This window comes from Jatropha curcas, chromosome 2 (assembly GCF_041381405.1).
Source record: "Jatropha curcas cultivar XTBG-Jc1 chromosome 2, XTBG_Jcur_1.0, whole genome shotgun sequence".
In the NCBI taxonomy this organism is placed as follows: Eukaryota; Viridiplantae; Streptophyta; class Magnoliopsida; order Malpighiales; family Euphorbiaceae; genus Jatropha; species Jatropha curcas.
In genome coordinates, this window is record NC_143152.1 from 18,719,932 (window position 1) to 18,792,020 (window position 72,089).

The window sequence follows — 72,089 nt, forward strand, 5'->3', positions numbered from 1 at the left end:
GTGGATAAATTTTATGGCTAACACGGTCAAGATTATCACCAAATAATGTGGAAATGCAAGAATGTGTTGACAATTGAACTAGAACGGCATTGAGAACTCAAGACCAACAAAATTCAAGCGATGATGATGATTTCGGCTCATCAATGGGGACTAGTAGCATCGATGACTAAAATTAATTGTAATAATTGGGAGGTTATTTTCCATTGTAATAAAAAAAAAGAACTATGTGGGCTTTAATTTCTTCTAATTCCCAAGAGGATACGTAGACAATTAAATTAAAAATTTTCAATTTTAGTTTAATTTAAGCCCAAAATAAAAAAACTATAATTTTCTATATTAATGAGTTAGTAAAATTTGTAAATTTAATGTAATAATATTTATAAGTTAATAGAAGTTTTTCTTTTAAAATTTTATAATAATTTATTTAGTTAATAAAATCTAAATATTTTAAAATTATTATTTATTTATGAATTTGAAATCAAAATTTTATTATTTTTTTAAAAATTTATGTAATACCGGAACCGAATCGGAACCGTAATTCGAACCGTCGGTTCATTAGAATCGTGCCGGAACCGAAACCGGACCGAAATCGGAGGTTCAAGGGTCGGTTCCGTTTCAAAATTTTAAACATCTCGAACCAGCGGTTCAATGAACCGGAAACGGCGGTTCATTGAATCGGCCATGCCTATATAAAACTATACTTATTAAACACTTTAATTTTCAAATTTATTTTATAAAACACTTCAACTTGCAAAATTAGATCAATTAAACACTTATTAAAAAGTTGAAATTTATAAAAATTGTTGTTTTAAAAGTTATGCTAACTACATATCAAGCCGATATTTTACAAATAAAATGTAAACATCATTAAAATTATTGATATTAGTGTCGAAAGGTATGTAATATTATCAAAATTTACAAATTAAGTGCACGATAAAACACCTACAAAATTCAAGACTAAAATTGTATTCAACCGTTATATAATCTTACTATATATACTAATTAATTTATGTAATCTTATTTAATTTTATTTTCAAAATACGCTATTCTCTCCTGGATCCAAATACAATAAAACCAAATAGAATTTAACCCATATTTATTTTGGATTTCCAAATCTTTACATCCTTGAATTGAATCCTAATACAAGATACATTACAAACAAGGTGTTAATGCAGTTCTCTTACAAATAATATAAAATCATTGACTTGTCACGTTCCTATGCATTTGTATGGATGTGTAATTTTTTATTATTATTTGAAAAATATTAATAAAAATATTTATTAGAAAAAAGAAATCGAAAATGTTAGTAGAATCATTATTTTTGTTTATTACTTTAAAATAATATTAATGGTATTATTAATTCCATTACTTATTAAAAAAGCAACTGAAACGTTTTATTACGAATATTAAAGATATTATTATTTCATTAATTATTAAAAGTTAAAAAATTATTATTAATATCATTAATGATAGTAATTCTAGTTTCGTCAATATTTAAATTAAAAAAAATAAATTATAAAAATAACAAAATAATAAATCAAAATAGATAAAAATATATAAATTTATGTCGATATAAGTAAAAATAATTTCCTTTAAAATAAAAATTTCAAAATATTAATGGTATATATTAATGATATTTTATTTTATTTATTGCTTCAAAATAATATTAATTATATCTTTAATTTCATTAATTGTTGAAAAAAGAAACTCAAAGTGAAACTGAAACGTATTACATATTAATAAAAAAGTATAACTTTTTTAAAATATTAATGTTATTATTAAATTTTACTAAATATCAAAAATTAATAAATATATAAACTGAAATTTGTCTAATAAGTGGTTAACTGTTGAATATTATGGATGGAGAAAATTTTTGCATAATGATATTATTTTTAATTCTATCAATATACAAAAATCATATTGGAAGAAATAATTTCGTTTAAAATAGAAAAAATCCCAACTCAATGAAATAATGTTGTAACTTTGTATATAATTTACTTAAAAAAGACTATTTATATTTGAGCCTTTTCAAATATGGTTAAATTCATTGAATTACAAATAGAAAACATAATTATTTTGTCTAAATAGTCTTTACTGTTTATATAAATATTTAGAACATCCCCGAGATTTGCCTTTGTGTAATAATTCAGTCGTTATGTCAAAAAAATAGTTAGTTTTCCGTCAAAATTTAGTTAAAAGCAAAATTACTTTCTATAAAAATGATTTTTTCCCTTTCCCTTTTATTTGTTATTTGCCCCTCTTTCTCCCATGTTTACCCATTTCACACGAGTCGAATCCTTCTTGTACATCGATGCACAACCCACTCTCTCCATTCCTTTGGTTCAATCCTTCTCCATTTATTAGGTTCAATCCTTAAACCCACTCTCGTTATCTCTACCTCCCTCCCTCTTCTTCTCATCCGCCAACAAAAAATATATATATCTCTCTTTTTTATGCTTATTATGTTATTTAATTGGTGGATGGAAATAGAAACAAGAGGGGCTTAAATTATGAAAGCCAAACATAAATCTGAATTTTGAAAAAGGATAATTGAAAAAAGATAATTGATGGTGGTGAAATGATTGATGTTGCAATGGAAATTGGAGAAAAAAGAAAGTTAAGGGTAGAGACCATACTTATGTATGGGCTGGGATAATGATAAATGAAGTGCTTGAACTTTTTAATTATTACAATTTGATTGCTTGACCGGAAAATAATTTCAATTGAGTGTCAAAACATATTAAAAGATACAATCAAGTGTCTATTGCTGACTTTGCTTACTAGATTGTAGACTTCATATGATATGGGTCTCATATTATCTATAGCAGTCGAATTGGATTAAAAAGGCTTGCCACTACATCTAAGGTGAAATTATTGATGAATTTTCAAAATTCTCTCTCATTAATTGCAAATCTAAAACGAACCAGCTAAGTCCTAATTGGGATTGGTCCCTTCATTCCAAATTGCAAAACTCTATTTTTTTTTTTAATTTTTTGTTTAAGGATACATCATGAAGTGCTTGAAAGCACAATTGATTTTGATCGGATAAGTGAATGCTTGTTTATGACCAAAGTATAATGGAGCCTTTATATGATATGGACAACAGGCATGTCTTCCTTTGACTATGTTAAAACCTTATTTGACGTGGCATGCGTGTCTTGATTATATTTTTATTATGCTTAGTTTGCTTAATGATAAGAACGAGTATTTCTAATATTACTTGTGCTTTTATGTGTTTTCATCTTTCTTTTTTAAATACAATGGGTATGAGTGTTAAGTTGAAGTGAATTATGGTAATAGGTAGTCATTGTGTATATATTGGAGGGATAAATAGGAATTGAGTATAATTTTCTTTATTGAAGTCTTTCATACATGCATGCAAGTTGTAATGGGAGATAAAATGATAGAAAAAAAAAGCACTTTAGACAACAAGGAAGACCTCTAGCATATGAGCTCACTTTTTTTATATAAGGGACTAGCAAAATGTTAGTGGACTTTTTAAGAAAAAGATAAAATGGTAGATGTATATATTGAACATACAATCATTAGGTATAAAAATGTAACTGCACGTAAGGATGTTACTGATAATGTATGTGACCTAACTACTAGTCATGGATATATTAAAAAGGGAAAAGCGTAAGGTGTTTCAAGTAGTAGTTTATTAGATGAAAATTGCCAATTTGATACTATTGAGCATATTAACTTTAGTGAGTTGTGTTGGGCATTCATTTTTCATATGGGCCTACTGGGTTTGCAATAAATTATAAATTTCCTAAGGCAAGTAGTCGAAGTAGAACAATTAATAGGGTGGGAGAAGAAAAAGAGCTCTTTTGTTAATGTTGGTGTTGAGTCAGTAAATGCATTTTTTTCGGGGGTTGAATGAAGCTGCAACAACATCTCATGTTAGGGAGAGAGATAAGGATGAAGATAAGGAATTTGATGAGGAAGAAGATGAGGATATAGTGGAGTGCGAGTGGATGTCATATGATAACAAAAAACTTCAAGATGCAAGAGATACATTGAGGCATTTTTTGACAAACATAAAGAGACTAAAAGAGATTAAATCTAGATTTGTTTAATAGCTTGCTTGAAAATAGGACTAGAAAATGTGATTTGTTTAAATTCTTACTTTCTTATTTCAATAATTTTGGCTATTCCCTTGCAATTAGCTATCAGTTTAGCAATATCTTTGTGACATGATTATCTTTTTTTATGTATTTATATGTTCAAGAAAATAATGAAAAGGCAAGCTAAATTCAAACTCAAACACTGTGGTTTAATTCTCACCCTAGGCAGAATTTATTTTCTTTGTCCTTTGTTTCATTTAGTTGGGACCTATCATTTGATATCAGAGCCGTGATGGCAACCAACAAGGAAAGAATCGAAAACCTAGAGTCAACTATGGGAACCCTCTAAGACAACTTCAGCAAATTGGAGCAAGGTATGAATGACAACCTACACTAATTGGAGAAAACTATTAACAAGGCAAATAAAAGCATTACTATCAAATTTCCTTATAACACAAGAGAGGGATCTAACTAAAGGTGGACAACCATTATTTTCATCCAAATTATCTGAGCTTGAGTTTCTTAAATTCTAAGGAGATGATTGAAACGAGATCAGATTGAAGGAAAAGGAAATCTTGTTTCTATTAATCTGTGAGTTCTGAATATATACAAGAATAAGAAGATAACAGAAAAGCAATAACAAAGGAAGAAGTTGTAACTACCTATAGAGCTGTGCTAACAAACTAAAAATAAGTTACAGCTAATCTATTGCCAGGTAAGCAATTAGCTACTTAGTGGGCCAGTCTCTTTTTTTTGCTTTCTTTTCATTTTGTTTGCGTCTGCTATGAATTTGTCACTTTCATTTATGGTTAATAACCCCTCGCAAGCTGGAGAATGGATATTCACCATTCCCAGCTTGAGCACAAAAGAGTGGAAGGATGGGGAAGGAAGGGGTTTGGTGAAAATGTCAGCTAGTTGGGCTGAGGAGGAGATGGGAAGGAGGTGAATGAGACCCGAATTGACTTTTTCCCTGACAATATGGCAATCAAGCTCAATATGCTTGGTTCTCTCATGGAATGTAGGGTTGGTAGCAATGTGTATAGCTGATTGATTATCACAGTAAATGCTAACAGGCTAAGGGTGTGGGAAAGAAAGCTCAGTCAACATGTATTTTAACCATTGGACCTCAGAAGTGACTGCTGCAAGGGCTCTGTACTCAGCCTCGGAGGATGATCTAGAGACAGTTTGCTGTTTCTTAGATTTCCAACTGATTAAGGAATTGCCAAGATAAACACTAAAGCCAGGGATGGATCTTCTAGTATCAACACAACCGGCCCAATCCGAATCACTGAAGGCTTTAAGAGTGCAAGAAGAAGAAGAAGCAGCGAAGAAAAGGCCTTTGCCTGGGGCTGATTTGATGTACCTCAGTATTCTATGGAGTGCTTGTAAATGAACTGTGGTAGGCTTGGATAAAAATTGACTTAAGTGGTTGACTGAGAATGTGATATCGAGCCTTGTGGTGGTGAGGTACAACAGTTTCCCAACCAATCTTCGATAAACAGCTGAATTTGGTAATGGGGATCCAGAATGAGAGCTGAACTTCTGGTGGGAATCCATGGGAGTGGAAGCAGGCTTAGCTGCAAGATAGCCTGTGTCCGAGAGAAGCTCTAAAGCGTATTTCCACTGACATAAAGAAATACCTTGCTGTGACCTTGCAATTTCAAGACCTAAGAAAAACTTTAAAGGACCTAGATCTTTAATCTTGAACAAGGAATCAAGGTTCTGTTTGACCAAATCAATCTCAAAAACATCATCACCTGTCAAGAGGATATCATCAACATATACAAGTAAAATGGTAAAGGAAGCTAACTTGTTTTTGATGAACATAGAGTGATCATATGAGGACTGTGAGTAGCCAGAATTAAGAAGGACTTCAGATATCTTTGAAAACCATTGCCTGCTTGCCTGTTTGAGGCCATAAAGGGACTTTTGTAAAAGGCAAACTTGCTTAGGATTAGAGAGAGTCAAGCCTGGGGGCGGGGTCATGTACATTTCCTCTTTAAGATCCCCATGCAAAAAGGCATTATTCACATCTAATTGGTGAATATGCCATGAGTGAATAGAGGCTAGAGCCAATAGTAATCTAAGAGTAGTCATTTTTGCAACAGGTGAAAAAGTTTCCAAGTAATCAAGACCCTCCACTTGAGTGTACCCTTTGGCCACAAGCCTAGCCTTGTACCTCTCTATTGAACCATCAGACCTATGCTTTATCTTGTATACCCACTTGCAGCCAATAGGAATTTTCCCTGCAGGTAAATCAACTAGCTTCCAGGTTTTAGTGCAGGCAAGGGCTTGAAGTTCACCAGCCATAGCCTCTTTCCATTGAGAATGATTGTTTGCTTGAGCAAATGTTTTAGGTTCAACAAAAGTGGAAATGTTAAGAACATAATGAGAATAAGAGGGGGAAAGGTGAGTATAGGAAATGACAGAGGAGAGAGGATACCTCGTACCTGAGCATGCTAATTCTGCTGAAACTAAGTTGCAATAATAATCTTGCAGGTATGTGGGGGGTTTTTCTAACTCTAGTGGAGTGACGTGTAGCTAATGGAAGGGGTTATGTAACAGGAGAGGTGGTAGCTGGGTTTTGGGATTGCAAAGTGGGTGACTGTGAATATGTTTATGGGGTAGCTGAATGTGTAGGAAATGGGGAATTGGAAGGCGTGAAGTGCTGCTGTGTAGCTGAAAAAGGATATAAGGTGTCAGCAAAGGAATTCAAAGAGGGAATTACAGGTGGGTAAGAGGGGTGAGAAAAAGGGAAGTGACTTTCATAGAACTGAACATGTCTTGAAAGAAAAATTTCTCTAGTTGTCAAATCTAGGAGAATGTAACCCTTTGTACCAGGTTTGAAACCTAAAAATACGCATTTCCTAGCCCTGGGGTCAAGCTTAGTTCTGTGATTGGTAAGAGTGGAGGCAAAGCATAGAGAGCCAAAAACTCTGAGTTCATTAAAATCTGGTGAAGTATTATAGAGTTTTTGAAAAGGGCTTTTATTTTGAATAAGGGGGCTGGGAATTCTATTAATAAGAAAAATGGAGTGAAGGACAGCATAGGACCAAAAGGCTTTGGGCAGGTTAGACTGAAACATAAGGGCTCTTGTGACATTTAAGAGATGTTGGTGTTTGCGCTCTACAATCCCATTTTGCTGGGGAGTCTCAACACATGTAGTTTGGTGGGAAATACCTTTAAAAGCATAAAAGTCATTCATTAGGAACTCAGGACCATTATCACTTCTAATGGATTTGACTTTAGTATTAAATTGAGTCTCAACTAAATTAATGAAAGCTTGAAGTAATGATCTAGTTTCTGACTTAGCTTTCATAGGATAAATCCAGGTGTGCCTACTGTAATCATCTATGATAGTGAGAAAATATCGATGACCATGTATAGATGGAATGGACAAAGGTCCCCAAATATCAACATGTAACAATTGAAAAATAACAATTGAAGCAGTGGTGCTAAGGGGAAAAGAGAGTTTTCTTTGTTTTGAAAAATGACAAACATCACATGGTTCATATGTATTATTGTTACAATTAACAAAAGGAAAATCTTTAGAAATAGCCTTGATTATGGAATGAGACGGATGGCCTAGTCTAAAATGCAGATGATTGGGAGAGAAAGTTGAAATGGATTGTACTGTTGAATTAAAGACTGAAGCACTCTTGGTTGTGTTTGAAACTGGTTGCTGCAAGATGTATAAAGCGTCTCTAATTCCAGCTGAACCAATCATCCTCGAGGTAGTCTGATCCTGTATAAGGCAATAATTGTCTTGTAAGTGTAGCATACAATGTAAAGTTTTGATAAGTTTGGTAATGGAGATAAGATTGAAATGAAATTCTGGCACATACAACACATCAACAAGAAACAAATCATTACTAAAATGCATTGAGCCTGAATAGCAAGCTATTACATAGGTATTGTTGGGTAATTTCACTTTAATTGGTCTGATTTTCTTATATGAGGTAAAAAATGCAAGAGAAGTGGATATATGGTCTGTGGCACCTGTATCTAAAATCCAAGATCCATGGTCTGTCACAGAAGCAAGGAGAAAATGATTACCTGCAACCTTTTGATTACCTTCTGAGGCAATTTGTTCTAGTTGTTTGGTTGGAATATCATTTGCAGTGGTGATGTGATTTACCGAGCTATTAGACATAGATTGATCTTGAATCAAAGATAAGAGTTTCTGGTGTTGCTCAGGGGTGAAAAGCATAGCTTCATGAGAGTTTTGCGTAGGAAAAGAGGGCTGCAAACCAAAATTATTTGATTTTTCAATGTTTTCTGCAGAAACAACATTGGCACTTGTAGTGGAAAAATTAGGATTCTTAAACTTAAATCCTGGTGGAAAGCCATGCTTTCTATAACAAGTTTCAATGGTGTGCCTCTCCTTTCCACAATAAGACCAAACTTTAACACTAGTATTGCTATGAAAACCTCTTCCTCTGAAGGAATTGTATTGTCCTCTGCCTGTTCCTCTGTGAAACTCAGATTTTGTGTTCCCATGGTTGTTATCATTTCTCATTACTCGATTAATAAGGACTTTGGGCTCCACAGACCCTGCTATCTGCCTTTCTTGTTGTATTACTAAGGAGAAAACCTTGTTAATTGAAGGTAAGGGTTCAATTAACATGATCTGAGTTTTGACGTTAGAAAAATTCTCATTGAGTCCCTTCAAAAACCTGACTACATAATCTGCTTGCATATAGCTCTTAAAAGTTGAAATGGCACCACAATTGCAGGTTATTTCACATGAACAAATAGGTATTGGCCTAAAATTCAACAGTTCATCCCATAAGATCTTTAACTGTGTAAAATATTCAGTAACTGAAAGATCACCTTGCTTGAAGCCATAGATTTCTTCTTGCAAGTCTGAAATTCATATAATGTCGCCTTGAGAAAAACGATCTCGCAAATCATTCCAAACATCAGCAGTGATGTCTATCCACAAAACACTCTGAGCAATTGAAGGTGAAAGTGATTTAGTAATCCAAGATAACACCATAGTGTTGCATCTCTCCCAAGTTGAGTGCATCAGGTCTGTTTTTGCTGGAATTATGATTGAACCATCTATAAAAGAGAGTTTGTTTTTGGAAGCCAGCGCCATTTTCATTGCCCTGGCCCAGGAATGGTAATTTGATCCATCAAGAAGAGGTGATACAAGAATCAATGCAGGATTCTCGTTTGGGTGAAGGAAGAAAGGATTGGAAGGATTTTGAAGGTGATCCGCCATTGCAGATTAAAGGAAAATTTATGTAACTATTCAAGCATAAGTTAATAATAAGAAGCAAATGAAGAAGCTTCTAGAAAAATGAACGCAGGAAAAGAAATTGCTCTGATACCATGAAACGAGATCAGATTGAAGGAAAAGGAAATCTTGTTTCTATTAATCTGTGAGTTCTGAATATATACAAGAATAAGAAGATAACAGAAAAGCAATAACAAAGGAAGAAGTTGTAACTACCTATAGAGCTGTGCTAACAAACTAAAAATAAGTTACAGCTAATCTATTGCCAGGTAAGCAATTAGCTACTTAGTGGGCCAGTCTCTTTTTTTTGCTTTCTTTTTATTTTGTTTGCGTCTGTTGTGAATTTGTCACTTTCATTTATGGTTAATAATGATCCCACTGAATAGTTTACTAGAGTGGAGTAGTTCTTCAAATACCAAGTAACCTTAGAGATACATAAGGTATCTCTAGCTTCTTATCACCTTGAAGGAGAAGTAAACATATGGCGGCAATGGTTATGTAGGACGCTCATGGATGATGGTACAACACTGATATGGGAACTCTTTGTAGAAGAATTATGGGCTCATTTTGGTCCTACCGACTATAAGGACTTTGATGAAATCTTATCAAAGATTAGACAAACTGAATCCTTGCATGATTACCAAAAGGAGTTTGAAAGACTTGGGAACTAGGTGCAAGGATGGTCTCAAAAAGCCTTAGTTAGCACTTTCATGGGTGGACTCAAGCCTAAAATTGCCGATGGAATCAGAATTTCAAACTGAAGACCTTGAAAGAAGCTATCAGTTTGGCTCAGATAAGCAGTTAACTCGTCAAAGAAAATTGGCATGCCTCTTACTCAATAAGACTCCACATCCCTAATAACAAATAAGACGACTTCACCTGTGAAACGACTCACTTGGGATGAGACACAAAAAAGGCATGCTCATGGGTTATGCTTTAACTGTGATGCAAAATTCACACAGGTCATAAATGTCGAGGGCCGTAACTATTATTATTAGAAGGTAACCCAGATAACTCAGATGAAGAGGATTCTCAACTTGAAATATCTTTACATGCTTTGATCGGATTGACAACATATAAAACCATGTGAGTGCTTACTAAAATTGGGCACTATGAAATGGTTGTTTTTACCAATATTGGCTCCACCCATAATTTCATTAGTGTATTGAATCTATTTGTTATTCCTACTGAACCATTTGATGTGAAAGTGGCTAATGGGATGCCATTCAAATGCCAAGGCAAATTCGAGAATGCCTAAGTGATGACCTAAGGTATCACTTTCTCTCTTACCCTTTATTCTTTACCTTTAATGGCTTTGGATTTGGTGTTAGACATTCACTGGTTGGAGCAATTGGGAGCAGTGATATGTGATTGGAAGTAATTGATGATTGATTTTCAATACGACAATCAAACCAGAAAATTGCAAGGCGTAGATTCTTAGCAAATTCAAACAGCTTCTTTGAAGTCCATCACAAAGGAGGTATGAAATCGCAGTTAAATCATGGTTCTTTGCCATCAAACTACTAACAAAGCTACCCTATAAGGTGTTCATCCTGAAATGCAGTAACTCCTAAATGCATTTAAGGACATATTTTAAGAGCTGAATCAGTTACATCCTTTAAGAGAAGTAGAACATCACATTAACCTGAAGGAAGGAACGTAACCAGTGAATGTTAAGCCTTACATGTGTGCCTATTTTCAAAAAGATGAAATTGAGAAACAAGTTCATGACATATGAAAATTGGAGCTCATTAGACCTAACACTAGTCCATTTATAGCTAGTTAAAAAGAAAGATGGGACATGGCGATTTTGGACCGATTATAGGGCCCTTAATACTATAACTGTAAAGGACTATTTCCAATCCTTATAGTTGATGAAATGCTAGTTGAGCTCCATAAGGCATGTTACTTTACTAAACTTGATTTATGAGCCGGATATCACTAAGTTTGAGTCCACCCACCAGACATCCATAAAATTGCTTTTCACACGCACAATGGACATTATAAATATTTTGTCATGCCCTTTGGCCTTTGCAATGCCCCATCCACTTTTCAAGCTATCATAAACACCATATTTTGTCTCTATCTTTGCAAGTTCATGCTAGTATTTTTTGATGATATTTTCATACATAGTCCCAATTGGCACATGCATCTTGAACATGTTAAGAAGGCACTTGAGATATTAAGGCATTACTAATTTTTAATTAAAATTTCCAAATGTGCATTTGGCCTATAAGAGCAAGAGTATTTGGGGCTTGTTATCTCATCATATGGAGTTAAGGTTGATAAGGAAAAAAAAAATTAAAACTATGCTCAATTGACCTAGGCCTACTAATGTCTTTGAGTTCCATGGATTCTTAGGCTTTACAGGTTATTACAGAAAATAAGTATGCAATCATGGATTGATAGCTCGCCCACTTACCAATCTCTTAAAAAGAGTCAGTTTAGCTATACCGATGAAGTAAAGGCTGCCTCCCAAAATCTCAAGCAAGCTGATATTTAGATATTTTTCATAATTTTTTAGTGTTTATGGTGTCTTTTTGGTGTGTTTTCAATGGATTTTGTTAACAAATTTGTTTAATTTTTGTGTCTATTTATTTTTTGATTTATTTTAGTTGTTTTTAATGTTTTTATAGGTATTTTGGTGGTTATGGAGTCCTGGAAGAAAATTGATGCGATTTGGAGAAAAGAGCTTGGGTACAGAGATTTTCATAACTCAACTGTGGAAATCAGAAACAGCTATGGAAAAGTGCTAGAACTTCGGAGACCATAACCTGATCTTGGAAAATAAAAGAGAAGTTAGAAGATGGATGGTTATGGAAAAAGAACCTTTTGGTTTTGGGAGAGGCTTTTACACTTCTCTTTATCACATATTATTACGAGGGCTTTATGGGTGAAAAAGTATAGATTTTGAGGAAGGATATGATTAGCCATCTTAGAACTTAGAAAAAAAAAGAGAAAAATCTATTCTTCCTTACTTTTGTGGAGAAAGAAGCCATAGGCAAAGACTGGATTTTCTAGTTTGATTTCTATTTCTATAATTTCTAGATTGAAGCATGAATTCTTCTCTTTCTTTCTTCTATTCTTTTGATATAGCTATGGAGTAGTTCTCTTTTGTTAGGAGAAATATGAACCCTTGATTTTGATGGATGCTTAATTTCTAATATATGAATTTCAATTTGAGATTTATACAAAACTTTGATCTTAATGCTTGTGTGTTGTTTGATTGATTCTATTTCCTTAGTTTGTTTCTCGTGGAAGAATTAAGAATTTTGGGTAAATCAATTTCATGTACGTTCTTATGATTTTTGCATAACTTATTATTCTTTGGTGTTTTATGATAGAAGGCCTAAGATTGATTTGTGGTTTAATTCATTTCCTAGTAGGAGGAATTAAAAATTGATTCAATTTTATGCAATTGAATCTTTAAGTTTCCTGGTAAGAGTTCAAATTGAATTGAAAATTTATTTCTAGATAAGATATTCAAATAAGCTCAAGAAGAACATACCAATCTCAAATTTTATTTTCACTATAGAAATTGCATCCTAATTAATCAAGGTGGATTGTGGATTCTAACTCTTTAAGTCATTGGTTTATCTATAATTTCAATTATTTGTTTGTTTAATTCAACTAGTTTACTTAATTGCAATCTCTCATTTAATCATTTTCTCAAATAATAGGGATACCTTTGGATTAATTGACGTCCAAACTTTGATCTCTGAGGGAACGATATTTAGGACTCTAAGTCCTATACTACTTGAATGAATACTACACTTATTAGTGTTGTAACGCCCCAAAATTTTCGAATCTTAAAATGATATTATTTTATCGGGTCATGAATGGTGCTATAGAGAGGGGGATAATATTTTATTTAGATCCGAGGAAGATATTGAGTATAATTAATTGATGAATATTAAAATGATATTGAGGATTTATATAGTTATGAAAATATAGAAGTGTTGTTGTGTTATGATGATTATTTGGAGATGTTGGGAGTTTGGAGTTTACTTGGGAGTGTTTTGTATTCACATGTTTGGCGAGCTCAGTTTTTAAAGGGAAATTCTTACAGTAGTTCTGTAGGATTTTTCCCAATCTATTTTTCAAAAAAAAAAAAAGAGATGAAAATGAAAGGAAATGATTATCCATAAAAAAAAAATATTACTCGCTAAACTTGTGAATACTCAATTACTTCTACTTCAGAATCTAATTTTATGATTTGTATGTTAAGTTAAGACGGTGTCTCCGGCACCGAATGTGGCATCCGTTGTCGGGTCTCACGGCACTGGGCGGAGGGTGTTACAAGTGTTGCCTAGGATGCGTCAACTTTTTAGCCCGTTGCTGGGGACCATAGATTTGGTTGAAAATTTTCTTATATTTGTTTAGTAATTTGAGATTTTATAGTTTTTGTTTGAGCTTGTTTCTTTCAGATAGTCTTGTTGGTGTATGATTAGAGCTAGTGGTTTATCACGGGAAGAATTTGATCCAGAGCCTAACATAACTTTTGGCTTAAGAAGAAGATTAGCTCGACAAGCTAATATGGTAGATCCTCCAAATGATGGTATAATTCCACCACAATTCAATGATATGGTGCATGTTAATTAAGAAAATGTCATTAATGACGCTAATGGAGCTAATAGAGGAAATGGTTGAAATAATAGAGGAAATAATGGTGTTTACAATGGCCAAAATAAAGGTCAAAGACCATAATGCACCATGCAAGACTATGTGATGGCACAACTGAATGGAGTCGCACCTCCTATTGTTAAGTCAGCTATTCCAGCAAATTATTTTAAGATCAAACCTCAAATTATTCAAATGATTCAAAACAAATATCAATTTGGAGGTTTAGACCACGAAGATCCTCATTAACATATTGCCAATTTTCTTGAGTTGTGCGCCACTTTCAAATATAATGGAGTGCCCAATGAGATAGTTTGGTTAGAACTTTTTCCCTTTACTCTAAGGGATAAAGCAAAGAGTTGGCTTACATATTTGCCATTCAGTTCCATTAGATCATGGGAGAATCTATTAAAGAAGTTTTTTGATAAGTATTTTCCACTAGCAAAACTATAAAAATATTAAATGAAGTTTCTTCTTTTGTACAGGGTGAGACTGAGCCAATAATGAGGCATGGGAAATGTTCAAGGACTTGTTGAGAAAGTGCCCTCATCATAAAATACCTTTATGGATGCAAGTGTAGATTTTTTTATGAAGTTATTAGTGTTCACGTAAGGAACATGATTGATGCTGCTACTGGAGGTTCTTTGAATAGGAAAACACCACGAGAAGCTTATGTTCTTATTGATGCGATGATCTCCAACATGTATTTATATCAAAATGAAAGAGCTCAACCAAAGAAGTCATTTGGTTGTAGAGCATTAATGCTATGACATCTCTAGCTGCTTAAGTGGAGGTTTTGAATAGAAAGATAGAGGGATTACTAATTCAAAAACCTAAAATTGTCACAATTGCTTGTGATTTTTGTGGTGGAGCGCACCCTAACCATAAGTGTCAATAGGTAATATGTTTCATGTTAATAAAATTCCTAATTAAGCTAACTTTGTGAATAATTTATCCAAGTAAAATAATCCTTTCAACAACACATACAATCCCGGTTGGAGGAACCATCCCAATTTTTCTCGGAGTAATGCTAATCAAGGAAGGCAACCGCCACCAAGTTTCCAACCTCAAGCTCCTCCACAACAACAGGAAAAGAAGCCTTCTGTGGAAGATTTAATGTCAAAATATATTAGTGCTGCAGAGATAAGGTTTCAAAATCAAGAGGCTCCTATTAAGAATTTGGAAGCTCAAATTGGTCAATTGATAAATGCGATGCGGTGAGACATTAAGCATTTAAAGTCGGGTGAGACATTTAAGGTGAATGGTCACAGGTTAACGCCTTATATTGCGAATCGGTTTAATTCAAAAATTGGAATATTAACATAGGTAGACTAAAGGGAGTGGAAAGTCGAGCTATGACTATAAACTAGAACTACGTGTATTGGTTTTTTTTTTTTTTTTTTTTTTTGTTTATATTTCTAATTTTCCTATCAGGTTTTGAGGTTTAAAGTTTGGGGTGGAACACGTATAATAGATCAAAAGACAGAGATTTCCATAAGGAGATTGTGAAAATCTAAATTGGTTATAGAAAGTATTTTGTGCAAACGAGACAGAGATTTTCGCAGTCACACAGTGAAACTAAGCTTTAGTTCTAAAAAACTTAGTTAGATTTTTAATTATATATATATATATATATATATAAATCGATAAAAAATATAAAAAATAATGTTTTTTATTTATTTTTGTTTCCCCTAACGTTCCCTCTTCCTTTTCTTTCTTTTCTTTTCCTTCCCATGGACGTAAACGAAAAGAACAACTCAAACGAAAAGACCTTCATCCCTTCACATTCTTCATCGACGACCATTGCTTATCACTGGTTATCTTTTTCATTCTTTTTGTGTTTCTGCTTAAAAAAAAAAAGAATAAGTTGCTCGAGTTAGGGCCGAAAATGCGACCGATCTACCATTCTATTTTTATTGTCGTTGGCGTTCCGTTAGGTGTTTGCTTGTCACCGGTCAATTCATCCTTCTCTAGCCACCAGTCGATTTGTTTTCCTCTCAAAGCCAAAGTCTGATTTGTTTTTTTCCTTGGAATCGAACAGTCGTGCAATTTTCAGCCTTAGTCACTTTTGTTCTTCGCCATTCACCACTAATCAACGGTTGTTCTTCTCTTCTCTTATTGTCTGTTTTCGAGTTGAAGAGAAGATTAATACCCTCCAAGCGAAATTTCTGAGTGTTGATTGTTCGCATTATGTCCTTATTTGCTCTCAGGGGAGTATTCTGTTTCCCTATTTTTATCTTTTTGTGCTTATTATTTTGCATTGAGGATAATGTTAATAATTAATCTCAAATAATTCAATAATAACCTAGATCGTGCAAACCACTAGATTCAACAAAATAGATTGAATAAGAAAAGGTTGCGTACCTGACATCGTTGTTCGTCGATCTTGATGTATAGAGTTAGGTTTGCAGCCTTCCAGAGAATTGAAGAATCGATTTAGCGGAAGCAATACGAAAGGAACGTAAAAACTGAATCGTATTCAACTCCTCTGGGGACCACGACCTTTATATACCTGTAGGGTTAGTACAATTCCTATTTCGGTCCTTTAACGAAATAGGAATTATATAATGGTCTCTACACTTAATATCTATAATTAGTTGATACCTCAATAGTCAATTATTCACAATCAAGACCACATTTAAAATTGACTTTACAATTGGACTGCTGTACATATTTAATTTTACATATTAAGCCCACAATAGAAAATTAAATCCAACAATCTCCCATTTGGGCGAACATATGTTAAATAAAATACATACACCAAAATGAGCTCAACAAACGCAGTCATACAAGGTATCCAAAAACAATCTCGTCCATTAGTTATATTGATAAAGAGCTGAAGAAACATTCGCCATATATCTCATGACTAAGTTCATCATCAACTACATTACCAATATCCCTAAATGACATAGATTCATTATAGAAGTGTAGCATGAAAACTACATGCAATGTGATCATCATGTCTGTTTCCAACTGGTCACCAACAAAAGTGAGATCAAGCAAAACAATAATAATAATACAGAGTGTAACCATCAACCAAAATGAGTACTCAACAAAATTTCATAATAAAACATATCCAAAACAAAATAGAGCATTCAAAACATAATGTATACATAAAGAGCAAACTCCCACTAAAACTAGACAGTCTCAAACAAAACGATACCCATATGAGCGGTGTGCTCATGGAAAACTTTCGGTATCACTGCCTTTGTAAGCGGATCCGCAATCATAGAGTTTGTTCCAATATGCTCTAAGGATATTTGTCCACTCTGTACCCTCTCCTTCACAGCCAAGAACTTAATCTCAATGTGTTTTGATCGAGAAGAGCTCCTGTTGTTGTTGGAGAATAAAACGGCTGACCTGCTGTCACAATACAACTTCAGTGGTCTTTCTATTCCACCTACTACACGCAGCCCAGTGACAAGGTTTCTCAGCCAAATAGCTTGATTGGATGCCTCATAAGATGCTACAAATTCAGCTTCCATGGTGGAGGTTGCTACTAGAGTTTGTTTCACACTCTTCCAAGAAATAGCACCGCCAGCCAATAGAAAAACGTAGCCAGATGTGGATTTTCTACTGTCTTGGCATCCAGCAAAATCAGAATCAGTATACCCAATGATCTCAAGCTGATCTGATCTCCTATATGTGAGCATATGTCCCTTAGTCCTCTGAAGATATCTCATGACTCTTTTGGCTGCTTTCCAATGATCCATTCCTGGATTGCTGAGATATCTACCTAACATGCCAACTATAAAAGAAATGTCTGGACGAGTACAAACTTGAACATACATAAGACTTCCTACAGCTGACGCATAAGGAACCTTTTGCATTTCCTGAATTTCAAGTTCACTCTTTGGACATTGTTGATTACTAAATTTATCACCTTTTGCAATAGGGGTATCCAATGGTCTAGAATTCTGCATACCAAATCTCTTGAGCACTTTATCAATATAGCTCTTTTGTGATAATCCAAGAATACCTCGAGAACGGTCTCGATGTATCTGAATCCCTAAAACAAAAGAAGCTTCACCTAAATCTTTCATCTCAAAATGCTTTGAAAGAAAAACTTTGGTTTCATGCAGCAAGACTTTACAATTAGTAGCAAGAAGTATGTCATCCACATATAAGACCAAAAAGATAAACCTACTCCCACTGAACTTATGGTACACACAATTTTCAACAGCATTTGCCTTAAAACCAAACGAGACAATTACTTGGTTGAACTTAAAGTACCATTGACGAGAAGCTTGCTTGAGTCCATAAATGGATTTCTTTAATTTGCATACCAGATGTTTTGGATCTCCAATTACAAAATTTTCTGGTTGCACCATATATATTGTTTCATCAATGTCGCCATTGAGAAACGCAGTCTTAACATCCATTTGATGAAGCTCAAGATCAAGATTTGCAACTAAGGCCATGATTGTCCTAGAAGAATCCTTCGAAGAAACTGGAGAGAAGGTTTCTTTATAGTCAATCCCTTCCTTTTGAGTAAAGCCTTTTGCTACAAGACGTGCTTTATATCTTTCCACATTACCTTGAGAATCCCTTTTGGTTTTAAATATCCATTTGCAACCAATGGGTTTCTTTCCTTCAGGTAATTGAACAAGATCCCAAACTTGATTGTCTTGCATAGACTTATGCTCTTCGTTCATTGCCTCAATCCACTTATGAGAGTCAGAACTCTGCATGGCATGATAGAAACTAACTGGATCATCATCTATCATGTCTACAGTATCCTCATGTTCTTGAAGAAACACTATATAATCATCTGGAATAACACTTCTTCTCTCCCTAGTAGATCTCCTCAAAGGCATTTGAACAGGCTCTAATTCTTGAGGTTGTTGAATTTGTTCTTGAGGAAGAATAGCATTGTCTTGAATTGGATCTTGAATAGCGACAGGAGCAACTGGAGTCTGTACGCTATCAGAAACAACAAAAGGAATGAGAACCGAATCATCCTTACTTGGTTCCTCTTCAAAGACAATGTTTCTTTCTTTATTTCTCCCTCCAAAATCAACATCCTCAAAAAATGTTGCAATTCTCATTTCAAAAAAAGTTCTGGAAGTAGGATTATAAAACTTGTAACCCCTAGACCGCTCAGAATATCCAACAAAGTAGCTGCTGATAGTTTTGCAGTCCAGTTTTGTTTCATTTGGCTTGTAAGGCCTTGCTTCAGCTGGACATCCCCAAACATGAAGATGCTTTAGACTAGGCTTACGTCCAGTCCAAAGTTCATAAGGTGTTTTAGCAACTGCTTTAGATGGAATCCTATTGAGAAGATAAGCTGCTGTCTTTAACGCTTCACCCCACAGAGACTCTGGTAAAGTAGAATGACTAATCATACTCCTTACCATATCCATAAGAGTCCTATTACGTCTCTCAGATACACCATTCATGCTGGGAGTACCAGGCATTGTATATTGAGGGACAATTCCACATTCCTGTAGGAAAAGCGCAAAAGGTCCTGGACGTTGTTCGCCTGAACCGTCATATTTACCATAATATTCACCACCACGGTCAGATCGAACAGATTTAATCTTCTTTCCTAGTTGATTTTCAACTTCGGCTTTATAAGATTTAAACACGTCCAACGACTCAGATTTTTCATGAATGAGATATAAGTAACCATAACGAGAATAGTCATCAATGAATGATATAAAATATCTTTGGCCATTTCTAGCTGCAATATGGAATGGACCGCAAATATCTGTATGAATCAGTTCTAAAACATTGGATGACCGAATGGCACCTAATCTCTTTTGTTTAGTCTGTTTTCCTTTAATACACTCAATACAAGAATCCAAACCTGTGTAATCAAGTGTATCTAAGATACCATCAGAAACAAGACGCTCAATTCTCGATTTGGATACATGACCCAAACGTCTATGCCAAAGTACAGCTGAGTTATCAATATTCAACTTTCTTTTGGTACCTCTTGTAGTAACATGCAGGGATTCATGATAACTAGTATCAATGTCTAACATATATAGATTATCATATTCATTCAAGTAACCAGTACCCAAAACTTTTGAATTCATAGATAAAGTGAATACACTGTCTCCAAAAGAATAATGAAAACCAGATTTGTCCAAAAAGGAAACAGAAATCAAATTCCTTCTAAAAGAGGGAATAACAAAAGTATCTATAAGATCCAAAAAATAACCAGTACTTAAACATAATCTAAAATGTCCAATTGCCTCTACTTCAACCGGATCGCCATTTCCTACATAGACGTATCTTTCACCGTCAGTTGGCTTTCTGTAGTTGAGGCAGCCCTGCAATGAAACACTTATATGAGCGGTAGCACCAGAGTCCATCCAATAAGTGTTTTTAGGAGCTGAAGTTAAATTAACTTCACAACAGACTAAAACAAGGTACTTACCCCTCTTTGCAAGCCAAATAGCAAATTTAGGACAGTCCTTTCTCAAGTGATCCGTCTTTCCACAAAAGAAGCATTTTGGCACATAAGGCTTCTTTTGTACTGGATCTACAGCAGTAGCAGCAGCAGGTTTCTCAATAGCCTTTTCAACAGGCTTTGCAGAAGGCCTCTTTCTTTTCTTGTTCTTGCCCTTCCCAGCTGAAGAAACAAAATGAGCACTCTCTCTTTTGTTAGAATTCATCTTTTCCTCCTCATCAACACAATGAGAAATGAGCTCGTTAAGAGTCCATTTATTCGGCTGACAATTATAGGAAGTCCTAATTTGTCCATACTGAGAAGGAAGAGAATTCATAACCAAATGGACTAAAAGGTCATCTGGTAAAGCCATACCCAGCGTCTTCAGTCTCTTTGCAATCTGAGACATGCTAAGAATATGCTCCCGAACACCACCATTGCTAGCAAACTTCATGGAGGTTAATTTTCCTAAAAGTGTTCCCACTTCGGCTTTGTCATTCTTGACATAAGCCCTCTCCAACTCGGCAAGATAGTTTTGAGCATTGTTCTTTTCAGCTGAGACAGAGTCTCGAACATGTTCTGGGACTCCTTTCTGCATGATCATTAGACCTAAGCGATTAGAACGCTCCCACTTCTCATACTGAACCCTTTGAACATCAGTGCTCGTATCAGTAAGAGGAGCAGGTTCGTCCATCCTGAATGCAAGATCCAAATCCATACAGCCCAGAAAGATCATAATATCTGATTTCCAAGACTCAAAATTTGATCCCTCAAGTTTAGGGACACAATCAGGATTAAATGACATGTTAGCTGACATCAGAGAAAATAAACAAATAGATAAGTATAAGCTCACAATCCACAAATGAAACAATTCACATAAGTAGAGATTAAAAAAATGGAAATAAGATACAGACACAACATTAATATTCTCATCTTTGGATGTAAAACATTAACTTGTAATTAGTATCTCAATGCAACAATCAAATATTGATAACATAGTCCTGACAAATAATAAATCTTCCTTTGGGCCGATATATAATTGTCATGGAAAATAATCAAACAATTATCACATATTTATTGCCAAACATCTATTCAAAACTCAGCCAGATAGCAACCTTCCTTTGGGCCGATTAACTATCCGCAACGAATTCTAATACACCTGTCTAATATTTTAAAATAAATCAATTCAAGCAATAGAGGTCACTTTGGTGACTTATTGATCAAATCAATTTATTTTAACAAATATCAAACACAATAGGGACTTAATCACTCCAAAATTTAATCTCAAGTCGACAAATTAAATCATTTAATTGTAATTAAAACAAAACAATTGCAATTAAATGAATTGATTGTCTAAATATTTAATAATCTAAAATTATTTAGTCCAAAAAAAAAAATTATAATCTAGTCTTTAAGTCACTAAATTAGAGACTAAGTTATAAAATTGGACTAAATAAATTTGAATAAATAAAGTTCGGGGTCTAAACGAAAGAAAATAGAAATTTAAGGGCCTAATACGAAAAAACAGAAGATTAGGGGCCTAATCTGAAGTTACAGGAAATTTAGGGACCTAATCTGAAGTTACAGAAAACTTAGAGGACTAATCTGAAGTTATAGAAAATTAAGGGACTAATATGAAATTACATAAAATTAAGGGACTAATATGAAATTTTCCAGGGACCTAATCGTAATTTTCCATCCCTAACCTTGACACAAAAACGAGCAGAGACAAAACAAAGAAAAAGGAACCAGGTCCGCCGCCAACTCTCTCCACCTGCCGTTCCAGCCCCTTTCGGCCGCCAACACCACCAGTTCCAACCGAAGACAAGCTCCAGTAGCCATTGGACGGTGAATGGCAGCCAAGGGAGTCAAAAAAAAAAAAAAAAAAAAAACGGTGTTGAAATCACAAATCTCTAAATTGCAATTTCAAAACTAATTCGCCGGAACAATGGAGGTTCTCAGGTGGGTTTTGAGGTGTTAAACCAACGGCAACCATGAAAAACACAATCTTTGTTCAATAATTCCCTAAAATCATCAATGGCGTTATACTCAAGCCAAGATTTCGATCAAAATCCACAAACCTATACTGTTTTTTTTTTTTTTTTATTAAACAAAACCCTCTATCCGTAAACAGTAGGGAAAAAAAAAACATTACGAAAATCAATCTAAAATCAAGCAATTATGCACAAGGCTCTGATACCACTTGTTAATAATTAATCTCAAATAATTCAATAATAACCTAGATCGTGCAAACCACTAGATTCAACAAAATAGATTGAATAAGAAAAGGTTGCGTACCTGACATCGTTGTTCGTCGATCTTGATGTATAGAATTAGGTTTGCAGCCTTCCAGAGAATTGAAGAATCGATTTAGCGGAAGTAATACGAAAGGAACGTAAAAACTGAATCGTATTCAACTCCTCTGGGGACCACGACCTTTATATACCTGTAGGGTTAGTACAATTCCTATTTCGGTCCTTTAACGAAATAGGAATTATATAATGGTCTCTACACTTAATATCTATAATTAGTTGATACCTCAATAGTCAATTATTCACAATCAAGACCACATTTAAAATTGACTTTACAATTGGACTGCTGTACATATTTAATTTTACATATTAAGCCCACAATAGAAAATTAAATCCAACAGATAATGCTTGTTTTAAAGTTTAGGGTAGGAGTGAATTTTATTTTATTTTTTGTGTTGTCTTTTATGATGTGTTTTGTGTTTTTGTAATGTAAATATTTGTGTTTTGTTAAGTGTTTGTTTCATCCTAATACATGCTTAAATTCATTGATTGAATGAATTTTGGACGATGAGTTTACCAAATGATAGGATTATAGCTTGATATTGACTATCATTTCACTTATGGGTTTATGAAGAAACATGTTTATGCTTGAAACTCTAAATCTTTTAAGCACTTTTTATCAGTTTCTTGAGATGTATGCTTTAGACCGTGATTTAAAAAATATTTCTTAGCTTTGTGAATTATAGAACCTTTTGATTTTCTCTTGAGGCAAAATCCTAGACAAATCATGATGTGGACATGATTTTGGCATTCATTAGACCGTTAACATTATTTTACCTTTCATTATACTTGCCCTATTCCATTAACCCTTGTTACCTTTTTTGAGCCTTTAAAGTATGCTAAAATGCATACTTATTGTTTTTCTTTTTTATAACCAAAAGCCTTTTACCTCCCTTATAGCAAGAAAATTAGTTAGCCAATTATTTCTTGAAGCATTTGCACTATTAAGTTATTTGTGGTATTGCACTTTATTGTTAAGTTTCATTTGTTCTTATGTGTTCTTTTGTGTTTGTTGTTTCAAGTTCCTCAACCCATATAGTTCAACAAAGTACAATTTGATTAGGTTGATGAGTTTACTATTAATATTCATTATTGGAAATAAATGTAAAAAAATGGAAAAATATAGAAAAATACAAAAAAAAAAAAAAAGAGAGAAAAAGAAAAGAAAGAAAAAATATAGAAGGTATTGTTGTGAAGAGTGCAATTGTGAGATTTTACGGTTTACTTTGTGCATTGCTTTTAAGATAAAGTTTGGATTGATTAAATCTTTCTTGCATTATTTTGAGCCTATATCTTTTCTTTTGAAAATCTTAACCTTAGCCAAACATTATAAGATAATAAAGACCTTTTGATCCTACATTTTAATTTGTTCTACATTAGTGGAGAGGGAAATGAAAAGAGTGCATATGGACATTCAATGTTTTATTTTATCGAAGCTAAGTGTTGTGCTTTTCTTAAATGATTGTCTGGAAAAGCATACTATTGACTGATTTCTGATAGGCACACAAATAGATAGAAAATTGTTTAGTATAGCCTTTGTTTGTTTGTAATCTATATTAAATGGGACGATTTGGATGGTTGTAATTCCTTGAATGTGGTGATGGTTTTATTTGAGAGGATTTCAAGATTTGAATTGAGCTTGTGTTGGGATGATTTTGTGTGAAGTTTTTGTTTTTGTGTTTTTCATCTTAGTTTTACTCGAGGGTGAGTAAAATTAAAGTTTGGAGTATTTGATATTTAGATATTTTTCATAATTTTTAGTGTGTTTATGGTGCCTTTTTTGTGTGTTTTCAATAGATTTCATTAAGAGATTTGTTTAATTTTTCATGTTTATTTGTTTTTCTATTTATTTTTCTATGTATTTTAGTTATTTCTAATTTTTTTACAAGTATTTTGGTGGTTATGGAGTCTTGGAAGAAAATTGATATGATTACGAGAAAAGAGCTTAGAGTGCATAGGTTTTCACAACTCAGCTGTGGAAAGCAGAAACGATTGTGAAAAGCAGAAACGACTGTGGAAAAAGTGCTAGAACTTCGGAGACCACAACCTCATCATGGAAAATAAAAGAGAAGTTAGAAGATGGACGATTACAGAAAAAGAACCTTTTTGTTTTGGGAGAGACTTTTACACTTCTCTTTATAACATATTATGAGGGCTTTATGAGTGAAAAAGTATATATTTTAAGGAAGGATATGATTAGCCATCTTAGAACTTAGAAAAAAAAGAGAGAAATCTCTTCTTCCTTGCTTTTGTGGAGCGAGAAGCCATAGCCAAAACTGGTGTTCAGAGTTTGATTTTTATTTCTGTAATTTCTAAATTGAAGCATGAATTCTTCTCTTTCTTTATTGTGCTCTTGTGATATAGCTATGGGTTAGTTTTCTTTGTTAGGAGAAACATGAACCATTCATTTTGATGGATGCTTAATTTCTAATATATGAATTTCAATTTGAGATTTATGAAAAACTTTGATCTTAAAGCTTGTGTGTTGTTTGGTTGATTCGATTTCTTTGGTTTATTTGTTGTGGAAGAATTAAGAATTTGGGGTTAATAAATTTCATGCATGTTCTTATGATTTTTGCATAACTTATTAGTCTTCGGTGTTTTCTGATGGAAGGCCTAGGATTGCTTTGTGTTTTGATTCATTTCCTAGTAGAAGGAATTAAAAATTGGTTTAGTTTTGTGCAATTCAATCTTTAAGTTTCCTGGTAGGAGTTAAAATTGAATGGAAAATTTGTTTCCTGGTAGGATAAATTAGCTCAAGAAGAACCTACCGATGTCAAAATTAAATTTCATCATAGAAATTGCATCCTAATTAGTCAAGGTGGACTGTGGATCTAACTGTTTTAAGTCATTGGTTTTTTCTTAATTTCAATTATTTGCTTGTTTAATTCAATTAGTTTACTTAATTACAATCTCTCATTCAATCATTTTCTAAAATAATAGTGATAAATTTGATTAATTGGCTTCTAAACTTTTGCCTCTAAGGGAATGATATTTGAGACTCTAAGTCTTATACTAATTGAACGACTAGTACACTTGCTAGTGTTGGCTAGGACAAGTCATAAGCCATGACTACCATGCTAACACTAGCTAATGCCAAACTTTTATGAACCTTTCATCATCGAATCAGATGCATTGGAGAACGACATAGGTGCAGTATTAACTCAAAAAGGGAGACTGCTTGCTTTCATGAACCGAGCCCTTGGTAATTCAAAAAAATCACGTTCCACATATGCTAAAGAGATGTTGGTTATAATTCATGCAATACAACTATGGATGCCTTACTTGTTGGGACTTAAATTCTTTATTCAAACGGATCAATGCAGCTTGAAATATTTATTGGAGCAATGAATTGTGACCTTAGAACAATAAAAATGGGTAACAAAATTATTGAGGTATGATTATGAGATCTTTTACAAGTATAGTCGTGAAAATAATGCAGCAGATGCACTTTCAAGGGTAGCAGGGAGTCTTAGTTTGGATGCTTTGTATGTACCCTAACCTAAATAATAGGACGCCATCAAAGCCGAAGCTGTAGATAATCCGTATATGAAGAAAATTGGCCAGCAAGCTACTGAGAATCCTAGAGTTCCTTACAGGTGGCAAAATGGACTGGCTTGCTACAAGAATCAAGTGGTATCCCTCCCACTTCTCCTATTATCAAATAGCTCATGCACGAATTCCATGATTCTCCAATTGGCGGTCATTTTGGAGTTCTTAGAACTTTCAAATGGATTGCCCAACAATTTTATTGGCCATCTATGTATAAGATTATGCAAGAATATGTTGCTTCATGTGACATCCTACCGAGTCGAGTCTTTGCATAGTCGAGTCTTTGCATCGAGTCGAGTCGAGTTGAGTCGAGTTGAACCAAACCCGGTTGGGGTAGAATGGGATTATTAGTGGACTTACTTGATTGAGAGAAAAAGAGCAAAGTGTAAGGATTAGGATTTAATAGCATTAAAAGAACAAGCTTGGGTATTAAGTTATAGCCTTTTGACAATTGAGGTATCATTTAGTAAGTTTCCATCATTTATCTTGATTTTGTGATGACTTACCCGTAATCATCATTTTACTTTCCCATTGTTCATCTTTATCTTCATCTTCTTCATCTCCTTCATTTCCTTTACTTCTCCATCCAATTAGGCAACCTCAATTCTCTCCAAGTAAGTAGAATTACTTGCAGCTTATTGTTATTCAGTCTCTACTTGAGTGATATTGTAGATAAGTTGTAAGAATTTTGATGTGTATAGGAGAAGGGAGTTCAAAGAGTGTAGAGAAGAGAAGCTAGAACAGAGCTCAAGCTTTTTGGAGTAAAGGTTTGATATCTCTTGATTTTTATTATTGTCTTTGCATGAGAATTTGTGTGGTGTGTTGCTATTGAGACAATATATTGCTTCATGTTGGAGACTAGTAGTGGTGAGAAAACAGGGGAGGTATTGAGTTTATGTTGAAAACAGGGGAGGACTTCATCTTGATTTTGACCCCAGTTAATGAGAGAATTAGGAAGTGTCATAGAAGAGTTATTTGTTCCTCTATGTGTTAGCTTTGCATGGGTTTTTGAATCACCCAAATTGGATTTGTATATTGAGAGATATGACCAAAAGAGTGCAGACTGCGCAGGCTGGAAACGCGTCCCGACCTGGCACTGCGTAGGCTGGAAGCACGTCGCGCGCTCGCGACTTTGCACTGCACGCTCGCGACTTCCACTTCAAACTCTCTGTCTCTCAATTGGCACATTACGTGCTAGCGACCTTGCAAGATGCGCTCGCGAAGTTGGCCCTTGGCCTGGAAGCGCTCGCGACTTGCATTGCGCGCTCGCGTAGTTGGCATGAAAACTCACTGTCTCTCATTTGGCACACTACGCGCTCGCGACTCTCAAGTACGCGATCGCGACTTGTGCCTGAGAACACACTGTCTCTCAATTTGCACTCTACGCGCTCGCGACTTTCAAAAGGCGCGCTCGCGACTTGTCTTTTCCTGCACTTTTGGATTTCTTTTTCCATGCAATTGGATTCCTTTGCTCAACTTGTATGCATCCAATCATTTCAAAACAAAAAGACAACATTAGAACATGGATTAAAACAACATTCAAGCATGCAAATGATGTGAACTCATATGAACATATGATTTATGAAGTGATGAACTATTTCTATGATGTTGTGTTATATTATTGACATACCAACATTATGCTCCATTGAGGTTAGGTAGAAACCATGTCGATAAGGCCATGTCGCGACATAGGATAGCAGATCTGCGCCTCATACAGTTTGTTACTCCGGCTACAGGCCGTTGAGTGGATATGATTATATGGGCCATAGCAGCCAAGTATACAGTATTCATCCAGTTTATACAGTTTTCTTATCACCTCGGTTTCGCTATAACCTTATGGAGCCATACAGATTTCATGAATCATACAGCATAATAAACAGCAAGTATCATGCTATATGTGCTTATATGTTTAATTATCCAGATGCGTTTACATGGTTATTTCTATACATGTATGTGCTTTATTATTTCTTGTTATGTTGAGATATCCACTGAGCTTTATTTGCTCAGCGAGTTACCTGTTTAACTCGCAGGTTTTGAGACTGGTCCGTAGAGGGTCCGTTTACAACTGCTGCCGTTCATCTGTAGACGACTCGGTCTTCAGGGTAGAAACTCATTTTGTTATTCTTTTTATGGCATGTACAGGGCACACAGTTGGGCCCAATCCATTTTGTAACTAGTATCATGTCTTGTAAAGATTATAGACAGTATTAATATAACAGCATCAGCATGCTAGTATGTTCATATACAGGATGATGTCAGCATGACAGGACATACAGTCAACCAGTTTGTAGCGTCTCGTCTCGGTTTATTCGGGTTTACGGGTGGACCGAGAAGGGATGTTACACTTCATATGATGTTTGTCAAAGAATTAAATCAGACACTTTGTCACCGGCTGGCCTCCTTCAAACATTACCCTTTCCTTGTCAAGTTTAGGGGATTATATAATTATGGACTTCATTGAAGGCCTTCCACCATCTAATGGTAAAAGCACCATCTTTATTGTTGTTGACAGTTTAAGCAAGACTGCACATTTCTTAGCTCTATCTCACCTATATACAGCAGAAACTATGGCTGAGAAATTTGTTGAAGGTGTTGTCAAACTACATGGGATGCCAAGATCTATTATCAATGATAGAGACCCAATATTCATCAGTCACTTTTGGAGGAAATTCTTCAAGATGTATGGAACTCAGCTTAAAATGAACTCGTCTTACCATCACAAATTGATGGGCAATCAAGGAGGTGAATTGCTGTATTAAACAATACTTGAGGTGTTTTGTATACCGGCAACCTAAAAAATGTTATTCCCTCCTTCCTTAGGCTGAGTTTTGGTATAATAGAACCTATTATGCTTAATAGGAATGACCCCATTTCAGACTTTGTATAGACACCCACCTCAACCTATTTCGCACTATCTTGAAGGTAGAAGTCCTGTGCATGAAGTTGATCAACATCTTACCACTCATGATGCTTTGATTAAGCAACTTAAAATTAATTTGAGCAATGCCATCAATAGAATGAAGCAGTTAGCATATTCATAAAGATGAGATATCGAATTCCAAGTGGTGGATTGGGTCTTTTTTAAGCTACATCCTTACCACCAGCATACGCTCTTCAAATGGGCCTATTAAAAGTTGGCTAGTTGTTATTACAAACCATATTAGATTAAAGAATATATTGGTAATGTAGCATATAAATTGAAGCTCTTGGTATCATCTCGCATCCATCCGGTCTTCTATGTCTCTTTACTCAAGAAGAAATTTGGAAACAACATCACTTCTAGTCCTGATTTACCACCTTTGACAAAGGATGGTGCTATTATAGTGGAACCAGAAGCAATTTTGGATACCCGTTGGGTAAAAAAAGGGTCCAAACTTGTTGAGAAAAATTTGATTAAATGTAAACAATTATCAGTTGAAGATGCTACGTGGGAAAATGCAGCAGAGGTTATAAACAATTTCATGAAGCTTGAGGACAAGGTTCCTGTTAAAGGGGGAGGCATTGATATACCTAGGAGGTCTGAAAGAAAGCATGTCATGAATCCTAAGTAAAGTGATTGAATAAATGGCTAAGCACGTGGGATTGCATGAAGACTAAATCTGGATTTGTTTAATAGCTTGCTTGAAATAGGACTAGCATATGTGATTTATTTAAATTGTTGCTTTGTTGTTTCAATAATTTCAATTATTCCCTTACAATTAGTCATTATTTTAGCAATATCTTAGTGACATGGTTATCTTGGTTTTTGTATTTATACGATCTAGCAAATAATGAAAAGGCAAGCTGAATTCAAACTCAGACACTATGATTTTATTCTCACCTTGAGTAGAATTTATTTTTTCTTTGTCCTTTATTACATTTAGTTGGAACTTAAGAATCAAACTAGTGAAGGCAGGGTTCATTGAATTGGAGGATTCGGTCAGATTTAATATGGCTCACTCAGATTTTTATATATAATATTTTTAAATATATATTTTCAAATGCAAATGAAAATATAGAATTTATAAATCCTGAATAACTTTTACAAAAAGAATAAAAACTAAATTTAATATTAAACAAAAAATAATTAATTAACATAACATATAAATAATTATAATTTTTAAATGAGGAACGAATGTGGCTGAGATGAATATATAGAGTGATCTATTAAGAATATTTGAAAAAATGAGTAGATGATAACAGTTCTTAGTGAAGATGTTAGGACTATATTGTAAACATATAAATTATTCCTTAATTATAATAAATGATATAAGTCTTGTATTCATTTGTAATTTTCAAACATTGTTGTAACTACTTGAGTTGATGTGTGATATTTTCAATATTGGTATATAGATGATTTGTAAGTGGTGAACAATATTGTATCAATGGAATAAAACTTTCTTTTATTTTCTCTCACCTAAATTCTCCTCTCTTTTTTTTCTCGACTTCTCTCTTTTTTCTTTGTCAACTACTATCTTTCTTAAACTTTTTTATTTTTCTTACTAAATAAACGTATCAATTAGGATTAAATAACTATCAGTATGTGAGGCCCCTCTCGAGCACTATGGGAAAGATCCAAAGGATGGAGTCTATCCAGATGGGTCCATCGGTCGGTTTCTCTCGAAATTGCGAGGAAACTCCTTATGATTCATCTTTGTTTAATGATGGCTCAGTTTTAGCGTTAAATGGTCGGATTGGCTCTTTGGAGTGCTTTGATAGGTGTGTGATGTGTTTAGAGTCGCCACCTTCCTTTGCTTTTTTTTTCGGGGAAAATATAAGGTAAAACCCCCATGTTTAACTCCATTTTAATTTGCCACAAAGATAAAATGTACTAGCGTCAAATCGTTAGGTTCGGTGACTAGCTTTTCGGCTTTTTTCGTAGAACCAGTGGTTTGGAATTAATCTTGTAACCAAAATATCGATTTTTGCATGAATGTCAGATTATTAATGCATGAACATACTTAGATGCATGGCAATTATAGTGATATGGAAAAAGCATTGAAAGCGCAAGTAAATAAAGAGTGTAATATACATGGGAGCCTAGCTCTAGCCTTGTTTATTGAGGATTCTAGGTCGTGCGATACATTCCCCTAGTTCCCGACCGGTTAGTTTGGTCGAGGGCTCAATACCTAGGCTTAAACCCTAGATATGCCTTCGCACCTTATTTGAATGAGAATCAGGGTGCATGAAGTTCTACCATCAATGATGATGGTAGGGTTTTTGGTTTCCGTTCTTAGAATGGGCTTATGAATCGCTGGACGGATCAGACTTTTGTTGAAAATTGGTTTTGTAGTATGCCAAGTGGACCGGGTTTAAATCATTTTGAGTGTCAAACGAACCAGGCTTGATAGGTTATAAAGTGTCGGATGGACTGGGCATAATTGACAAGATTAAGTTTGAGTTTTATACCCTAGGTCGTGAGGTTGAAAGGTCGCGAGGTGCAAGTGTTCGATTATAGAGCTCCACGCTGGTAAATGCTCAAACAGACCGAGTCTTTCTCCAAAATGCTAAGATGAGCATGAGGACCCGATTGAGTCTTATATTTTATATAATAATTAGCTTTGGACCAAGGAGGAACAAAGTGTATATGAAAGTAGAAAGGATAAAATTTTGAGTACCAAGTTGGATTTAGAGTCGTTAAAGTTTAAGAAGCGCTCAGTCAAGCAACAAGAGGTGCTGAAAATGAGGGGGAGAGCCAATTTATAGGTTGGGGCTCTCCCTAGCTAGTACTGGTAGGCTTTCCGCTGGTATCGATGGCCTAAACATTGTACCGGCTGAGATGCCTTCTGGTTGCCTAGTCGGTATCGGACGGGGACTGTTGTTACCACCGGCAAGTAGGCCGATGCCAACTTAGACAAATTACGATTTTGCCTTTTTGGCCTAATTTTGGGTTTTCTACCTTCCGGAAGCCTGGTCAAGGTCCAAATGATATCCGATCGAGTTGATTCTTTCTTCGTTGGAATCGTAGCAGAATTTCCTAGGGCATAATGCTGAAATTAGGGTCAACAACTCCCCCTGCAGAAGATCAAACCTGATCTTGATCCAAGCTTATGGACCGTAATTTTTGATTGTCTGCTTAGAATTATGTGTCAAAAAATTTTACCTTGCAAGTCGTGGGGATATTTGGATGATCCTGTTAAAACCTTGTCTGATTTTGAGAATATTTTTCCGAAATCAATCTGATTTTGCTAATTTTCAAGTCTTTTCTGGAAAATTTCATCACCAAGGAGGATAGAACTTTGTTTGGAAATCTATCAGGGTCGTATAGGCTAAAATTGTGCTAAATTTGGAATCAAGATGATCCTTGAAAAAGTTAGATCTTTTGGGCTAAGGCGAGCTGGTCCACCCCTTATTTCCTATAAAAAGGGGGTGGGTGGTGGCTCATTTGCACCATCAGACGGACATTGACATGGATTATGCTTTTGATCTGGATGAGTGTTTCAGGATCCTGTCTGGTTTGGAGGCTGGTTTTAGTCCTGCCAGTGTGGCTATCCCTCCTCTGTTAGGTCAGTCGACTGCGACTTCTGCTGCCGTCGGTCAAATACCTGTTTCAGCGACTGGGACCTTTGTTGTTGGTCAGACTTCCACCGCGGTAGTTGATACTTCTGCTACTAGCTAGATGCCTGCGTGCCTCACGCCAGAGTATCATAACAAGTCATCTATATTACCTCCAGAGGTGTGGTCATTAATGGTGTTCTAATGACTATCCCTGAAGCGTGACATAACTTGACTTGCCAATAAGTTTACTCTTTATTATTGGCTTCCTTTGATCAGTTTTGATGGTATTATTGTTGACATAACTTCTTTATGTTTTATCTTGCAGCCCACTACCGATTGGGCCAGGAGGATGTCCAACGGTATGGGTCATCTTCAGTCTGCACTATTAGAGGCACACCGACTTAATGCCTTAGAGTTGCCCAGCAAAGGAGACGCTGTTGATCCTTTCCTTTTTTGTTTTTAGGACTTAGGACAATTGTAGGCTCTAGTAGCCATTTTTCGAGTCTTTTCCTTTTTCAAGCATCCACGTCAATTTCTCTCCTAATTTCACTTGATATCTTGACAAATCTAAGCATAAAAAAAAGAAAATGATGAATGATAAAATTATATGTTTTTAAAATATAATTTGAATAAAAATAATTAAATATTATATTTTATATATATATATATATACCTTCCTCAAGTTGTTGAATGTCCTCTTGTGACTTTTCATAATTGATTGGAAATGGAGAAACTCAAAGCCAATCTTGGAACGAGCTCACCACGGTTTTCTTAAAAGAATATGCTTACAACCTTTAAATGAGCGTCAATTTGAGAGATTTGGAAGCTACAGTGCAGAAGAATGACGAGACCTTTACTGATTATATGGCTATGTGGAGAGCTAAGGTCACGCAGATGAGGAACCGTCTAGATACCAAGGAGCATATCAAGATCTTTATTAAGGGGACCCTACCCGCTTTCTAAGAGAAGATTTATTACATGCCCTTAACTAAATTCTCACAAGTGTACGAGATTGCAACCGCCATAGAAGACAAGATAAGAGAAGACAGAAAGTATGGAAACCATGCTGGAAATTTTAATAAATCCGATTTCCAAGGGTAAGTTCGTCAATAAAGACCCCAAGTACCAATAAGAATACAACAATTGCCACCTTAGATTTGAGAGCTACCAATATCCCATAAAAAAAATTCTCTAACTTTGGAACTCCTCTCTCTAAGGTGTTCGAAAAGGTGAAGTCAGTGGGTCTGTTGCGACTGCTTACACTAAGACCTCCTCTGGTACCTTTGCCAAAGAAACATATCACATGTCATCTCTGCAAGTATAGGAAACCTAGGACCATACTGCTTTCACCACCATAAAATTTCAAATTCATCTTCACCCCCAACACAATCTTCCTAAAGATATTTGTCTAATTTAGATTTGACTTCTCCAATATTTTTTCTCACGCGTATGTTTATTATGTTTCTTTTTCATTATTTGCCTTATCTTTTAGGAAGGTTAGCAACTATCCACCGAATTACTTGAAGTTTGACTTGGTTTAGCAAGTTATATAAAACTATCTCACTTCTAGATGAAGAACTACAACTTTTATACTCTTAAAACATAGAACGAACAATATCCCTCACTCTATTAACAATAGATGAAGTATAATTATCAAATATTTGATTAAGATCTCATTCTAATAAACTCATTTTATACAGAAGATCAAGTACAACTACAACAAAAATCATCAACTTCATCCTCTCAAGCTTTCTTTAAAACTTAAAGTACTTCTCTTTCATTTTATCATCCATCAAAGACATGTGCAAAATACGCAATGTCAACCCATAAAAATTTTCTAAAAAAGTTATCAACCTACTAATCCAATCCTCATAATAGGGTTTTTGCCATCCTCTCTTTCTTTTAACTCACTTTCATAATGCAAATCTTCTAAATCATGCCTGTCAAATGCTTTTTGAAGTTTGAAGGAACATACAACATCATATAAGTGGAGTTCCACCTAGAAGAAATATCAAGACACAACAACTTGTTGCTTTGAATTTTCTCCTCTAACACACAGTTTTAAATGATTTTTTTCAATCTTGATTGAGATTGTTTCACATATTTACAATTTGCCTGACACGAAATACTGATTGTTGCATAGCATTTAGGCCATCTCCAACCACTAAATTAATTATATGAGCCATACATCCCATGTAGGGATGATCATGGATCGGATCGAAATGGATGTCGGAGCGGATCGAGTTGGATTGGATATTCTCCATATTATTATGTTTAAAAGAAAAATAATAATAAAATAATAATTTAATAAAAATGCATATTATTTATCGTGCTTGAAAATGCAAAAATTCTTAACAATAAATTGAAATATTGTATACTATGACAATTAGAAGAGACTTTAAGAATTACTAAGCGCAAAAGAAATCATACTAGTGGTCATAATGTTCGACTTATATTCTTTTGTTTGAAGTAGAGATTAAAAAAATGTGAAATGGTGAAAGAGTTTGAGATAATGATTTAAAATATGAATGGAGAAGAAAGAAGGAACAAAAGAATATAGGCAATTACACATCTAGAATTATAATCAACAACTTTAGATATATAAGAAAAAAAAAATTACCTTTCACGGATCGGATTCGGATCGAATTATGCTACATCCGCATCCGATCCATATCCTCACGAATTTTATTTTAAAAATCCACATCCGATCCACCACTATTCGGATCGGATTTTATTCGCTCCATTCGGATCAAATCGGAGCGAATATCCAACGGATCGGATCATTTGATCATGCCTAATCCCATGTGAAGAAAATTACCCTCTAGATACTATCACCCCAACTATTAATTCTCCTCTTCATATAAGCAATAACTAAATCATTAGAATTGGCATTGTCAACTGTAATAGTAAAAACCTTTTCAATGCCTCAATCTAGTAAGCATCTCTCAATTGTTTACCAATTTGCTCACCTTTATGACTAGTGATTGGACAAAAACCTATTATTCTCTTTTGCAATTTTCAATTGTTATCAATGTAATGTGCAATGAGACATATAATTAATTTATTGTACAGAAGTCAATGTATCATTTGTGAGATATACTGTCCTTTGAGACAAATTGTTTTAAGCTTCACCTTTGAATCAAGCTAAATTTGGTAGCAATCGTTAGCCATTTTGACACATGAGGGAACCCGAAAAGATGGGTCTGCAACACTACAAAAAAAAAAAAAAAAATAAAATCCTGGACCCTCAACAAACTTGAAAGGAAGTTCATTAATAATAATCATGCATGATATAGCCCTTCTCAAAGCAATTGGATCTAATTACCTTTGAAACTTAAGGTTACCACCCTCTATCCATTTCTTTTGTAACACGTGGAAAATTGAGTTGGATTTGCTTAAGATCTGATGGCCTAGGGTATGGATAATTAGCACGTCTTTTTAAATATGCCAACGGACCACTTGTGTCATGCCTCGTTATATTATAAGTGTATTTTAAATCAAAATGCGTGTATTGAGCAACCATACCTTTCTTAGAGTCCATTTTTCGATCAAAGTGTTCCTCTGCCAGAGATCTGGAGGCCATTTGTTTTCTCTTAATAGTCGTCTTAGGAGATGCATTTGGTATTTTGGTACGTTAAGGATTGTCATTTCCTTCATCAACTGGAATTAGTGAACTATTATCTACAACTATCTAATATGAAAATAAGTGCTATTAGTATTATTTTAATCATTAATGATTTTATTTTAAAAAGGTGTCATAATTATCATAAGAAAAATTAATCAGTTATTAATACTCAAACAAGAAAAATTAATACTCAAACTTGCAAAACTATTAGTGCATTGATAAATCATGCATGTACAAAATTAATTATGTTATTAGTGTAAATTTAAATCAAATTTGACATTAGAATTTATTGTCTATATAACTCTTTTTTTTTCTCTCCAAATTACAACTATCACAACTCGCAGCATGAAATACAATTTAACTATTTGTGCTATTCACAACACATTTACTGAGGCCAAGCATACATATAATGTGCTGAGGTTATCTACAAAAATTCACAACGCTTTAGCAGCTAGCTCTTAATATCTAGAAAATTCAATTCATTGGTATTATTAATGATTACAATATATATTATAGAATTTTAGTATTGATTACATATATGCATATATATGGGTAGCCAAGTTAATTTGCCAGAAATTATAAACAAGAAAATGGATATACATATGACAGTCTATATATGAAGTAAAATATTGGATCCATGCATCATGCACAACTACAAAATATTCTTTTCTTTTTTTTTTTTTTTGCTAGACAACTTTAAATGCAAAGCAATAATAAATCAAAGATAGTTGATGAAGAGAAAGTGTATTGTAACTCCATTGAAGCCGTCTTTTTTTTTTTTTCCTTTGTAAGTTTGTCTCTTGAGTTTCGGAGTACATAGTATATATTAATTACTAATTAGGGTTAGGGTTAAAATATTCTATTAAACTACATTGTTTTAAAATTAAATAAATTTTTTTAAAAAAAATAGGAAAAATTAAAGATATTTTATTATAATCTTAATTTAATATTTTATTTTAGAATATATAATTACGAACTAAAGAATAATAAAATAAAATTCAGTATATTGATTGGAATATGGAATTTAATTTTTTGTTCCTATTCCATATTCCATATTCCATGTACCACTATTAAAAAAAGTACATTCCATTTTAAATTTCGTAATCGGAAATTCCATTCTAAATTAACATTTGTGATAATATAAAATAATAAAAAATATAATATATAAATATATTAAAGGATATTAAACTTCCAAATGAACTCTAATTAATAAATAATATATGATTTTCATAATCTTTATCATAATACAATTATCTCTATCCTAATATATATACTCCAAATTAATCCTAAAAAAGGGTCTCATTTTCAAATACTCTCAATTCTCAACAAATAGTGTAGTGAGCATAGAATACGCCTTCTCCGACACAACCCGACACAAAATTCCGATCCTTGTCCTTCTTCGCGGAGCAAATACGGAAGCCTACCTTTATTTATCTATTAATTTATCAATTCTTGCCGGGTTTCGATTTTAGGCTGTCCATAAATTAATCACCAAAGACTCTAGTACAGATGTGAAGGACAATGGGATCAAAAAGTGAAGCTTTTTGATACAGAAGCAAGCACCATGTACGCTCTTGCTGGGACTAGCATTGAGGTCATGGTGGCTATACCCAATGATCAGTTACTTGCCATGACTGATTATAATTGTGTTAAGGATTTTGATCTCTATTTACAACTTCAATGGAGGAGTTAACATCAAGTAAGATTAAAGCATCATTCTCTTTTCTTTTTGTGTAAATTATTGTTTTTTTATATATTGAATTGTTAGTTTGGGTTAAACTAACACCGATCAAATTAATTTTTGTTTCTTTTATCAATTCTTGTTGGCTTATTATATGTTATCTAGGCCTTTTATTTAGCGGTAGCCAAAATCCGGTTTTTGGAACCAGAACCGTCAGTTTTAAACCGGTGGGAATCGGAATCGGTCCGAACTGGAATGGAACCGGTCCAAATCAATTCGGTTTTGGTTCCACCAGTTTTGGAACCATGAACCGGCGATTCCTGCTCCAGTCGGAAACGACGGTTTTAGTTTCATCTAAAACCGGTCGGAACTATCCGAAATCGGCTAGAACCAGTCCGAAACCAGCCGAAACCGTCGAAAAATCAGCCAGAAAACCGTCGAAAAATCAACCGGAAAACCGGTCAGAACCGTCGATTTTAGAACCATTGAGGAGCCAAAACCGGAACCAAAACCTTTCGGTTCCAAATCGTAACTGAAATCGTTAATTTTTCAGTTCGGTTCTGGTTCTAAATTTTTTGGAACCGGAACCGTCGGTTCCGGAACCGTGGCCAACCCTACTTTTTTTTTGTGTAAGTTGTAACAAAATTGCCTAAGATGCTGTCATCATATGATAGATCGATAGTTGTAAACATTTGAAGATTTTAGTAATTTTTTAGTGAATTTTCCAATTTGTTATGATGGAAGAGTTGAATTACGATTCCATTTGGGTCGTTTCGCTAAGATTTGAGTATCTTTTTCTTTCTGAACCTGAATTTTCCTAATCTATTTGATTTATTGCGAAAGTTGTTGACAAATTGATGCTTTCGAGCGGTTTGATTTTGGGCTTGGCTCTGTTTTTCCCCAACTATGTGGTTTCCATAAATTTAAAATGATGGGTTCATCTAGTTTCGTTAGGAAGGGAAATCATCCTGTGAAGTTTTCTATTATCATAGTAATAGAAAACATTTAACTTTTCTTTGTTATGTAGCCTTCCACCTATCCAAAAAATCAAAAATAAAATAGATTTAGCAGTAAAATATAGCTTTCTTATTAAGAACATAATAATTCATCATAATCCTATCTTAAACTACAAATAGGCAGGCCATATTCTCCACATCTCAGCACCAATATAACACAATCTATCAACTATCATACCTTTCTTAGACTGAAATGGCTCAGCTTGATAATTATAATTAAAATAAAAGAACTTATATGATTTTGTGCTCAGTTAACCCTAGTGTTAACTGTGCAAAATTAAGGTGCTCTTAAGCTATACTTTGATAGGGGTTATTATTAAGGTTTCTTTTTTTGGCTTTATGGACCTAATTTCTTGCCATGGGCATTTCAAACTACAACCCCTGTTTTGCTTGGACAAATTCGTGTTTTTGTTTTATGATTAGTTTCACAAAAGAGTATGATTCATTATACATTATTCATGGAATAAAAATCATCATTAATTGATGATAATTTAAAAAATTAATGTCATTCACCGATTTGATCTTGTTATCCTATATTAACTAAATTAGCCTTATTAAAACGATCCAAAAATTCAATTTTGTAGAATTTTCATTTAAAAAACTAAATTTTTATCTCAACCAATGAAATTCAGGGAAAATATTTTATTATTGCTAAACTAGAATTGTAAATCAGTTTGAATTTTCTGAAAACCAAGTAAAAAACTCGTAAACCAAGCAAAAACGCAGTCAAATAACTGAATTGGACCAAACCGGTTCAAATTGAATTGGAATAGTCTAGAAACTAGCCTTTGTCAGCTTGAATAATGCAACTCTACAAAATAAACACAATATATTACCTATAACCAGCCATAACAATCAAACTAATATCATTTGTTTAGCCACACGCAATAAATTCATATAAATAGTGATAAAGCTTTAAACAATTCAAGCAGACAAATATCTTTTAATACTGTAAAGAGCTGTCAACCCAGAAACAAAATTCGAACACAATTATCAAAAAGCAAATTCAAAGTCAAGCCATCAAATGCATAAAACTGCAAAGAAATAAAAAAAAATAATGAGCTAACATCGACATTTCAGTTGATCAGAGCAAAAAATTTAAACTACAATTTTTATTGAACCTGAAAGAAATAAAAACAATAAGAAACCGCTTTGCCTTTAAAATCAATAATCATGCAATTATACCTTTTTCTGCATTTGATATTTTCACTAATTTATCATAGATGTAGTACCATAAGTTCAAAAAAAATGAAAAAGAAATCAAAAAAGCATTTTCATTACTTAAACCAAAAAAAAAGAAAGCATATGCAGTAGGAATATTATCTGAGACTTATTAACAATCCTCCATTAAACTTTCATGAATATGCTCCTTCTATCATTACCTTCAATGGATATATATGTATCAATCAAAACATAAAGGGTCAGTCTATTTATTTTCTTATAAGTCAATGTTTTGAAGCCAATTGCAAATAAAATTTATCCAATTAACAAAATGAATGTGCATAGTTGACAGTTTTGCTGATTTCGATCGATAAACATTATCATGGAAATGCTTGGAATATAAAAGATTATATTGGTCTTCAATAGAAAATGCTTTCTCACTTCATACACATAGAATTATCTTACAATCAACATAGAATTGCCTCACTCCAAACACATTATTTTGATTAATATGAATTGCCTTCATTCATATTCATAAAATACAATGAATCAACAAAAGCACAAACACTTATTAAGTATACATGTAAGAAGTCTCCATACAGCTACCAAAAATTTTCCTTACAATCAAAGGAAAATAAAAAAAGGATTGCCAACCTCAGGTCCCAATCTATCTGACACAGAGAGAAAAGCAGCATAAGGAAATACAACTAAAATAAATAAAAGGATTAATAATATTTTAAATTACAAATTAAAATCCCTCAATCAAAACATCACAAAAATCAAAGAAGAGAGAACCTAAAAATCTCACCCATGTATAAAATTAAAAATGTAAAAAAGAGAAATCCAAGTTTCATTCTTCTAAAAGCTATGAAAAGACCTGAAGAGAGATAATTCAACAAACACTGCACATGCATACATTCACTCACACACAGCTTAAATCAAAAAAATAGAACTTCAACCACAGATCTGTACTCTCACCAAATATCAGAAACAATTAAACTAATTTCAGAATGAGAACTCACTTTCAGCTCAAATAGCACCAAAATAGCATCAAATCAAAACAGCTCCGAGTTGCATGCAACACATCAAAATCATGTTAAAAACTAAATACAACTAAAAGTAGCAAATAGAATTAAATTAAAAACAAAAAAGATCAATAAATTCCAGTTAAAATCGTATGCTTGAGAAATATTATATTTGAATCTTCAATTATATTTTACATTTGAAAAATTAATTCTAAATAAACTCCTCCAAGTCCAATCTCCGGAGTCGAGTAATTTGAATAGAAGGGTAAGAGAAAGAGAGGTAGCAAATAAAATTATGTCGCATTTACTAATTAAAGAGTGAATTTACAACGACAGCTGAATATTATATTGACTAAGTTAATTTCCATAATTGTTATTACATCATTCCATTGAATTTCAATCTTCATTTTCAAGCCATTTTCCAAGAATTCCCATACAAACTTTCTTTTAACATAGTCAGATTTAGCTATCAAATGACTTTCATTTTTAGCTTTTCTTTGCACAAATTTATTCAAATATTTTTTTAATAAAAAAGAAATTTCCTATTAAATAATAGATAATAATTTTGATTATTAAGTTTTATAATTTTAATTGTTGATAATCAACTTTCAAATTATTATAACAATTTGAAAATTGATTGCAATAAACAATGCAAATTGCTGGTAATTAAGTCATACCTATTACTCAAAATTAGAATAATATATTTTTATAATTTACCTTTTAAAGTTGTTTTTATATTAATTCTGTTTCTCTCTCATGATATCCAAAGATGCCTTTTCTTGAATACAACTAATGACTTCATTTATTTATATAGAAAAATTGATATATTTGTTTAAAATATTAGGCTTCATTTTTTTTTTAAAAGCTGTATTTTTTTTTTTCGAATATTTGAGATACTTGGAAAATTTTATTGAAATTCTTAATAAAAAAATTAAGGAATGTTAAGAAAAATTACTTTACCTTTATGAAAGATAAAAATAAAATTATTATGATAAAAAAAACTCATAAACACATGCTTATTAATTGATCAATCATGGCACGTATCATAATCAATCACTACCAACCATCATCAATCACTAAAAAAGGAGAAAGGAAAAAAAGAAAGGGATGAAACCCTTCGTACCTTCCAATTGGCTACTTTGAGCACTTTGGCTGAGAAGTAGCAGCCTTCAACTTTTCTGAAAATCCCAAATCATCAAGCTTAGGGTAATCCCAAACCAAGCCTTTTGAATCAAACATTTAATAGAGAGCAAATAAAATGCAATATTTAGAAAACATGCAAAAGAAAACTGACAGACATTTCATTCAAAAATAATTGAATAGCTTTTTATTTCTTTCTCTTATTTTATGTGTAATGCCAAGAATCCATCCAAAGTAAATAAACAAAGTAATTACTCTTTCTACGCATGATTCCATTCAAGAATGAAGCCACTGAGCTCAGTAATTGAAATATCTAGATGCTTTGTATAAACTTTGTATAACTTGTTGCCAAACTACCCAATTAGAAGGAATAATAGATCTAATTATCTCCGATCATAAAAAGCTTAAGGAAAAAATCTTCAATAGCCAAACAAAACAGACTTTCGCTACAAATATCAAATCCTCAAACAAAATCCATAAAACAAACATACACTCATAATTTCAAAATCATAACAAATCATTTAGATAATTAAAACTCTGATTACTAAAATTTAGGTCTAAACTTCATTAGTGTGAGTTCAAGATCAAAATTCTCCCATTTCTAGGCCATCAAATGCATCAAGATATAGCAAAGAAAAATTAAATACAAGTATTCAAAGAATCTAATTAACTTAGATTCTCTCATTTCTAAACTTACTTGACCAAACTCAGCAGAGGAGAAAGTGACCCGTTCCTTTGGTGAATTTGAAACAAAAAGAAATAAAAATAAAATTTCTAACTCACAGAAAAACGAAATAAAAACAAAAAAAAATATGAACTTTTCAGATAATACTAGATCTACAGTAGTTACATATAGAATTTACTATAAAGTAATGACAACTACCCTAGATCCTAGATCTAGACACACTTTAACTAAGAATGAAACAATTATTTTTGAAGTCAATATCCAACACACAAAAGTACACACACCTAAAAGGTTAAACTGGCATGAATTAACCCAAGAAATTCATGGGATCTCCACGAAATTAATCATCCAGTATCTGTTGAAAATATTTCTACTTTTATAGAAGATACCGATGGAAGTATTCATCTTCAATTTCTCCCCTTAGAAAATCCTACTAGACAAGTAGTTAGTTGCGAAAATACTAGATTATCTATATCTACCTGAACGCCCAATATTCAATTACAAAGTGTAGATTTTAACAAATCTATACTTAGACCTATATATCAAGAAGTAGAACAACCAGTTAACTCTTTACCTTCCTCTCCTGCGAGATCTTTATCTCCTACAAGATCCGCTATGGAATATATATCCCAATTAAATGTTATTAGTGAAAGTGAATTTTCAATTAATAAAGAATTTTCTTAGGAAAGAAATGACCAGTGAATATAATTTAGACAAATGTCATTGGTTTTTTTAAAATTATTTAAAAGAACAAAGAGATCAAATTAGAGAATTATATTATGGTTATATGAATCAATATAAAGTTAATATTCCTTTCTTTCAATGGTTTTCTATTTATTCTATTGAGAATAGCATAGAATACCCTTTTTAAGAAGTCTTAGTTAATGAAAAGGTAACTAAGGAATGGATAACTACATCTAACGATGTTGTTACATCCATTCATCCTCCTCTAAAGGAAATTAAATTTGGCCATCAACATCAGATAGTTATAGGATCTCCTTTTAAGATGATAAATACAGTAGATGATGATAAGAAAAATCCTACATTAACAGACATAAAAAATGTTCAATTCCAAAACAATTACACAAACAAAATACTCAACACAATAGCGTCACAATTAGACAGATTGGAAATCCAAACTCTAGTATCTTATACTTCTCATATCCAAAGGCCCTTACCAATTACTAAACCAGAAATTCCAATATTCAAACCCCATGAAATACCTGTCGAACAAATAGTTAAATTAGACAAAACAGAAGACATGTTAGAAAATATACAAAATATGTTAAATTATTTGAATATTTCCTCTTCTTCTAGTATTAAGGTATTAAGTAAATATAAACAATTTGAAGAAGAAGAAGAAGAATCTGATACAGATATTAGTCAATTAAAAGCACAATTTAGTGAAAATTTTATTGTTCAAAAGATTCATAATGCACCATTACACAAAACTAGAAATTTTTACCCTAGGCCGACACCTCAAGATATACAATATGAAGATAGATCTGCCATCACTTAGGCTAGATATGATGGAGAATCAATTAATGAATGAAATATAGATGGATTGTCAGAATATCAAATAATAAATATTTTACAAGAAATGATTATGGCTTCACCAACCTATAAGTCTAAAGGTAATACTGATCCAGCTGTAGCTCATATATTAATCTCAGGATTTGCTGGTCAATTAAAAGGATGGTGGGATAACTATCTTTCTTTAGAAAAAAGACAGAAAATATTGAATGCTACTAAAACTATAGTTAAACAAGAAGGTCAATAACAAATACATACAACTGTACAAGATGCAGTTAATACACTAATTTTTACAATTACTAAAACCTTTATAAGTGAACTAGGAGAATATCAAGCTAGAGCCTCTGAATTATTAACTAATTTGACTTGTCCAAAGTTATAAGATTTTAGATGGTATAAAGATGTATTTCTTACAAAGGTATTTACTAGGCAAGATTGTAGTCATGCCTTTTGGAAAGAAAGAATTATCAGTGGATTACCTAAGTTATTTGCTGAAAAGGTATGCTCTAGAATACGAGGGATATACGGTGGATTTACACCTTACGATACCCTCACTTATGGAGAAACTATTAATCATGTTAATAATGAAGGTTTAGCCTTATGTACAGATCTTAAGTTAAAGGGAAAAATGAAGAGCGAGTTCCATCAAAGTAGAAAAAAATTACGAAGTTTCTGCAGCCAGTATGGATATGAAAGGTTACATCCTCCTTCTGCTAGAAATAAGAGGAAACATAAGAAAAATCTCTATAGGAAACCTTTTAGAACACGAACTTTTCGAGACAAAACTTTTAAAGATAATAAACCCTCTCCAATAGCTAAGAAGAATACAGTTAAAAGAAAAGGTAAAAGACAAATAGTGTGTTACAAGTGTGGAAAGGTAGGACACTATAAGTCGCAGTGCAAGATGAGAGAAAAAATAAATAATTTAGATATATCAGATAAGTTAAAGTAGCAAATGATGAGTTTGCTTCTCACCGATACAGACACAGATTTAGAAATAAGTGATAACTCTGAAGATTTATATAAACTAGAGTCTAGTTATTTAGAAGATAGTTCAACTGATATAGATAACTGTGAATGCGATGGTCCCTGTATGTGTCAAATAAATAGCATAAACGTAGTTACTAGAGAAACAGATTTTCTTTTAAACTGTATAAATAAGATTGAAGATAAGGACATTAAAAGACAATATTTGTTAAAACTAAAAGATGTGATACACACAAAGACGAAAAACAATATGAGCCCTATGAGTTAAAAGAAATATTTAATAGGTTCAATAGTAATAAAAAGAAACTTTCCCCTTCTTTAGCCGACCTACAAGGAGAAATTAAAATAGTTAAAAGAGAGATAGAAGAATTAAAGCAAGAACATAATAAAATTAAACAAGACATTATTCAGTTACAAGTTAATAAAATTATAGATGTTCAAGGAAAACCCTCAGAAAATAAGAAAATAAATAATTTAGCTGAAACATTCTATGAGTTTATTAATGTAATATCTAGAGTAAGCTTTCAGAAATGGATAGTTTTAGTTAAAATAGTAGTTAATAATGATTTTCATTTAACTACGACTGCATTAGTTGACTCTGGTGCAGATAAAAAATGTTTACAAGAATGATTAATTCTAACTATATATTATGAAAAAACTAAAGAAAGGCTATACACAGCTGATGGTGGTAAGTCAAGAGTAGAATATAAATTAACAAAAGCAAAAATATGTGCTGACGGTTTTTTAAAACACCTTTTATTCTAGTTAAAAACCTTACTATAGGAGTAATATTGGGAACACCCTTTTTAGCTACAATCTATCCCTTTAAAGTAGATAATGAAGGATTAAAAATAAATATTTTAAATAATCAAATATGTTTTAAATTTATTCAACCAATTAAACAAAAGGATTTAAGTACTATACATTATATCTCTATATATAAAGAAATAAATCTGATTGAACAAAAACAAAAACATATTAGCTATTTGAAACAAGAGATTAATAACATTAGAATTGAAAATCAATTACAACAAACTCACATACAACAAAAAATTAAAGACTTTGAAGAACTTTTAAATAAAGAAGTATATTCAAATATTCCAACTGCCTTTTGGTCTAGAAAACAACATATAATCCATTTACCTTATATAAAAGTTTTTGATGAGAAAAATATTCCAACTAGATCCGAGCTACACAGATGAATAAACAATTACAAGAATATTGCTATAAAGAGATAAACGATTTATTAGATAAAGGATTAATTAGAAAATCTAAGTCCCCTTGGAGCTGTTCAGCTTTTTATGTCCAGAATGCGGCAGAAATAGAAAGAGGAGCACCTAGGTTAGTTATTAATTACAAACCTTTAAATAAAGTATTACAATGGATTAGGTATCCGATACCAAATAAAAGAGATTTGTTAAAAAGATTACATAGTGTAAATATATTTTCTAAATTTGATATGAAATCAGGTTTTTGGCAATACAAATACATGAATCTGATAGATACAAAATTAGCTTTAATGTTCCCTTTGGTCATTATGAGTGGAATGTTATGCCATTTGGTCTGAAAAATGCCCCTTCTGAATATCAAAATATTATGAATGATATCTTTAACAATTATCATGAGTCCTCAATAGTTTACATAGACGATGTGCTTATTTATTCAAATGATATTGATCAACACTTTTCTCATTTGAAAAAGTTTTATAATATAGTTAAGCAAAACCGTTTAGTTGTTTCTGCTCCAAAAGTTAAACTATTTCAAACTAAAATAAGATTTTTAGGACATGACATTTTTCGAGGTACTATTAAATCGATTGACAGATCAATTAATTTTACTGAAAAATTTCCAGACGAAATTATTGATAAAAATCAATTACAAAGATTTTTAGGATGTCTGAACTATGTTACTGACTTCATGAAAGATATTCGAATCTTATGTCAACCACTGTTTAATAGGTTAAGGAAAAACTCTTATCCCTGGTCTGAAAAACATATCCAGCTTGTTAAAGCCATAAAATCTAAAGTTAAGAGTCTTCCTTGCCTTTCTATATTAAATCCCGATTCATTTCTTATAGTAGAAACAGACGCCTCAGATATAGGCTATGGAGGTGTTCTTAAACAAAAATTACCATATCAATCTTTTGAATCCTTAGTTAGGTACCATACTGGAGCATGGAATGATACACAAAAAAATTATTCAACTATTAAAAAAGAATTGCTTTCAATAGTTCTATGTATTACAAAGTTTGAAGATGATTTAATTAACAAAAAATTCCTTTTACGAATTGACTACTTAGCAGCCAAAAATGTTTTAGAAAAAGATGTTAAAAATATTGTTTCAAAACAAATTTTCGCTCGATGGCCAGCCATTTTATCGTGCTTCGATTTTGAGGTTGAAGCCATCCAAGGTACTTCTAACTCTTTACCTGATTTTCTTACTCGCGAATTTTTGCAAGAAAAAGATAGAACCAAATAAGCTTTTCCCTTTATCTGAAGAATTTGTTGCAAAACTTAATGGGCACTCCCATTAAGAATAAAATTACAAGAGAAAATTATGGAAAAAAGAGTGTGAGTATTTATTCTCAATTACCTGGCCCTTCAACAACTCAATTACCAATACCAACTCTTGCTTCAACTACTTCGGTTATAAATAAGCCAACCAATTACCATGACGCCCTTACCGGTGCATCATCATCTTCTACAATTAATTATCCTTATGTTAATAAGGATATAGAAATACCAATTACCTACATCTAAAAGGAATATACCAAATGTTCAAATTTTTTAGAAGTCGCTCAAAAGGTATTTCCTTCTAATTTCCATTTTGTTCCCGAGTCGCTTTCAAAAAATAGAAAGTTTTATGAATTTATATTTGTTGATACAGACTCTATAACTCTGGAATATATTCATGATCCAGAAGATGTTAAAAAGGTTTTATATTCAAAATTCAAATAAAAAAGGTTTTTTCTCTCTCTGACTGGAACTAGAATCCATACACTGAGAGAAAATTTAGTCAAAGCTTTGCACCAAGCTCTTTCAACTATGAAGATTATAAAAAAGCTTGGTATAATGCGTTTTATTTAAGAAATCATAATCATTCGTGGTTCATAATGATTCCACGAGGTTCAATTACAGAATTGCCTTATTGGTTTCAAGAATGGTTCAAATATTTCGGATGTTTAATTAAAACTTTAACTACAAAGATACTATACAAGGCTTTGAACTCTATGATAAACAATTAACCAATTTTGGACAAGATAAATTATTCTCATTTTCAGCTATTTTTGGAATTCCATGGATCTTATCCTGGAATTATCAAATTAAACAAGTTCAACCACTATCCTTTCCTCCTATGCTGATAAGAATTTTTCAGTAACAAATGGTGGAAAGATTACAACCAGACCCAAGCCTGTGTTCAAGCTATTTAAAGATATTTCAGCTTTAAGCGACATCTACCTTTGGCGAAAAATCCAAAGAATTTAGATTTTTTAATGGATAAGAGCAAATGGCAAGCTGCTCTTGTCGCTGTCAATTCAATTGAAGAATTCAAGAAAACAATACAAGATATAAATAGTCAAGTATCGCAAGACGACGAAGATGAAAATGAAGCTGCTTCTAGCTACTCACCTCTCCATGAAGACGATTCTTATGATATAAATCAGATAGATTAAAGTATATCCAGTTCAGATATGTTCAAGTATATTTGCTTGATTTATTAGGCTCTTTTGTCACCTTATGAATATGTAAAGTTGTTTGTCTATATTAGGCCCATCCAACTTTTGTCTGTATTAGGCTTATCAAGCTTTTGTCTGTATTAGGCCCTACCCTATTTGTCTCTATTAGACCTATTTATCTTGTGTAAATAAGGTTTATCTTCTTAGATGATAACTATCCGGACTTTAAATCAAATAAAGTCCATACTCTTCTATAAATAGCGAAGTACGATATGAGAAAGGCAGAGGTTGAAAAAGAAGAAACATGCTTGTGCTATCTCAACCCTGCTCTTTCAAAAAGCATTGTACTCTCTTTTCTTGTAAGTAATAAAGCTTTCTTTTGTATAATTGTTGTTTTATATCTGTTTTAATTTAAATTACTTTTATTAAATTATTATTTTACTTTAGTTAATAACATGTTTATTTATACTTATGTGTATCATATTACTTTGCCTAGATTCCATGCTCCCTTCCACTTTAGATTAACAATTACAATCGTAATTGTTAATATTTGACGATGGCTTATCTAGTAGTCATGATCACGAAGCTATAGAAAACCATTTTCTATTTATCTAAAGTCCCTTTAGATATTTGACGATTAATTATTAGAGCTACAATATTAGAAATCTACTAATTACTTTTTTTTTTTCTTGCATTATAACTAAATCTTAAATTGTACTATACTCTTAGTAAGTTTTATATTATTTTCAATAACTCTCATTGACTCTTTTTTATTATTTCAATATAATAATTATTTATGAATTATTTAAGATGAAAAGTGTGAAATTAAAATTTTAAATTGTACTATAACTTTAGTAAATCGTCTTTTAACTACTATTTCTTAATTTGTGTGAAAATAGAAAGTAGACTATCTTTTTTAGATGGAAAAATTACACTAATCATACAACCAATTGCTACATTACATACAAAAAAAAATCCTAAAAATTATTATTGATAGTGTGAAATTAAATTTATTTACAAGAATAAGGAGCATAATAGGGTTTCATCCAAATTTGAGGTGCCAGTAAAATTAAAATTATAAAACTGAATAGTATATTTATTCAGTTAGCCATTATGAATAGTAATGAATCTACTGAACTCTTACTAAAGAAATACAATAGATGTGAGAGCACTAGTTTCCATATATGAATACTAACAAGTATCTTGATAACAAACACTAATATACATAGACAACAAAATGTCGGATTACTTGCATATTAATATGAATAGAAAAATTAGCAATTCCTTGTAATGTTGGGAAGCAGCCTCCTTGAATCCTCTTTGTATCTTACTCCATGCGACCATTTCCACCACCTGCAATTTGTGGTTTTTTACCTGCCATTAAATGTCAGAAATAAAAAATTACAAGGGTTTTGATGATATTCATTCGAACAAGGGCTTTCATCCAAAGCCACTGATGTCGAGCAGTGGCACCACCGTAAAATGTATGGACAGTGCATATTGGCTAATCAATATTTAAACATTTTGTGTCAACATATGCACAAAAACATACACAAAACATTTGCAGGCAGATAGTCATAACATGTACAAACAAAAATGAGCAAAACTGTTTTAAAATACTTGTGCATTGAAAAAGCACCAAAGTATGATACTCAAAAAATATCAAAGGATTCATTCAGCATCATGGACTTATGAATACTGTGTCATTATCAAATAAAAAGCGAACAGACACCCATTGAGGGAAATATTGCGATTACTGTGTTTCTGTTTACCGCTAGTGAAAATGGTGTCAAGACAATAATGGTAATCAAATAAGATATAAAATTCATATATTCAAGCACACTGCCAATTCCATGCTATGCAAAATGAGCAAATGGGAATATGAACTTTCATATTTCACATCAGCATTTTCACTTATTTTATAATCTAAGGAATCAACAACTTCTGAGCTGATAATCTAGTTGGGCAAAATGCCAATAAGATCTGATAATACAATGCCTAAAAGAACCTAATGGTAAAACATGCTATCCCTGCAGAGATGACTCCACAAAAGATATATATGCAAATGAAAACACATAAATACATGTATTGCTGTAACTATATGAAAAGGAACAATATTCATAGATCAATCAGACACATTTGTCCAATGCAGAAGAAGTGTCTTTAGAACTAGAATATATTAATTTGGAAAAAAAAGTTGCTGACATGAAGGGGGGCAAAAAAAAAAAGAATAAGAAGAAAAGAGGGAGTAACAAGGCTTACCACTTAATCAGAATTGTCTTTTCCCAGTGTTAAAATCATCAGTTTTGACGTCTCCAAAGCTCCCAAATCGACTGGAACGAGAATCACTGAATACACCACTGGTTCTGCTTGAACTACTATCACCAAATCCACTAGAACGGCCAGAACCAAAACTTCCAAAACCACTAGAACGATCTGATCTGCCTGATTCACCAAAACCAAAATTTCCAAAACCACCAGAACGATCTGATCTACTTGATTCACCAAAACCACCAGAACCACTAAAATTCCCTGGTTGGTTTCTGTTATAACCAAAACGACCAGGTCCAGAATTCCCAAACCCAGGACTCCTGTATCCTCCAGAACGACTAGGTCCATAATCCCCACGACCACCCGATCGACCAAAACCTGTATCACTGAAACGACGATCTCTCATGCCTCCAAATCGACCTTCATTACCCATGTTCATGTCTATGCCTCCATCCTCAACGGTGATCCTAGGAAGCTGAAATATAATAACAACAATGTCCGCATTTACACAGAACAGGAATACATCTCAAGTATCAAAGTCAAAATAGTCAAATATACTTATTACAGACACCTTAAGCTAGATGAATACAAATCCTTATGATGCGAGAAACAGGAAGGGAAATCAGTATACCACGAACCCAAAATGTGACAATCATCAGAATAGGCTATTTTGTACGTCATGCACATTGTAATGAGAATTGGGTCAATATAGAATACCCAAAAAAAGAAAGAAAGAGGGGTCGATTGAAACCCCCCCCCCCCCCCCCTCTTTATCAATATAGATCTGCCCCTGATGCAGAGAGAAATGGACAAGAAATGCAATCAATATAGAATACCATAAGGCTTCATGCACTTGAAATATGTCACACGAAAATTCTATAACCCGCATCAGTTTGTGTCTATAACAAACAATGTTAAACAAAGAAACAAAATCAAGTATGGAGAAGGAAACTGATTGTAACCTCTGTAAACCTGGATCCTATTTCCCGCTCATACATGCTGACTTGCCGGAATTGTTCCGGTGTGTAAATAAGAATGGCAGTTCCTTTCTTGCCAGCACGACCAGTACGGCCAGATCGATGAACAAAAGTCTCTGAACAGTTCGGCAATGCATAATGTATTACCTAAGCAAAGAAAAAACCAAAGTGAACAGTGAGAGAGAGAGAATAGAGTTTTCCAAGAGGCAAATGTGTCTCTGAAAATAACTTGTCTATGAAATATTTGGTGGAAACCATTTTCCAAGAAAACTACTTACCGTCATGCTATTTAGTTGTAATAATGAAAAATCAATCAAAAATAATTTTTTAGCACTTCGAGCATATTCAGAAATATTAAAGTTTATTTCAATATATAAGGCAACAAAAATGTTTGGACCCACAATACTTGTATGCTACTACTGCCACAGCGTTATGAACCAATCAGAGATATCACAAAGCTTACAAAGGAAAGAAAAATATGATTATTTACCAGATCAACGTTGGGAACATCAAGGCCACGAGCAGCAACATCAGTGGCAACTAATATATTAAAATTCCCAGTTCGGAAGCCTGCAAGCGTCCTCTCTCTCTGAGACTGCGAGATGTCCCCATGCAAAGCCTCACATCTAAAGTTTCTTGCCATAGCATACGCTAATCTATCAGCTTCACGTTTTGTTTCAGTAAAAATAATGCACTTTCCCCCTTTGGCATGTTCCTAACAAATAACAATAACACAACTGATGTTCAGAGTTTATGGAGGTTGACAACGGTTAAAGCAATGGTAACCATGAAACATCTCTAAGATTTAATATTTGCAAATAAGAAGAAAAAAAAAGAGAGATAAAAGGTTCAGGGGAAAAAAATATATGACCAAGAGAAGCTCTAGATTCATACCGTTATCAAAGGACCAAGTATTGATGCTTTTGCATACATGTCTGAGGCAACTCTATAGAGAGTAATTCCATCAGCCAGCTTCCTATCAGAATCTCCAACCTACATTCAGATCAGATGTTAAAAATCTTAAGCATACCGGACAACTAGAAGTAACAAACATCATGAACAACGCAAATGATATCATCTAAAGTCATAGCTACAATCCCACAAAAATACGCAATAACATAAACCCAGAAGCTTCGTGAACAAGATTAACAAAATGAGCACAAATCTAGTTTGTTTATATACATATATATATATATATATATATATATATATATATAACACTCACGAGATCAATAGTAAGCGGATCTTTAAGGTAATTCCTGACAAGGTTTTTAATCCAACTTGGCATTGTTGCAGAGAATAGCATGCTTTGCCGATTCTTTGGCAACCTCTGGAATATAGTCTCAATATCATCGACAAAACCCACACCAAGCATCTGATCAGCTTCGTCAAGAACAACAAACTGAACCTCTGAAAGATTTAGAGAACCTCTCTTCATCAGATCAATAATGCGGCCAGGTGTTCCGACAACAACATCAGTACCATAATCAAGCTCCTTCATTTGACGTACAAGCGGTGTACCACCATAAAGACATATGGTATCCAGGTTGGGTGCAGACTCCGTAAACTCCTTAGCAACTTGGCGCGCAAGTTCCCTTGTTGGAGCCATAACCAGTGCCAAAGGGTTCCTCCCCTTTCTACAAAATTCAAAAATATTAAAAAAAAAATATATACAGCACTATTCATGAGCAACCAAATTCAAGAGATGTATGACGGTGATCAAGCAACAAACCCGTGCTTATCATTAAACTGAATGATTTGATCCATAATGGGAATTCCAAATGCAAGTGTTTTCCCTGTTCCTGTTCTAGCCCGTCCAAACAAGTCCCTTCCTTTCATTGCTGGTTCCAGCACGGCTTTCTAGAAATCAAGAAAAATGAAATTGAAATTTTGAAACAGGCAAAAAATTGGAGAAGGAAAAAACAGGAAAAAAAAGGGTTTCGACGATAGAATCACCTGAATGGGAAAGAGTGAAGTGATACCCCTACGAGCCAAAGCAGAGACAATCTGTTGAGAAATCCCGAGCTTTCCAATCTCAAGCCCCTCTTCACTGCTATTCATACTTATACTCCCTTTTCCATTACTCCCCTTCTCTTCCTCGTACCCATAATCGTCTACGGCAAACTCTGCCTGCGGCATCGGCGAAGCCTTGAAATCCAAGGGCCCTGATTTCACATGAAAGTCCCTCCATTTATTATAGTTATTATTATGAGTAACCCCAAAGGGTTTACTATCAACAGAGAGGACGCCATTTCTGGGCAGAGCAAGGGCTGATGCAGCAGCCGCCGCCGATGAGAATTGGTGGTGTAGGAGGGTTTCGAACGAGGTTAAGGCAGCAAGAACCCGCTTTGGGGCTTGCGAAGTTGACCGTCTAAGGGTTATGCTCATCATGTTTCCAGTTTCTAAGTCTGTTTACGAAAGAAGGGATTTAGGGTTTTAGAAATGAGGAAATGAGGCGAAGCAAGGGTTTATGAAGCGTGAGAGATATTTTGTGGGATGGATTCGCTGCGGCTACAACCCCTACAAATTTGATTTTAACCCACGGAACCATATATATGTGTATGCATATTTTAAGTCAAAATTTAATTTTACTAAAAAAAAAAAAAAGCTTATTATTATTATAATTTTATATACTATAGGCGGCGTTATTTTACAGTTTAACCATTTTACTTTTATTAATTATATTTCTATCAAATGATATTTTCCCTTTTCATTCTTTTATTATTCTTTAATTACATTTCTACGACAATAATATTTGTCTGACTTAACCCTTATATTATTCTTTAATTACATTTCTACGACAATAATATTTGTCTGACTTAACCCTTATATTATTCTATAATTATATTTTTTTCAAACATTTTTTTTCCACTTAACTATTTTATTATTCTCTAATTACATCTTCCCATAACTTAAATTTTATTATCCATTTAAAATTATTAAATTAATTTTTAATTTGTATAAATGAAGCTTAATGTGTACTATTCTCTAGTTACATTCTCCCCACAACTTAAATTTTATTATCCATTTAAAATTATTAAATTAATTTTCAATTTATATAAATAAAGCTTAATGTGAATTTTGTATTGCATTTTTTAAATGCATAATTATATATGTATTTGAATAAACAGTGATTTAAATATACAAAATTGTTAACAATTAATTTTTTCATTAATTTGATTTGTTTCCATACTTTTTCATTTTTTTTAGACCTAGCTAATCGGAAATGTCATATATCTTTATTTATAATGTAGAAATTATTTAAATTTGAAATTTTTGATAGTTCATGTAGATACATATTACTATTAAGGGATAATTATATTTTTAGTATCCAAACTTTCACTATTTTGTTGTTTCAACGGAAACAACAGTAACGATGGAGTGCTTAAACTATTTAAATTTTTTATAATTTGGGGTCTCCATATGACATGGCTAATAAAAAACTTGATTATAAATATGTGGGACTTACCTTTTAATACGTGGCAGCTGACTTATGAAAAAGAGCTGCATTGTTTTGCTGGATAAGCCCAAGCTGATGTGAAAATTGTGAGAAATGTCAAAATTAACCTCCATTTAATGTTCCCCACCTACCTCCCCGTTTTCGTTCTTCACAGGCTCAATATTTCTTCCTTAAATGTTCTTTTCTCCTTTTTCCTTAACTCTCCCCCAACCCCTAATTATACTACAAATTTATCATCACAACCTGCAAATAAAAACCTCTCTAAAACCTTCTTTTCTTTAATTTTTTCACTTTCTTTCTCTTCATCAAACCATTAATATCGATCAAATCACTACCAAAATCAACCCTTCTTTAAGAATAGCTTCAGTTGCCACTATTCTACCAAAATATCCAATTTCAAGAATGGATTTCATCGTCAACGCCATAATTTGCAAATCTTTATAATCTAAGAAAATAATAATTTTGTGTATTTCTCCATTTAACTCAATCTTATCTACTATTGGTGATTTAATTAACTTAATTAAAGAAAAAAAAAACACTTTGACTGGTTTCCAAGAAGCCATTGATGCAAGAGCATGTATTAATAGACTCATTAGCACTTAACCCACAAAAACAAAATTGCAACTACAAAACACGTTGTTCTTTAATTCGTTTAAACTAATTGTTATTATTATTATTATTATTATTATTATTATTATTATTATTGCAAATAATTTTTTTGAGAAAGTAGAGAATTTAGAGAATTAAATCTTGCAACTCGCACAAACTCTTGTGAGACTCTGTTTTCAAACTGAATTAACGAACTCACCAATACCTCCACATTTTCTTTCTTTACATCTCTTTCAACGTCATTGTTAAACTCTTTATACTTTCATGATCAATACAAGATTGAATTTTTGACTCAATTAACCCACCGACTCGTGAAATTCAGTCAAGATGCAGTGATTATTTTCAAAAACTACAACCATGCGATTCTTATAAATATTCAATAACACTTCTAAGACTAGTAAGGTTGAGAGAGAGAGAGAGAGAGAGAGAGAGAAAGAGTAAAGAAATTTGGGTCTTTAGAAAGAATAGCATCTCAGTTTCGAGCTCTAACAGAGCTTTAATGGTGGGTGAGTTTGAATCGGTAGATTTAGAAGTGGGATGGAGTTGTCACTCACGAGAAGCATGTTTAAGAGCTTTTAGGAATTTAAGGACTCTTGAAACCTCTTTTGATGATGGATCTTCCATTAATGAGTAAGAGAAAGAGAAACAACTAGACAATGAGTCTGTTTCAGAGAGATAGAGAGAGAAGAGAAGTATACGTGATGTGGAAAACGTCAAATGGAGGTTAAAGTTGGCATTTTAACACAATTTCCATGTCAGCTTCCACTTATTTGGCAAAAATGCAACTCTTTTTCACCAAATGAGCTGCCAAGTATTAAAAAATGGGTCCCACTCATGCACAATCATATTTTCGATTAGGCATGTCATCCAGAGCAATCCAATTAGCAAAATTTAAATAGTTTAAACACTCAATCATTATCGTTTCCATTGAAACACTAAAATAAAAAAAGTGAAAGTTTGAACACTAAAGATATAATTATCCCTACTATTAACATTAAGTAAATGCATTTATAATAAACAGTTATCCATCAAATACTAACTATTGAATGTTGATAATATTTTTTTCAAGTAAATTAAAGATTAATATTTCAAACTTTTTTTTTTTTTTGAAGAAGAAGAAGCTACTTAATCATTATTAAGATCAGAAAGCAATACATCACGAATGAAATCTAAAGGGTTAGCAATCCACTCCACTTAACTAGGGATAGAACCAGTAGCTTGAGCTAAGGAATGAGCCGCTTGGTTCTATATACGCTCAATTCTTGCCCCTAATAGCTTAGTGATGATAACATTTTTTAACATAAGATTGAATTGAGACTCCTAATTGCTCTAGTTCTATGGCCGATGGTCTGTGGCTGAGATAATGCATATATTTGACCAATTTTCGGATTACTAGGTGTTTCGCAGCGAAATCGGGCTCGAGAACCGCTTCGAGTCCGCTTGGTGCACTTTTTGGTGTATAGTCTCGTTTTGCATGCCATCCAGTCGATTCAGTAAAAATGGACCCAGCCTGATTTTGGGGCCCACCAGTGGCATTTGCCACCTAGGCCCTAAAATTAGGGCAACACATCCCATTTGCCTATAAATAGGCCTTGGGATTAGTGCCAAAAGGCGGAATTTTTAGAGAGCTAAAGGAAACTCTACTATTTTTAAAACTCAAGCTATTGATCTAACAGAAACTAGTATTTACTCTTGGGTTTTAGTACTGATTCATTGATTTTATAACAAAACTCCCCGATAGCTAATTTGAGAATCTACAAATGCATTCATCAAATCTTCATCTAAGACTTTTGGTTCAAGAATCAAGTTTTTGGGGTGTTCTTGCATTCAATCCTCAAAAACCTATAGTCTCTTTCAAAAAGGTAACTTTTGAGAGCCGTTGAACCTTTCCTTCGTCTTTTTCCTTTCATTTTGGTGTGAAAAATGTCATTTCGTTGATTGGTTGGGAGAGAAATCTGAGAACAACCAATAGTTTTGACTGTGTCAGAAGTGGCGCATGCCACAATGCAAGGGGTGCACACCCCTACTTGTGGCGTATGCCACTTCTCCCTCAATCAGAGTGCTCTTTTTTCTAACTTTGTAACACTCTAATCTAGGTGAGTGACGAGTGCCACTATGTGTGGCGTACGCCACTTCCCTTGTGGCGCACGACACTTCAATTCAGGGGTTCAGAGAGCTAAAAATCAATAAAACAGATCTGATTCGAAACTCCAGTGGCTAAGCACTCGACTTTATTGCTTTGGATTGCGCTTTTGACCATAAATGGATTGAATAATCACAAATAAACAAGAAATGGGTAGTGACAAGTTCATTTGTTCATCACTCATGATGAACATCAAGGCTTTGAACCCAAATCTTGATTATAACTTTACATTTAATGCATTTAAATTACTGTCCTTTATTTTTATGCACATTGACTATTCTATCTTTTAAATTCTTGCATTTTTATTTATTGCTAATATGATTCTCATTGTGCTAACCCATTAATTATTACTTTGTAAACATAAACATGCACCATTTTAGCCATTAATTGAATGAATGTGTGTTTATAATTCTGTGAAATATAGATAGTTGACAGGAAATATCCTTTGCATCTCTAGCGAAATGGTCACTTCTTTCCCCACAATTAGTCTGCAAGCTTCCTATAAAGGAAGGTACCCACCCAACTGCGAATTCAGTATTCTGCATCAGTTATAAAGTTTTGCAAAAGACCATACACTTAGTTATCTAGTTCAAAATTCTACACCTTAAAGGCATGGGTGATGATCTTACGACTTGTATAAGGTGTTTCCCTTATTTAGCTATCTTCAACTTACAGCCTCCAACCAAACTGCTTGAGGATAAACTTTTGGTTCCTTTCCACTACCTCCTTCATGGCGGTGCAATTTTCAACAGTAAAGTTGTTGAACTTTTTAAATGATCCTTCCAACCATAACACTTTCATATGGATGTTTGCACAATGGTACTATCCTTTAACTTGGTGAAGGAACGAACTGTTATTGATAATAAAAAGACAACGTCTGTTGGAAACACTATGCATAGCAAAAACACAACTTCTGTGTACATTTTTTCTTAGACCTTACTTTCAGTCCCCTCAACCTCAATTGCGTTGGTCCCTAAGAAAAACTATGGAATGAGAATTAAGACCAAGAACACTATCCTCGGTAAGAATGAGACTATCCTTAATGGATAAACCATATGAATTAAATGGGTTCCACTGGATAGGTGTTTGATGTTTGGCACCCTACCACACTACCTCGACTTGAACTTTTTGTCCTTAAACCTCGACAAGAAGAAGCGTTAGTTCAACCCCAAATGTTTATCCAAAGAAGCTTGTGATATAGGTTGCCTAGTGAAAATAGTGTTTATATTGTAGTATTATTAACCTAAAGTTAGAAAGGGCTTTAGTAGTAATTAAGAAGAACATTGATGTCTAGGAATAGGGCTATTGCTGTTGTGAAGGTGATATGGTACATGGAATAAGTTGTGCTTAAGCATGGATAGCAACTTATGTATGAGGAGTTTAAGCAAAAGTTGCCTCCTCAAGATATAATATTAAGACATATGGTATTATGAAATGACCCTTAAGATATTGATAACCCTAATATCATAAACCTTAATTTTTTCAGTTTTGGGTGCTCGACATGAACAAACGTGAATCAGGTTAGACTATAGAAGTTTAAGCTCAAAAACCGCTCAAGTATTAAGATCTTTCAAACAATGAAGTAATAAGGCCTTTGTTGTTTAATATAAACCCCTTTCCCCCTTGTATCTAGAAGTTAAAAGTAAAAGGCTTAGGGATTACACCCTTTTGTTATTATAAAATTAGTATCTTTTGAAAGATGGATATAACAAGTATGAATGGAATATAGGTTAGAAAAGTAAAATAGGCAGAATTTGGAGATGTCACTCATTGTAAGGACATGACTTAAAGAAAGAATTGTATGAAATTCAGTTTAAAGAAATTAATCGAATGTTTAGTAGCCCTTAAAGCTTGTTAAAAGAATTAGGACAGTGAATAGGTTGGAGATTACTAAGAGAAGGGTTTCATGAATGATAGTAGTTAAAGAAACTATTTGTTAAAGGAAAATATATGGGAAGTAATATCAAAGTAAGGCAATGATATCCATGTCTCTTCCTATTTACCTAGTTTGTCATGTTTATGTTCGAGTTACCTCTCTTCTATTAGAAATATTCTCGCAATCATGAAATCACCCTTATGTTTGTCTGCAACCCTCATTAATAAGATACAATTCGAGGACAAATTGTCTTGAGGGGAGATTGTAATATCTCATAATTTTATTTTGAAAACTTTCTAAAGTAATGAAATTAAAAATCCAAAATTTTTCTGATGGAGCTATGTGGGATGGATTATTTTATCCCGAAAAATCATGTTGAGCCTAAGCCCATATCGGTACACTGAACTCAAATTTAAAACCAAAACTCTATCAATACAATTATAAAAAATTGAAGAAGAAGCACGAAACCTCCTCTTCCCAATCGCAGACTGCAATTTCCCCCTCCCCTTTCCCGATCTGTTTTTCGGCCACCAAATCGATGAAGCTAGGTGGCGATCAACTCCTTGGACATTGCCGACCTCAATTCAGGCCTCCCTTTTGCCGGATGGGGCTTGAATAAGACAAATCGATGCTCACTCTCTCATGTCGTGCTACTAGCCTTCTTTAACCCATTTTTCGACTTTCGACGAGTCCCAGCCGGCAAGACAGGTATCGAGATGCTCCTCTCTTATCACTGATTCTTTCCTCCTCACCGAATAGACCTCCATTAATGCAAAGCGAAGCTGTGTGGATTATACAACTTACCTTCTTCAATTTTCTAGCAAGCCAAGCTCTTTTCGATGGTTTCTTTTACTAAGGTAAATTGAACACTAGCCATTTCCACTTCTATTCAGTATTCTTTAAATTAATTTTGATTCGGACTGTTATCTGTTGGCTCAAGGGTCAATTTTATCTTGAGATTGTTGATGATTAAGTAAAACAAATAAATTTAATTATTTGTGCTAATATTATTTTAGATTTATTTATGTTTAAATATGGAAAATAATAAACAAGGCAAATCCCTACAAATTCAAGATTAATTGAAGATCATGAAGACCATTGAAGATTTTAGTGGTTAGCATTTTAGGATTTGTTATAGGATAGAGAGAATATTCATTTATAAGCACAAAAATATTTTTTCTCTCTTTCTCAAAAATAATTTTCAAAAATTTTCCTTGAAAGACAAAAATCACTTACCTAAATGAAAGAGATATTATCTCAATCATTTTTAGTAACAAATTTTTGAAAATGTTTTTCTCATTTTCGGAAACTATCTCTATAAAAATCTCGCTTTTATTCTCTTACCTAAATGAAAGAGATTTTGTCTCAATCATTTTTTGGTAACAAATATTTTGAAAAAGTTTTTTTTTTATATTCGAAAACTATTTTTAAGGAAAGTCCAAAAACTTGCTTTTATTCGCTTACCTTAGAAGAAAAGATTTTTACTCAAAGCATTTTTTGGCAACAAGATCTTCGTATCTTCTAGTTTTGGGAACTCAAAATTCTTATTTAAAAGCTAAATATTTTACTTTCTAAAATGAAACTTTCATCCCTCTCTATAAAAGGCATCTTTCCCTTGTAAAGACTTGGGTTTTTATTTTAAGAGTATAAGTCCATTGATCAAATATTTTAATCTCTCAAAACTTGCTTTTAACCTCCTTATTTCTTTTCATCTTATTGCTTCACAAATTATTTTTAAGAGAAAAGAAAAATTTTATAACAACTTCTTTAAAAAACAGTTTTGTTCTTTAAAACGATTTTCCAATCTTGATTTCTGTTTTTCCTATACTTACATTTGCATTTCTCTTTGTCTATATTGATTCTGTAATCTGTTGTAGACATGTTTTTATTTGAAAAACTTTTGTGTAATAGCTTAAGTGAAAAGCTATTGTGAAATAGGTTATCAAGCGATCTTCTCCTTGTGTGGGATTCTAATGTCTTGATTTGAGTTTCTGTTCTCTACAAAAACAGAAAGGGTTGAGGTTGACTAGAACCTTTAAAAAATCTAGTGGGACAAAGGGTAGATCTAGGTGTTGATCTATTGCCTTGTACTGTTGGTTTATCTCTTGCCCTTAAAAAGAGATAACATAGCGGAGGATCTCATGATGAGTCTTGGGGAGTGGAAGTAGGCGAGTTAGTGCTGAACCACTATAAATCGCTGTGTTAATCTTTTTAGTCTCTGAAGTTCTGCTTGATACAATTTTACTTACACTGCTGTTAATCTTTTAGAAATGCTAAGTTGTTAATTGTTTTGTTGTTCTAAACTCGAATAAGCTTCATTTTTATCCAACATTAGAACTCTGATTTTTGCATTGTGAAAAATACCAAGTTCTAATCTGTTCTTCTAGATTCAGTATATTTCACAATTTAGGTTTTTAATCAGTTTTCTAAGTTTACTTAAAGCTTTATGAAGCAGTTTAGAAATTCAATAACTGTCTCTCACATACTCTTTAATATTTATCTAAAGTTTATGAGGTAGTTCAAAAACGTAATAACTTTCCTTCATAAAGTCGTTTTGAAATTGATTAAGATATTGTGAAGCAGTTCTAATCAATAGCTACTCTTTATAAATTCTTTCTATTTTCTGCATAGAGCTTTGTGAGGAAGTTCTAATCTTAATAACTTACTCTCACAAAAATGCATTCCATTTCCACTGCAACAAAATTCTGATTTTGTTTTTGATAGTTAAATTTTTATTTTAAGAAAACCCAATTCACCTCCCTCTTGGGTTGTGGCGTATGTATACGGGACCCACAATTTGGTATCAGAGCTTTGACTCTTGACTTACCGAAGCTTAACAACTTGAGAGAAAGATCCCATGGCAGCCCCACTTCCTCTTTTATCTTTAGAAGGTCAATCTGTTTATAGACCTCCTCTGTTCAATGGTTCTAATTACTCTTACTGGAAAACCAAAATGGAAAATTTCATAAAATTAGTTGACATAAACTGTTGGAGGAACATCATTACTGATCCTCGTATTCCTATGAAAACTGTAGAAAATGAGAGAGTTAGAAAAACAGAAGAAGAATATATTGATGCTGATTGGAATGATATTTCTATAAACACGAAAGCTATTAATATTCTTCACTGCGCATTAGATCCAACAAAATACAACAAAGTGTCTAGATTTAAGTCTACAACAGAAGTCTGGGAAAAACTTAGAGTTACCTATGAGGGTATTGATTGAGTGAAGGAATCCAGAATTAATATCCTTTGGAGAGAATATGAAATGTTTAGTATGAAAGAGGAGAGACAATTGTTGAATTAAATTCTAGATTTACTAATATAGTTAATCCTTTGAGAATTCTCGGAAAGAAAATTTCAGAAGATGAGCTTGTTAAGAAAATCCTTAGAGTTCTACCTAAAAAATGGGATTCTATAGGAACGTTATGAATTAAAAAGAGACTCCCGTTACTTATGATAATCTAATAGGAGCTCTTGTTTCAGAAGAGATGAAATCTTCTTTGACTGTGGAAGATAAGAAAAAGAAAAGACTGGCTTTCAAAGTAGTTTCTAGTGAAGAAAGTTCTTCTGATCTTGATAGTGATGATTTATGTGACATTCTGCTGAATCGAATCGTTGCATTTAGAGAGTCGAGTCGAGTCGAGTCGTGCCGAACCAGAACCCGGTTTGAGCCATTAGAGTCCAGAGTGGGGTAGAATGGGATTTAAATTAAATAATTAAAAGAATTGGACTTAATTGAATTAAACATAAAGATTTAGACTCAATTGAAATAAAAGTATAAGGATTAGGACCTAATTGAAATAAAGTATAAAGTTTATGTATTAAATTGTAAAATATTGAAAATTTAGGTACTATTTGGTAATTTTTGACATAATATCAGATATACATTCATAGTTTTACTCGAAAATTCCATTTCACTTTACCTTCTCCATCTTCTCCTTCGTATTCCTCAATTTTTTTTCACTAACCCTTACTTTCTACCTTAATATTCAACCTTATTTAGGACTGAGAATGTCATTCAAGCATTAAATTCAACTTATAACTATATCCAAGTAAGTTGAATTTCATAATTTAGTGACATTTTGGATTATAAATGGGATCATAATAAGATGTTACTATGTATAGGAGAGGTAAGCTCAAAGTTAGAAGAAAAAGGAAGCTAAGAAGAAGGTTTAAAGTTTTTTGGTTGAAGGTTTGATATCTCTTTTAGTTTACTTGAATTCAAGACAACGGAAGTGGATGCAGATTCTTGATAATTATGATTATATCATTAATTACCATCCGGGCAAAGCCAATGTGGTAGCTGATGCCCTTAGCTGGAAATCATTGTATGCTTTGAGATCAATAAGAATCAGCATGAAGTTGGAATAACAGGGAGTTATTCTAGCACAGATGCAAGTACAGCCATCTTGGGTTCAGGAAGGTGCAGAAACACAGAAGAAAGATAATCAAATAGCAATATGGGTTAAACAAGTATAGGAAAACCATGGTGGGAAATTCAGATTGGATAGCAGTGGAGTATTGTTCTATGAAGACAGATTTGCTGTACCACAGACAGGGGAGATCAGACAGAAGATTTTGCATGAAGCTCACAACAGTCCATATACAATGCATCCAGGCAGTACTAAGATGTATCAGGATTTGAAGAAAGGCTATTGGTGGCCAGGCATGAAGAAAGACATCGAAAATTTTGTAACAAGATGTCTGACATGTCAACAAATAAAAGCAGAACATCAATTGCTATCTGAGTTGCTTCATCCAATAACAGCGCCAACATGGAAATGGGATAAGATCACGATGGATTTTGTTACCAGATTACCTCAGACGTAGCGGAAGCATGATGCATTATGGGTAATTTTAGACAGATTAACCAAGTCCGCACACTTTCTACTAATTAGGATGGACTATTCTCTGGACAAGTTAGCAGAAATTTATGTTAGAGAAATAGTTCGACTACACGGAGTTCCATCATCCATTGTATCTGATCGTGATCCAAGGTTTACATCGAAGTTCTAGGGTAAACTACAGGAAGCATTAGGAATGAAACTGCATTTCAGCACTACATTTCATCCTCAGACAGATGGCCAGTCAGAATGAGTAATTTAAATCTTGGAAGACATGATGAGATCATGTGTTATAGATTTGAAGGCAGCTGGGACAGATATGTACATCTCATGGAATTTACCTACAACAACAGTTATCAATCGAGCATTAAGATGGCACCATGTGAAGCATTGTACGGCACACAATGCAGGACACCTGTGTGTTGGACAAAACTTAGTGAGAAGAAGATTCTGGGTCCAGAATTGGTTAGAGAAATAGAAGAGAAAGTGGTAATCATCAGAAAATGGCTAAAAGAAGCAAGTGATCGACAGAAGTCTTATGCTGATTTAAAGAGAAAGGACATTGAGTATACGGTCAGCGATAAAGTATTTCTAAAAGTTTCACCACGGAAAAAGATCCTGAGGTTTGGAAGAAAGGGTAAGCTTAGTCCTAGGTTCATTGGTCCATATGAGATTGTTGAACGTGTAGGACCATTAGCCTATCAACTAGCGTTACCTCTGACATTAGGTCGAATTCATAATGTCTTTCATGTATCAATGTTAAGGAGATAAAGATCAGACCCAACACATGTGTTTTCAGCATAAGAGGTTGAAATTCAGCCAGATCTCACTTATGCAGAAGAACCAGTTCAGATCCTAGCCAGACAAATTAAAGAATTGCAAAATAAGAAAATAGCATTGGTAAAAGGTCTTTGGAGGAATCATAAAATAGAAGAAGCAACTTGGGAATCTGAAGAAACCATGCGACAACAGTATCTGCATTTGTTCACAACAGGTAAACTTCGAGATGAAGTTTTTATTTAGGAGGGGAGAACTGTGACATCCTACTGAATCGAATCGTTGCATTTAGAGAGTCGAGTCGAGTCGAGTCGGGCCGAACCAGAACCTGGTTCGAGCCATTAGAGCCCAGAGTAGGGTAGAATGAGATTTAAATTAAATAATTAAAAGAATTGGACTTAATTGAATTAAACATAAAGATTTAGACTCAATTGAAATAAAAGTATAAGGATTAGGACCTAATTGAAATAAAGTATAAAGTTTAGGTATTAAATTGTAAAATATTGAAAATTTAGGTACTATTTGTTAATTTTTAACATAATATCAGATATACATTTGTGAATACTCAAATTTTGAGGCTCAAAAAGCCAGTTTTCCCGGCCGCGGCGGTGGCGGCCGCCCTTGAAGGCGGCGGTAGCCCCTATCGCCGCCGGCGACAGCGGCTGCAGTCGCTTGTGAATACCCATTTTTTGAGGCTCACAAAGCCTGTTTTTCTCGGACTGCAGATAGTCCGGCCGGACCGGAGGCCATTTTGGAAGTTCACCGAAAGTATGCCAATATGGCACTTAAAACGTCCGGGATGTCGCGAGGATCACGGAACTGGTCCCGGAATATTTTTTGGAGGTCCGGAACTCCCGGAAAAGCCTCCGGAGCGAAAAAATCAGCAAAACCGCCGGCCCAGCCACCGAGGTCCGGCCGCCGGAGCCGGCCGCCGAAACAGTCCGATTTTGCCTATAAATTGGCCCCGAAGCCCTCAGTTTTACACACTCAGTCTGTGTTGACGGGCGCTCCTTCTCCCCTACGCTCCTTGCGTTTTCTTTTACTGCTTTTCTGCATTTTTAATTTAGCTTTTATTGCTTTCTTGCTTTAATATTTGGCCATTTAAGTTAAATTAATTCTAAATTAATATTCCCCAAACGAGAAGCTTAATCTGGAGTTTTTCAAGCTGAAGCTAAGAAGCGGTCACCGGTTAACTCAGGTAAATAAACAAAACTCTGCTCATTTAATTTTAGCACTTCATGCATATTTCTCTTCTACTCCTAATAACTCTACAACTGCATAAACACATTCATGTCATCAATTAGGCAAATAAACTGCCTCAATCAAATATGATTAAGCTTAAATATCCGGTTAATTAATAATCGTGGTATTAATGCTAAATCCGACAATATTGGCTAAAAAGCCTAGTTAATTAATAACTACGGTTTAATTGCCTTTATTTCGAACAGTCCGGCTTAAGTCCAATTAATCAATAATTGTGGCTAAAAAGCCTTAATCAATCACGTTTTGGCAACAAATTGCCTACAATTAAATCAACCACATTTTGGCAACAAATTGCCCACGGTTCAATCAATTTTTGGCAAACAAATTGCCTATAAATTAGATTAACCACTTTTTAGCGACAAATCGCTTAAATCAGAAGCTTTGGCAAAATGCCTTAGAGTTAATCAATCTTTTGGCTAAAAGCCTTCAAACAATCATTTTGGCGACAATCGCCTAAATCACATCAACTTTTGGCAAAAATTGCCTAAATCAACACATTTTGGCTAAAAGCCTTTAAATACCGACTTTTGGCACAAATGCCTTAATCAATTTGGCGACAATCGCCCAACAAAACATCTTTTGGCAATAATAAGCCCAAACATCAATTTTTGGCAAACTAATTGCCTAAATCAATCCTTTTGGCTAAAAGCCATTAAAATCAACATTTTTGGCATCAAATGCCTAAAAATCAATTTTCAGGCAGAATGCCTAAACAAAATGCACAAAGCATACACACACTCATGCATAAAGCATACCCATTCAAAGCCCTTCAAAGAAGGCCTATCGAACTACGTCGACTTTGATCTTCCATTCAAACGGAAGTACGTAGGCACGTTTGGGATTTAACCCTGAGCGGCAAGTCAAAATCACATAAACACTTTCATTAGTCCAATTGCATCATTTACCCTGCAAAGCATTCATTGTTTTGGTTAGTTCATCAGCATGACATAGTCTCGGGATCCACCTCGGGTTCGTAGACCCTGCCTTACATTGGGTTAATTAATCTAGTAATTAGGTTAATTAAAATTGGAGTCAACTTAGGGTTTTTTCCTAGTTTACCCTAAAATAATTAAATAAGGTGGCGACTCACACACATCATGTGCATTTCTTCCTTCATCACATTCATATGCTTATGATATTTTTGGGGAGGGGTTCACAACATTCAGAGTTTCACCCGAAAATTCCATTTCACTTTACCTTCTCCATCTTCTCCTTCGTATTCCTCAATTTTTTTTTCACTAACCCTTACTTTCTACCTTAATATTTAACCTCATTTAGGACTAAGAATGTAATTCAAGCATTAAATTCAACCTATAACTATATTTTGGTTCTGTATATACTTATCATAGCATGTACAGGGCACATAGTTGGGCCCATTTTATTTTGGAAAATAGTATAATGTCTTGTAAATATTAAGTAAATATCTATATCTAAATGATGTATAAAGCAACAGCATGACATAATATTTAGCATACAGGATGATATTAGCATGATAAGACATAGGTTCAACTAGATTGTAGCGTCTCGACATGGCTCGTTCGGGTTATCGTGTGGACCGAGAAGGGATGCTACAACTTAACACTTGTTACTAAAAGATTCAAAAAGTTCTATAAAAAGATTAGTAGGTGTGAATACTCAAATTTTGAGGCTCAAAAAGCCTGTTTTTCCGGACTGCAAACAGTCCGGCCGGACCGGAGTTCATTCGGAAAATTCACCGAAAGTATGCCAATATGGTACTTGAAACGTCCGGAAAATTACGAGGATCGCGGAACTGGTCCCGGAATATTTTTTGGAGGTACGGAACTCCCGAAAAAGCCTTTGGAACGAAAAACTAGCGAGTGGACAGGATAGGGTGGCAGCGCCCGCCGTCCACGGCGGGAGCGGCCGGGAGCAGCCGCCCTCCAGCCTGGTTTTTCCTATAAATACAGCCTCGAATCGACAGTTTTAGGGACTCGGTCTGTGTTGACGGACGCTCTCACGGCGGCAGCAGCCGCCCTCCAGCCTGGTTTTTCCTATAACTACAGCCCCGAATCGACAGTTTTAGGGACTTGGTCTGTGTTGACGGACGCTCTCTTCTCTCCTACGCTCTTTGCGGTTCTTCTACTGCTTTTCTGCATTTAGTGTAGGCTTTTATTACTCTGCTGTTGTGATATTTGGTCACTTAATTGAATTAATTTTAATTGATATTCCCCAAGCGAGGAGCTTAATTTGGAATTTTCAAACTGAAGCTAAGAAGCGGCCGCCGATTAACTCAGGTAATAACGAAACTCTTCCCATTTAATTTCAGCATTTTGTGCATATTCTCTTCTACTCTGAATTCTAATTAAATAATTAAATAACTGCATTCACACCATCGTCATTTTGGCAGCAAACTGCCTTAAGTAAATAAGTTTAGGCTAAAATGCCCGGTTAATCAATAATCGTGGTATTAATGCTTAACTCTGAATATATTGGCTAAAGTGCCTAGTTAATTAATAACTACGGTGTAATTGCCTTTATTTCGAACAGTTCGGCTAAAAGTCCAATTAATCAATAATTGTGGCTAAAAGCGTTAATCATTCACGTTTTTGGCAACAAATTGCCTACAGTTTAATCAATCACGTTTTGGCAACAAATTGCCTACGGTTTAATCAATTGCTTTTGGCAACAAATTGCCTATAATTCAAATAACCACTTTTTTGGCAACAAATTGCCTACGGTTTAATCAATCGCTTTTGGCAACAAATTGCCTAAAATTTAAATAACCACCTTTTGGCGATAAATCGCCCAACAAAACCCCTTTGGCATAAATGCCCTTAATCATTTTGGCGACAAATCGTCTAACCAATCTTTGGCAACAAATTACCTAATCAAATATCAACTTTTGGCACAAATGCCTTAATCAACCATTTTGGCGATAAATAGCCCAAACATCAATTTTCGGCAATAAATTGCCCAATCAAACACCTTTTGGCAACAAATGCCTAAAATAACAAATCAATCAATCTTTGGCAAAAATGCCTAAAAAATGCACGAAGCATGCACACACTCATGCATGAAGCATACCCCTTCAAAATGCCTTTGAATAGGCTTTGTCGAACTACGTCGGCTTTGATCTCTCATTCAAACGAGAGTACGTAGGCACGTTCGGGATTTAACCCCGAGCGGCAAGTCAAAATCACCAAAACACTTTACTGGTCCAATTGCATCAATTTACCTTGCAAAGCATTTACACTTAGGTTAGTTAATCAGCATGACATAGTCTCGGGATCCACCTCGGGTTCGTAGATTGTGCCTTAAACTTTGGGGTAATTAATCTTGACTTAGGTTAATTAAAATTGGAGTCATTTAGGGTTCTTTCTTAGTTTTCCCTTATAAAAATAAACTAGATGGCGACTTCATAAAAGACACACGTGAGCATACCTCGTTCTAGCATAATTTTGCCTTCGGGGAGGGTTCACAATTTGGCAACTCCGCTGGGGAACTTATGTAATCATTTTGCATAAAGTGGACTACAATTGCTGTATCAACTAACCTGCCCTTCTTTAGGGTATTATTTTGTTGTGCTTTGTTTTGTACAGGTACCCTAACACGAATCAAGTGTTCTTTCTTTAAGAATACTTGATAAGGAAATTTGGACTTAATTGTAAAATTTAATGAAAACATTTAAATTTGTTGATTTATTTGCACGATTGAGAATCTTTTTCTCCATTGCACAAAAAAAACGAATTCCAAATGAATTTCTTCTCTTCTGTTCAAACTTCTGAGTCTGGATAGCGAGTAGCGCTGATCGGCAGGTCTCCTTGATTATGTCGACAGACAGCCAAAGCGTCCTCCCTGTTACCGCAAACCATCCCTAATCCTTTTGGGGGTGGCCCATGAGTATGCGTACTGTTGGACCCACGCGAAACTCTTTATTTCACATGCGGTTGGGTATATCCTTACTCAAGGTTCAAGGGTCCCTTAATAAGCCAATTTTCTATTTGTGTCATAGCCTATAGAACCTATCCTTTAGGGCTGTATGCACCCAATGATGTGAATCATATCATTAAAACGAATTATGACGTGATATTGTGCGCATTCATGACATATCATCGCATAAACATTAAAAGCATTAAAAAGAACACAAAATATTCTTTTTAGTCATGCACAATTGGACAAAGGAGTCGATCTACCTCACATTCAGCTACCCTGATACACAAATACTACCCACTGTACCCTAATCCAGCTACCTTTGTCCTAGCAGGTACCCACTGTTCGAGTGCCTATCCAAGTTCCAGTCACACCTACAGTGCTATCACCAACCTCACCAGCTTCACCAACCTCACCAGCTTCACCAACTTCACCAACTTCAACTGCACCAATGGCATCACTTGCTGACATCCGAAATCTCATGGAACAACTGGAAGCCAGAATGGAGGCTAGAATGAATGAGGCATTAGCTGCCCAGAGAACTGCCCTAATAGCTGAACTAGGTAGTGGTAATGGAAATGGGGCTTCCACTGTGGGAAGGGATCCTGCTACCCCCAATCAGGGACCTACTGCTGCACCGACGTCCTCAAACCCTGCCCTTAACCTGGATGACATGCCCTCCAGAACTACTGCTGAGTTGGAAGCTCAGAAAATGAAAGAAAAACTGGAACTCTTGGAAAGGTCAATCACTGCCCTTAAAACACATAAGGAAGTGGTGG

At 33.9% G+C, this 72,089-nt stretch overlaps 1 protein-coding gene, 1 long non-coding RNA gene, 1 other non-coding gene and 1 pseudogene across 4 annotated transcripts; all 4 read right to left on the reverse strand.

The window, feature by feature from the left end:
* Window positions 1–14,383: 14,383 nt before the first annotated feature.
* Window positions 14,384–14,487, reverse strand: LOC119369358 (small nucleolar RNA R71). The gene has a single exon (XR_005177027.1). It is a non-coding gene; the product is annotated as a small nucleolar RNA R71 (small nucleolar RNA).
* Window positions 14,488–20,015: 5,528 nt separating this feature from the next.
* Window positions 20,016–20,689, reverse strand: LOC149498333 (uncharacterized). The gene is made up of 2 exons (XR_016319753.1): window positions 20,315–20,689; window positions 20,016–20,207 (listed from the first exon to the last, which is right to left on the reverse strand). It is a non-coding gene; the product is annotated as an uncharacterized LOC149498333 (long non-coding RNA).
* A 29,576-nt stretch (window positions 20,690–50,265) lies between these two features.
* LOC105648922 (DEAD-box ATP-dependent RNA helicase 9, mitochondrial) lies at window positions 50,266–54,977 on the reverse strand. Of its 2 annotated transcripts, none has more exons than XM_012235423.4 (8): window positions 54,401–54,977; window positions 54,177–54,304; window positions 53,670–54,081; window positions 53,339–53,437; window positions 52,935–53,159; window positions 52,430–52,591; window positions 51,459–51,942; window positions 50,266–50,549 (listed from the first exon to the last, which is right to left on the reverse strand). In XM_012235423.4, the coding sequence occupies exons 1-7, from the start codon at window positions 54,833–54,835 to the stop codon at window positions 51,466–51,468; spliced, it is 1,938 nt and encodes a 645-aa protein (XP_012090813.1). In that variant the 5' UTR covers window positions 54,836–54,977; the 3' UTR covers window positions 50,266–50,549; window positions 51,459–51,465. The 2 variants fall into 2 exon arrangements, with proteins under 2 accessions (XP_012090813.1, XP_012090812.1); XM_012235422.4 differs by having other exon boundaries at window positions 50,266–50,570.
* A 1,250-nt stretch (window positions 54,978–56,227) lies between these two features.
* Window positions 56,228–57,137, reverse strand: LOC149498334 (uncharacterized; annotated as a pseudogene).
* Between the last annotated feature and the right edge of the window lie 14,952 nt (window positions 57,138–72,089).

Excerpts from the sequence above, each read along its gene's own strand:
- LOC105648922 (XM_012235423.4), bottom strand. The coding sequence starts at position 54,835 with ATGATGAGCATAACCCTTAGACGGTCAACTTCGCAAGCCCCAAAGCGG. Across the intron at positions 53,438-53,669 it reads ATCCGCTTACTATTGATCTC|GTTGGAGATTCTGATAGGAA; the intron begins GTGAGTGTTATA and ends ATCTGAATGTAG. Across the intron at positions 53,160-53,338 it reads TACTTGGTCCTTTGATAACG|GAACATGCCAAAGGGGGAAA; the intron begins GTATGAATCTAG and ends GTTATTTGTTAG.